A 72,089-nucleotide genomic window follows, 5' to 3' on the forward strand; every position below is an offset into this window, starting at 1 on the left:
TCAAGGGAACAATCGACTCCGATGAAGACATTTTCTATAACATTAGAATTCCTAGAGATGTTTATAGGTATAGTTCGTGAGATAACCAACATGTTACCTTCAGCAGATAATTGTGTTGGAGCCAAAGAGTTTGAAACTGTACAAACATCACTAGTAAGTAGATTGGAGAACCTAGATTCAACTTCACACAATGGAGGAAGAAAATATGAATGATGATTTAAATCTTCCCATGGTCGATCCACACCCATCATTGCCTCCAAAATTGCTTCTTTAGATGGTAAGACTGTATCCAAGCAATCCAAAGTTGAAGTAGAATTTAGGGTCCAAGCTGGAGCGACATCACCATCTAACTCCTCTTGTGAAAAAGGAGTGGGATGGTTGTCTATAGAGTTAACGATAGATTGATAGCTAAGTTCTATTGTAGACATGGGAAATTCCATTCCACCAACTTGCCCTCCATGTAATGTGGTGGTAGATGAAGGTAAGGTCCAAGGGTCCAAAAAATAATGAATTCGAAAGAACTCTTTTTGTGAAGGTCCCCTAGAGGATGAAATTGCATTGATTCTAGTTGTAGGAGCAGGAAGGTCAAATATACCCATTAACGAAGAGTACATCCCAACTCCTAAATTCTCAATAGGTTGACGAGGATTATCCACCAATGGAATGGTATAATCCGAAGTTGCATGGGAGTCACCTGGAGAATAATCTAACTAATCAATTTTAACAATCCTCCCCTCATGAGGAAAGCAGAGGATGCGGAATAAAGATATAACTATGGCATACATCTCATAAATCCAATTCCTACCTAGGAGAAGGTTATAATCTAGGTTGGTATCAACGATTTCTACCTCAATTTTTACAACCTTTCCCCCAAAACATATAGGAATGGTCGGGATAATTCCATGTGGCCTATGAGAATGTCCATCAAATGCTATCATGAGAGTCAGTGAAGGAACAATTGAAGGTGATCCAATGGCCTTCGAACATGACATAGACATTACACATGTGGAAGCTCCCTCATCTATAACAGTCCGAAAAATATTGGTTTTTCGGTAAGTGGACTTTATCTGGAAAGCCATATGGTGAGGAAGTCTCTTTTTGACATTCAGCATATCAAAAGTGAGCATTAAATAATTATTTGGATCTACTGCACCGATTGCTGAAAGCAAAGCATTTCGCTCAGCAGGGCACGACTATAGTACCTCCAAAGTAGATATAACACAAGGAATTTGAGCCAGATATTCTATAATCGAGTAGTTCTAGGCTACCCTAGCATTAGGGTTAATAGTCAAGCACTCTGCAGAACCTTTCGGTATCCGAGGTATAGACTCAACAAAGGGTCACTCAATATGAAGTGGGTCTATGGTTTCGGGAATAGATTTAGCCTTATATGTTTACATTTCACCATAATCGCATGCTTTCGTAGCAATGTCGACATGAGAGTTCATCATATAAACATTTGAGGAATTTTCCCCTTCCCGGTTGCCCCTTGTGGAGGCACTAGCATTTGAATTCACACAAGCAAGTAATTGTTGCCCTTGGGGAAATTGTTAGTTAGAACATATTGGGATCTAGACGACCCTTGATGCACTAATAAGCATTAGGGATCTTGTATCTTAGGGAGAGGTGAGTCAAATGATATGCATTGCATAACTTGCATGGAAACTTAACCTTTTTCTTGGACTCTTTTCTACCCTCACTGGCACCGTTGCCAGGTTTGTTTGCATTGCCTTTCCTTTACTAGTTCTTATTATTACCTCATCCTTTCCTCTTCCCATCAGATTGTTGATTTCTGTTGGGGTTAGAGGCCTAGACGACATTTATAGAGGTAGTGTCATGCAGAAAGAGTCAATTTTGCGGACAAAACCGACCTCCCTAGAAGCTAAGGCTTTCTAGTGACAAACAAGACAATTAAACACTATCTTTCCCTAAATATGCATTTAGAATACAAGTAATCAGGTGTTTATAACATACCTTTAGTCCAACGCTTTGTAGCAGTCCAGCCTCACCGATCCGAATGAGCTCCTCCTTCTCTTCGAAACCTGCATTCAATAACAAGCAAACGATTACATAGCACCTGAATAACTCATAAAATAAAACATATTCATCATACAGACAAAGGAGTATATGAAACAAATCATGTATAACAACCTGTTGAGAAAAATGAACTTAATTGTATTAAGTGGAAACAAAAGAAACCATTACAACCTATGCCTTGGTGTTGTGTAGGTCCCTCCCAGGGTCCAGCAAGAGTTCTCCTTTACTTTGATCAGCTCACCCACTTCCAAATGAAGCTAAGAAAGGATGGGAATCTCTCCTCTCAAGCTCTATAAGGGAGTCCTAATTCCAGCAGCATCTACCCTTAGGAATGTTCAGCTTTCAACCTCCCCTCCCACTGGCCCAATGCCTGTATTTATAGTGCTTTAGAGGAAGTTAATCAGGTCCACCATCAATGGGATAAGCCCCTCTTTGAATGGGATAGCTCCCCTCTTGATGGGATAAGTTCCTCTTTCATAGGGATACATGAACCATCTGGAGGCGCTCAATACACGTCAAACAAACTTCTAGAATGCTCTAGAAATGACCACAAGTAACTTTTTTGAAGTGAAGCTTGTGCCTTTTGACCTTTACAGGAGTACGCACCCACCCCTTTACAGACAGAGCGTACAAGTACGCAGGGAATGTGAACTTGGGGTGCGTACACGCAGGTAAGGATAAGAGAAACTGCGTAACCAGAGTTATTTGACTTTTTAAGGACTTTCTCTCTTTCTTGGAGTTTGACATGAGGAGCAGAGGTATGAGACTTGCCAAGGAGGATAGTATGATAGTTGATAGAGCCATACTGACTGTAGATAGTCATGGTGACAAATTTTAGTGTAACAGATTGCCCCCTAAAGTGCGAAGCCTGTAGTAGATTAGGGTTTCATATCATCTAGGAAGGGTGAAGTACTTTATCATTTCAAGGATTATCTTGTGGAGAGCCCAGTCGGAACCTGCAAATATTCAACACAAAATACATATATAAGATCATATCATCGCTGAGGTAGGCATTCCCATACTCAGATTGGAAACTTTAACTAACAAACTAACTACTGCTCTGATATAGGAATGATTTCGCAGTACATCATAATCATAGACTCTTGTAGACACAGTATGGACGCAACCATCTGTTTATGATTAGTCTACTGTATAATGAATACAAAACTCCTCGCAGCCTGGATGGTGGAAACTAGATCCAGGGTCTTCATTTCTACTTCCTGAAATGGTACGATTCTATCCGTGTGAATAAATGAGTTGATGTCGAACATGGTAGAAACCACTTGATTACTAGTCGATGATGTAAACTGTTAACAAGTGTGAGAGAGACCACCAGTGATGTCAATGGTTCTCAAAGTACCTAGTACAATCCATGAGATGTGAATGAATGAGTTGATGCCGAACATTTCACGGAATCCTTAGATCGAAAGTCAATGATGTAAACCGTCGTCAAAGGCGAGAAACCTACCATTGATGCATGCAGATTTCAAGGTACTGACGATTTCTAGGTCATCTTTCTAGATAATGTGCTGATGTCGATAAAAAGCGACCCGTTGCAGGCAAGTCCACAACACGAAATCATAGATCAAGTTGAAGAAATGTAGCTGTAAGGACTGACTCAGGGATGGTCGAGATGGATGACAGGTATTTTGCAGATGAATGGTTTATTTGCAGTGACCTCTTGAACACATAACGACACGACAGATGGCTTGGTGATAATTGACCCAAAGTTAATACCCGGAATCGGTTGAAGATTTTCAATGTGGTTTGATCAACTATTAGCCAAAGGATTTCCCAACCCAGGTGAATGAAAAGTGTCGTGTTCAAGAGTGGTGATAAGGCTTCTTCTGAAACAAAGGATAACAAATAGGCTGATTTTTCTCTCTTTTCCCCCACCATTTCTGGCAAGTACCTCTTTATTTTTTACAAGCTTGAGGAGGATAACATATGCTTGATTATAAGTCCAACTTAGTTTAGATTCGAACCCTAAGAAGGAGTGGTCTGTTCCTGTTTGTAATCGAACAGGTCCTTTACTGTGAAATTTTAACGAGTCTAGTATAGGAGAAACTCGGCGTTTTTCAATTTTAGAGAGTCTGAAAAACTTAAGAAGACTCCAAGGTTGAACTTTTTCGTAAATTTGTGTCTCCCAAGCCCGAAAAAGTATAAAATAATACTTGAGAGAACCGCTTGATCTTGTGACCAAGGAGTACTTTCATGATTAATGTCTTTGACCTGAAAAGTAAAAAGCGATCAAGGACACGTCGTTTTATTTCCAGTATCGAATTTGAAACGACAAAAATCCGACAATCTTTTCCTGTTTTTACGGTCAGAAAAGGGCTATAAGGGGACCGTCTTTTAATTCCGTTTTAATGAGTGTAAAAGAAACGCTCGGCAATCTTTTCATGTTTTAGGAGTCATAAAAGGGCTTAAAAGATGACTCTGAGGTGTCACTTTTTCGTAAGTTTTAACGAGTTCGAAAAAATGATAAAAATGTACTCATGGCCGACTTTCAATTTAATTTACGAGCAGGAAAAGACGGAAAGAACTCGGTATTTTCATTTGTTTTACGAGAATGAAAAATAGCAAAATAATCTCGGGATTTTCATGAGTTTAACGAGTCTTGAAAATTACTGAAATTGACTCGAAATAGGTTTCATTTTTACAAAAGCTTGAAACAGAGAAAAACTATGCTTCAAAGTAGTTTCATGTTTCCACAAGCTTGAAACAGAGAGAAAACTGTGCTTGATGCCCCCTAAGCATAACTGCTAGAGCGCATGCCCCCCAACTTCATTTCATTCAACCAGTTGGATGAAATGAAGGTTGAGTTAGGAGATCATTTGAAAGACTCGACCTAAAACTGTAAGAAACTTATGCAAAAAACTGAAATAACTAACCTAAATACTTAACATTTATGAGATCTAGTCAATCTCTCGACTCAAGTAGAGGAGGATTTGTTTCATTTTTTAATGAGCTTGACACAGGAAAAGAACTATGCTCAGATTCGGTTTCATGTTTACGCAAGCTTGAAACGAAAAACTGTGCTTGTTATAAGTTCACATGCCCCCAACATAATGACGCAAAACGAGGTACATGCCCCCCAAGCTTCATTGCATTCAATGAGGTGGATGGAATGAAGCTTTACTTTCAAGATCTTGGAAAGACTTGTGGGAGTTGTTTCATTTTTTAGTGAGGTTGACACAGGAAAAGAACTATCCTCAAAACCCTTGTTTCATTTTTTAAACGAGCTTGACACAACATAAGGAACTATGCTCATAACTACTCTCTACAATCTACCTAACAAAAACTCTACTCTAAAAAACTTGATTCATTTTTTAACGAGCTTGACACAAGACAAGGAACTATGCTCTAAAATCCTTGATTCATTTTTTAATGAGCTTGACACAAGACAAGGAACTATGCTCATGACTACTCTCTACAATCTACCTACTTAACCTACCCTTGTTTCATTTTTAACGAGCTTGACAGAAGACAAGGAACTATGCTCAAAAAGTTCGCATGCCCCTAGTATAATGATGCAAAGCGAGGTACATGCCCCCCAGGCTTCATTGCATTCAACCAGATGGATGGAATGAAGGTTTACTTTCAATATTTAACTTGAAAAGGGAGTTGTTTCATTTTTAAGGAGGTTGACACAAGAAAAGAACTATCCTCATACCTGATTCATTTTTTAACGAGGTTGACTCAGTAACAAGAACTATCCTCAAAACCCTACTTTCTACAATCTACCTACATATCCTAAAATCTACCTGATTCATTTTTTAATGAGGCTGACTCAGTAACAGGAACTATCCTCTAACACCCTGTTTCATTTTTTAACGAGGTTGAGACAATAACAAAACTATCCTCGTACTTGATTCATTTTTTAACGAGGTTGACTCAGTAACAGGAACTATCCTCAAAACCCTACTTTCTACAATCTACCTACATATCCTAAAATCTACCTGATTCATCTTTTAATGAGGTTGACTCAGTAACAGGAACTATCCTCTAACACCTTGTTTCATTTTTTAACGAGGTTGAGACAGGAACAAAACTATCCTCGTACTCACTGATCATGGCTTCCAACTAGAAGAAAGACATGTCAATGGACACACCTTGATCAAGGCTTCCAAAAGGTCTTCATCAGAAGGAAGAATAGTTCTCTAGAAGGAACACATGTCAAGGGACTCAAAAGGGATAAGAACATCGTGTTCAAGTAATCCCATAGAGTTTTCCATGTCAATTACCGGATCTAAATCAAAGGACGATGAGCAAACAGTGAGAGGCTCACTTACATCGGTAACTGAAAACATGGGACCGGTTGCCACATAATTAACCCGTGGCAGGGTAGATACCACTTTAGAATCAGGAACATTTAGGGATGTCATATTATTGGTAGTCGAAACAAGACTAGGGAACGAAAGCTGGTCTACAGTCACAATACTGCCATTATGAGGGAAAGACATCACGCGAAAGAGTGTCGATACGACAGCTTTCATTGCATAAACATAGTCTCACCCAAGGAGTAAATTGAAATCCAAGGGACCTCGAACTACCATAAGATCAATACAGACAGTTTTACCTTCCAAGGTAATAGAAAACTTAGGAAGGATCCCTAAAGGTTCACTAATGGTTTTGTTAAAAGCTTTCAGATTCTGAGTAATAGGCGCAAGCTGAGGGGAACCCAAAACTTTCCAAATAGTTGAGGATAAAATACTAACATAAGCACCTTCATCTACCTGAGTACGATGTATGTACCTACCACCAGCCTTGACAATGATTTGGAAAGGGATGGAGGAAGGAAGATGAGGTTCTGAGTCTATTCCAATCAAAGGAAAAGACCTCAGTACTTGGAGGGGGTTCTGTAAAAATAGGTGAAATGCCCCCCGGCATAGAAGAATCTGATGTAACAAGAAGAACCTGAGCGGTATGAAGTTTACTCTCTAAAGGGAAAGTGGGATCGACCGAATGTGAAATTGAATCGACCACTTGATCAACTAATGGATCAGCAACCTGAGTGGCATGAGTTTCACTCTCCAATGGAAGAGTGTGATCGACTGTACTTGAATTTAGATCAATCACTCCGTCAGTTGACGGTAGGTTGGGAGAAAGTTTACGGTAACCAGTTGGAAATTCTTGCTGTGGAACAGTAAGGTTTTCCAACAATGTTGAGGCTTCATCCATGTGAGGGCAAATGTGAGTTTGATGACTCCCTTTGCATAACTTACAAGGAAACCTAACTTTACCCTTTTCCCCAAGAACCTGACTATCACTGGTTGATGGATCAATGGAAAGTTGATGAGATTTTGCTGACCATACTTCCAAGACCTTTGGAATACCAGGACAATTGACAAGGAAGTGGTCACCCTTACAAATCCTACAAGGGTATTTGGGTTTACGGTGCATGTCGGAATTTTCCTCAACACAACTAACACTTACAACCATGGTTGATTGGTTGACTTCTTGTTTATCTTGCTTCTTCTTCTTCTTCTTCTTCTTCCCTTTCTTCTTCTTCTTAGCCTCCTGGTTACTAGCATCAAGGCTTTTACCATGCGAAGAGGAAGAAATGGAGGAAGAAAAATTAGGCGAAGAAGGTAAAGGGTCAACAGAAGGTTGGTGATGTTGAGATGGTGAACTCTGTTGAGGTGAAGCATTCGGTTGAGGTGGAACAATTGGAGTATTTGGGGCCAACGAAGTTGAAAATAACCATATCGGTAAACCTATTGTAAATCCAGGTAATGACAAAGTAGCCATATAAGGAGGACCAACATTTCCAAAGAAAGGAAAAGTACTAGGATCTTCGTTAGGAGGGGTTCCTAGGTTGGTAAATTCCGGAACATTTGCCATTATATTCAACTTCAGTGAATTTTATTAACAATTTAAAACTAAAATTAACAATTCACAATTCACACTTAACAATTAAAATTCACAATTCACACCTATGGTCTCTAAAAGTAAAAACAAACAAATTAACACGCGCTATCAAATCTAGGAGTCAAACCACACACAAACAATAGCCTTTCGGACCGAAAACACTAGTTGGTGACGAAATCCAACATCGTAGAATTCAGTACAGAAGTGGCGGGTGGAACATTTACCCTGGCAACCTGCTTAATGAATAGACTGGCACAAGTTCCTCCACTTTAACCGTCTCGAGTGAAGTGAACCCCCCAAAAAATCCAAGTGAGTCTAGCCGACGTCTGCTCCAGGTACAGTGGATCTTCCCTCCACCGTCACCTTGGGTAGAACCCTAAAGATAATAGTCACTAAGGTCACCAACATCAACAAATATACTTGGGGGAACAGTCTACGATCCGGTAGCACACAAGGGCAGAGTAACAAGCTCAATCCCCTTGCCGGCTCCTTGACAATAATCCAAGGTTTACCGACAAGTGATCCCAAGCTCCTCGACAATAATCTGAGGTTTACCGTTTGTAGTACGTGCGTATTTGGCGTCATTCCCAATGAAGGAGGATTGATCCCCTCACTGGTTCAGACACGATCTCGTGCTTCTCCTTTAAGAGGAGCTTTCCCAGAGCATAAATGTAACTATTGGATTTATCCTACCACAAGATGAGCTACTTGTTTGGTTTTACTGTCTTGGAGAGTTAATTACTCTCCTACTCCAAGACACTAGCCTGATCTATGTTGGTGTTTCAGAGCCCTAGAAATGTAAAAATTAATAAATGAATATTAATTAAGCACTGTGTTATTTAGGCTGTTATTACTCAAAGGGGTAAATGGATACGAAACCAATGGTGTTATGACCCGACTCAACACTGAATGCAATCGAATATGATAATGTAATCTTTTCAATTCGATGAATCCTACCTAAAGTAAAGAGAGAGTTTCCATTCACTTCCAACAATGCAAAAAATTGATCACTAAGAGAAAATATAACAAATTCTCTAATGCACTAATCTCATCAAGAAAAACTAGTGCAAATCAATTCCAAAATAGTTTTTTTTATTTTTTTTATTTTTGTGCAAATTCAAATCAAATAAAACTGATCTAAATCTACGATTGATTTTTCAGAATGTAAACTATGCAATTGTAATCTATGCACAGTTCACTTGAAAAGTATGCAAATGTAATCTATGCACATTTTTCAATAATATTCTGAAAATGAGAATTCTAAATTATGCAAATGTGATCTATGCAAGAGAATTCTCAAACACAAGATGATTCTAATGTAATCTAAGAACCAATCAAGTGCAGGTTGAGAAAATTGGGTGAGAGTTCCAAAGATCAAAAAATAAAAACACTCAAAGGCGATTAACACTCATACACAATTTAGCAAAAAGATGCAAAATTGTGAAAAGACTGAGACAAACCTCCAAGTAATGACCAACGGAAATCAAATTTAGAATTTCTCAAAAAAGAGACTCAAAACACCCAATTGATAAAACCTTAAAGCAGGAATGCCAATGAAATTAGCCAAGATGAAAGCTTCTGATAGGTGAACAGTGGATCTGGGCAGCAAAAACAAGCTATAAACAAAATCTAAAGGATAAAAAAGAAGAAATTGAAATTTTCTAGGCTTTTGACAGGGGTACGCAGGCAGCCTGTTTGCATAGGTGCAGCCACGCTCTGTGTACACAGCAAAAGTGCCTATAGGTACGCACTGTGCTTAATGCAGAGGGTGCGTACTGCTAGCAAAACCAAGAAAAATAAAAACTAACTTAACCCTAAGCTATTCCACCTAAATTCACAGTCAATTAGTCAAAAACCAGAAAGAAATCGACTTTTCTCAAATCAAAGTATCAATCAAAAGAGAAATCAATCAAATCCATGGATTCCCCAGCGGAGTCGCCATTTTTTCATGCGGAAAGAGTCAATTTTGCGGACAAAACCGACCTCCCTAGAAGCTAAGGCTTTCTAGTGACAAACAAGACAATTAAACACTATCTTTCCCTAAATATGCATTTAGAATACAAGTAATCAGGTGTTTATAACATACCTTTAGTCCAACGCTTTGTAGCAGTCCAGCCTTGCCGATTCGGATGAGCTCCTCCTTCTCTTCGAAACCTGCATTCACTAACAAGCAAATGATTACATAGCACCTGAATAACTCATAAAATAAAACATATTCATCATACAGACCAAGTAGTATATGAAACAAATCATGTATAACAACCTGTTGAGAAAAATGAGTTTAATTGTATTAAGTGGAAACAAAAGAAACCATTACAACCTATGCCTTGGTGTTGTGCAGGTCCCTCCCAGGGTCCAGCAAGAGTTCTCCTTTACTTTGATCAGCTCACCCACTTCCAAATGAAGCTAAGAAAGGATGGGAATCTCTCCTCTCAAGCTCTATAAGGGAGTCCTAATTCCAGTAGCATCTACCCTTAGGAATGTTCAGCTTTCAACCTCCCCTCCCACTGGCCCAATGCCTGTATTTATAGTGCTTTAGAGGAAGTTAATCAGGTCCACCATCAATGGGATAAGCCCCTCTTTGAATGGGATAGCTCCCATCTTAATGGGATAAGTTCCTCTTCATAGGGATACATGAACCATCTGGAGGCGCTCAATACACGTCAAACAAACTTCTAGAATGCTCTAGAAATGACCACAAGTAACTTTTTTGAAGTGAAACTTGTGCCTTTTGACCTTTACAGGAGTACGCACCCACCCCTTTACAAACAGAGAGCGTACAAGTACGCAGGGAATGTGAACTTGGGGTGCGTACATGCAGGTAAGGCTAAGAGAAACTGCGTAACCAGAGTTATTTGACTTTTTAAGGACTTTCTCTCTTTCTTGGAGTTTGACATGAGGAGCAGAGGTATGAGACTTGCCAAGGAGGATAGTATGACAGTTGATAGAGCCATACTAACTTTAGATAGTCATGGTGACAAATTTTAGTGTAACAGGTAGGTTGGGAAGGTGTAGGTGTAGATTGTGCTGCCTGGTTAAAAGAAGCAATTTGTAGAGACAAATGCTACAATTGATTCAAAAGGTTCGCCGTATTAGCGTCAATTGATCTCACCATACCATCGGTGTCAGGGCCTGGCTTCAGTTTCGCTAAATCAACCTTAGATATAGGAGCATCAAGTAGGATTTTTTGAAGAGTCCCTGATTTGATATTCACCCTATGAGTGACATCAGTTAAAGATCTATTGTTTAAAGGTATTACAGACTCATGTGCTGGTATGTGTTCTATGTTACTGAAGAAATGGATCGATCAGATTGCCAATACATAGACAATAAAATGGAAAGACAACAAAGAAATACAGTAAGCAAACACAAATACACAAGAAATTAATAAGAAGTTCATCCTATTCTCCAGGGCTACATCTCCAGTCCAGACTTTTAGTGGTGGCCTTGTTTTATTGTGCCTTTAAGCAGAGAATTACAATACAGGGACTCAATGTGAGTTCTCTTGAAGTAGGTTTTGCTTGGCAGGGTGGTTCTTGGATTCCCCAAGCCACTTGAGTACACAGACTTCTTCTTCTTCTGCCAGCTCTGTGACCTTCTGGTCTACAATGGCAAGAGCCCAATGTGGTGCTCAACCTAGACAGATCCTCTATGGGATGGCTCAAATCTTTAAGCTCTTTGTGCTTGATGCTGCCTCTGGTTAGCTCGACCCTCTGTCTCTTCTACTTTTCTTTACTGTTCTCTGTGTTCTTCCTCCTCTCGGGATCCTAGTCTCTCTATCTTCATCTCTTGGACTGACTAACTATCCAACTTGATTGATTCGACTATCTCTGTTCATGGCTTTTAGCCATTCATCCCAATGCCTGTTCAGTTCCTCTTCCACCTCTGTCGATTCACCTTTTGCAGCTGTGCTTGGAGTTCCTTGTTCGACATCATCATCAGCGCTCTAGGAGTGGCCATATGTCCTCCTCTAGATAATGCTAGCATGCTTCGTCGGTTTTTTTCTTCAGTTATGTCGTGGATGTGTTCTTCCTCCACCGTGGTAATCAAACGAATTCCAAATCCTTCTAAAATGTAGCGTATTCCTTCATCGACTCTACTTCCTCCATTCGGTGTGATCTCAGCTGTCTGATCTGAGTCCCCCAGATCCAACACCATATGCACATTTCACGCGGTTGACTTGCTCGACCGATAGCGTGCAATCAACAGAAGTTTTCTCTCACCTCCGCTTGCCACGTGTCAATTGATGTATGGAATCGCTCCACTTTCATCCAAAACCTCTTACCATTTGAGGGTACCCTGATCAAAATTGCTGGTTTCCAGAGTGTAGGTCGCGCCTTTGTACATTTAGTGCTTTTCGCTTTTTCCGCCCGCAGTTCTCCAGTTCCCCCACGCCACTGAGTGCTCGGGCTTTCCTTCATGGCCCTATTTTCCTAGCGATGCACGATTAATAATGCATCAAATTCCACCTCCTTTTCCCAATCCGGTGCTCCCAGGGGCTACTTTGACCTCCTGCACAATCTCCATGGGCCTCAGTCAGTGCACTTTGACCGAGGTCCTCGTCATTCCACGCTGGCTTTGGTACCAAATGACATGTATTCCTCCCATAGCATGGTTCTTCCATCTAGTGAGGATCTCTTGGGAGCCATTTTATCATATGGTCCTTGAACAAAGGGTATGAGGACAGTTCTTTTCTTGTGTCAACCTCATTAAAAAAAATGAAACAAGAGACGAGTAGAGTTCCTTGTCTTCTATCAACCTCATTAAAAAAGGAAACAAGGGTTCGGAGCATAATTCTTTATCTTATTTCAAGCTCGTTAAAAAATGAAACAAAGGTCTTGAGGATAGTTCTTTTACTGTGTCAACCTCGTTAAAAAACGAAACTTGTGATGCAGGCAAGTTCCCTTTATGGACAAAGGCAACCCCTCTAGCCCTAGAGTGGGTCTAGTCATAGCAAAGACAATACCAAAGCAAATTTCATTCAATAGTTGATGTCATGAAGGCTTACCTTCAGATTGTCATTTGATGAAGTCCCTGTTGTGTTGCTCCAGCTCTCATTATTGTAATCACTCGTACCTGAAAACAACATATAGAGAACAACCACGAACATAATAGAATACAACAAAAACGATCTATTTAAAGAGTCAAGGAGCTTCAAGCTATAAATATGCAATTCAACATAAGATATAGGAAATAAGCCATTGATTTGTATTAATATAAATTGAAGTAAAACTTACAACCAAGCCTTGATGTCGTAAGTCTTCTTGAAGGGTCTCGTCAACATGTCTCTGCAAGCATTCACTCATGAATTGTCTCCCAAAAGGATGAATAACTCTCTCTCCTACCCAAAAGGTTGATGCTAGAACACTCTCACAATCAAGCCAACTCCACTCAAAACTATCCCAGGCTAAGTTACATAAGAGGCTACTTCCACACTCTAGCAAAACTCTCTACTTCTACTACAGAACTCTTGAACTCTGAAGCTAGTTGATCTCAGCCATGGAGGAATTGTTTATAGAAGGAGGAGCTTCCATAAGAGATGGGAGAAAGAGATTATACCTTTGAGAGGTTGCACAAAAGGTGGAACAACCATCCCAAGGGAGAGAGCCAAGCTCATCTGATCCAATAACCAACCCTAGGACCACCCATGAAGCTCTTACACTTCAAAGCTTCGACAATTTGTTTAAAAAACTCTCCAAAAGTAGCTCGTTGCGAGTGCAACACAGATACAGAGCGATGACTTTGCTAGGGCTCGTTCAATCTTGGCTATCTTCGTGGGTGGAATAGTTGCTGACCTGTGACGACGCAGAAATATAGGTAAAAAAGGGTCTGCTCCAGGATTAGTGAACTAAGATATTCTTCCTGAGATGACAAGGAATACATTGACACATGATTTGTAGCATGACACAAGGTAGATGTCAATAACACCAACCAATAGTGTCTGGGATCAAGGAATGCGGGGTTGGTGAGAAATTACTGTGTAACAATATGTTAGCGAGGATCCAACTAGGAATCCCACAGAAAGAAAGCTGCTACCACTATGTTATGACTTTATAATATGGCAAGTGAAAGTCATTTAAAATTTGAAACATAATGGGGTCAACCCTATGGCTAAATTCACAATATGAGGTCAAGATGCATAATGTAACAAAAAAGGGATATTTATTAACCTATATTCTAGTTTAGAAAATTATACTTGCCAAGATAGGTCAGTGATCATGGAGTAGAAGTAGTGGAAGAAACATCACTAAGTCTTTAATGTCCTGAAAAACAACGTTTCCCAACACTTCAAGCAAAAAGTCAAAAGTTCATAAAATTATAAAGATGAAAGTTTTGAACTTTAGAAAAGTGTTTTTTCAAAATTTGGCTATAAAATGACTTTTCAAACTCAGCCAAATTCATATTTACCATTCAGGTGTTGAGAGGAGAGATATTGGAGAAAATTTGGGAAGACCACATCGATCAAATCTTCCAATGAACTCAACATCTACGGTCTCCAGGTATGTATATCATTAAAATTATTCAGTTGTTTCAAGATTTCAAGATTTTAACCAGATTTTAATTTTAAATATTTCTTGATGTGTACACAATTCAATATCGCAAAAACCGCATATAGAAATCCCTACACACTGGTTTTCAGAGGAACAGTCGTGTACGTACGCAACTGTTCTTTAGAAAACTAGCATACACGTAGAGAGAAATGAAAAACCAAGATTCTAATGGATAAATTCTTTCAATTTTACAGGATTTCAATTCTTTGCACAGAGAGAGAGCATACATATGTTAACAATGTAGTTTTACAAGATGAATAATTGTTGGATGCCTTGAAAATTTGTCATTTACTTAAGTTCTTCATGACGCCCAATATGAAGGCACAAACTCGATTGCTAGAAATGTTGATTAATTTTTGGGATGCAGAGAAGGGAATGTTCATCATAGATGATATGCCTTTACAAATCAAGGTAGACACCATATACTTCATAACAGGGCTTTCTCGAAGGGGGGAAGTAGTTGATCTGAAAGGAAAGACCCATGGAGGCCTTAACATAGAAGATTACATTTCCGTATATTGTGACCAAAATACAAGAAAGTTTGTATCACAAGTTCCAAGCAAGGAAATCACAAATTTGGATCAGGCTTCATGAATTTGGTAGTAGAATGCATAAGACTGATTGTTTATGATTGGTGCACAACACTCCTAATTAACATGAAAATTTTTTTGTCTTCAGTTAGACAGGGGAAGACAAAGAACTTTGGATATGGTAGCATACTTTTCATGTTCTTCTTTCAGAGGATTCTGGTGCTACGAACCAGAGTAGCTACTACCATCAACAATCCTCATGATCCTAGGATGGCCAGATGGGTAAATCTGATGAAGTAACTTGGTGGAGGCGAAGTTACTTGGGTGGCCTTTGATGACGAGTTCTTCCACTGATGGGAGAAACAAGCATGGCCATAGATGAACACCCTTATGCAAGTATGGACTTTTGAGAGGACCCCAAGCTAGCACTTCCACCAAGAGTCACATGGGGTGACATTGGTAAAAACATTTAATTTTAACTTATTTAATTTTGTTTGGATTTTTAAGATGTAATCTCAAGAAAATAAAAAATCCTTCTTTGTGAAACAAAAATCTTACAATGTTAAATGATCATGAAATATATGTTGGAATAGTGAGACTTGAGGGTCTACTAAGGCATAGGCATGATGGAAGATATGTGGAGAGAGTAACAACTGAGTCTGAAAGAGTTCTTCATGCTGTTTAGAGGAACATGGAGAGTCTGACTTGCCAAGTGCCCATGGCAGCAGTGGAGGAACTCCCTAAGGCTATAAAGAGATGAATGGTTGGAGTACCATGAGATTGGGTGTGACTCTTCTGACGAATGGAAAATTCCATCATCTTCTTTTGGGATGCTTATCCAAGGCAGGGCCCACAACCTTAGATTTTTAGATGACTTGTCTTTTTTATTATGGACATGATCGGGCTTAAGCCTTAATTTTGTAGGACATTTGTCCAGATTTTGTAATATTTTGACATACTCTATCTATCTATATACAAAGACTTCGCGATGATATGATCATATATTCAATGATTTTGTGATATAGTGTGATGAATGATTAATGCACAAATCCAATACTTGGTTAGCTATAATATCAAAAAATGCATTATCTGATCATGGAATATAATGAAAGTAATAAATTTAAATGATATTTTCAATAATCTCACTCTCAGAAATTGGTGATGTAATAAAGTATCTCTTCCATAATAAATGTTATTCAATTGAGATAGAACCAGTAATGAATCCAAATTATCCACTAATGACTCAATACAATGAGATATTACTTCAGATAGTGAATTAATAATGGCATTTTATTCAACCATATTTTTAGAATCAGTACCAATAGATATGGCTCTTGAGACTAAAAACTGACTAGATGGATAATATATTACCCAAGCAACGGAAACTAAATTTTGTGGATGTGTCCTAGCACCATGGATGAATCCTAAATACACCAAATCACCCATCAAAACTTGCCAAAGCAGATAAAAATTATCATCATCATCACAAGACCCATAGACAAAAATAACATACTATGTACAATATTTAGAAAACAAAGCACATTCTAGGCAAGAGCCTTGGCATAATACTTCTAGAGATAGAGCCCATTTCTGGGTTCCAACAACACATTTCCCTCAAATTCAACTAGTTCATATGCACCCTTATTTAAGGCCTTATTAATGATATAGGGACCATACCACATAGGTTTAAACTTTCCTTCCCCCAAGGTATATTTTTCTTCGTCATAGACCAAAGCAAGGTCACCTTTAGAGAAAACCATAGGTCATACAGTCTTGTCATACTGGGATTTTACTATTTTCTTATGAGCTTCATTCATTATGGCTCCATACCGATGCTACTCATTGATATGTTCCAAATGAATGAGTCATTCTTCATGACTTGAAGTTTCTGGAAGAAGATGGAATTCTAATTCGAGAGATGGAATTTCAAATTCTACAAGTAAGATTGGTTTCAAACCATAAACCAGTTGAAATGGAGTAAAGCCTATAGCGGTCTTAATAAACATCCAGTATGCCCAAAGTGGAGGATATAACATGATCCAGTTGGACATAGCCTGACTTATCGTCCTATGTAGGATGGTCTTAAGGGATTTATTAACAACTTCTACTTGTCCATTTTCTTGAGGATAATAAGGAGATGAATGTTCATGCTAAAATCCCAACATCAAAGCCAAGTCACACATCATCTTATTCTAGAAGTTACTGCCATGATCAATGAAAATATCTCTAGGGATATCAAAGAATTAAATTATTTGATTGAAAAGGAAAAGAGGTGCAGTCTCACCATCATTATTGAAAGTAGGCATAGCTTCGACCCACTTGATAAAGTAGTCTACTACTACGATGATATACTTGTGGCCCTTAGTTGAAGATGGGTGTTATCACCAAAAATTGATCATAGAGCCATAACATACTAGATGGATCAAAGTACACCATGTAGGGCCAATTTTACCATAGTAAAATTTCTTTCACTAGAAGAAATTACTTAGTAAACCACGTTTGTTAAGTTATTTCTAGTTAAACACATGAAAAATAATTAAATAAATCATTATTTATTTAATTTTCTTTTAGGAATAATTAATTAAGACATTGTTTAACTAATATTCCTTGTCATATTTGACCCAATTATAAGAAATAAATAGATAAATCATTAATTATCTTATTTTTCTCTAGGAATAATTAATTAATCACTAACTAGTTATTATTCCTTGTCAAGTTTGATTAAATCCCCTAGGAGTGCTTGAATAAAGAATTATTTTATGATTATTCCTTAACCATATTCCTTGAGATGGTAAATAAATAATTTATTTATTTATTATTTCTAAATAAAAGTATTCAACCAATTTAAATACATTTTCCCTCCAACGAAATATAATAAAATATCCCAAATGGCTAATTCTAGAATTTGTTTAATAATATTTTATTATTTCCCATTATTCGAGAATAACCTAATATTTTGTTATAAATAGAAGGGTTTTACATTCATTCTTCACTTGTGATCATTTTCATTGTTGCACTCACTGTTGTAGCTCTGATTATTATCATTGTTTCACACCATCTTCTTTTTCATTTGAGTTCTCATTGAGCTCAAACATTTTGTTTGCTAGGTTTTACACATTATAGAGGAGAGAGACTCCACAAAAGATGAAGACATTGAGGATAGCCAAGAATCCATCCCATAGAGGTGGACTGGTAAAATTATTGTTTCCCTTCGCGGACGTCATTCAATAAAATATATTCTTTATATATCTAGTTTCCATTAGATTATTGGAGTTGCTTGCACTTATTTTCTTATTCCATTATGTTGTTTAACTATTTATGTTGCATAGATCAGGTCTTTGGCAGGCTTTGGTTTTGTCATTGCATATCTATACTGTTTAACAACCATTTTTACTGTTGAGGTCGTTGGTCATCCACAGTCAAAAGTGATTTCTTTTCGTACACTCTCAATAAGAAAAAACCTCAACAAATGGCGACTCCACTGGGGATTTCTTGATTGTTGCTAACAAATGATGACTCCACTGCGTTTTTAATTTTTATTTAGAAACCTGGGCGACCTTTATTTTTCAGCTTAAAGTTTTTATTTTTTCTATCTATTAATGTTTTTTACTAGCATTCTAACCCTAGATCAGTCAAATTTCTAACTTCTGCAAGTTTTCTGGTTATTTTCGCAAGTCACAGGAACTAGTCGTGACAAAGATGACAATTTTTTTTTAGACTTGCTCCCCGAGAACTGAGGAGTATAAATCACACTTTTTTGCCCCAAACATGTGATCTGGAGGTACAAAGCAAACTTTCTAGCCCAAAAGTTTGATATCCCACGAATCAGGTCAGTACTTAAGATTTTAGGGTTTCTGGGAATTTTTCTGATCTCTTTCTAGGTTTTTCCAGGAGAAATCTGTTGGGCTAGTTGATCACTATCTTAGCCCACTTGGGCCTTGACCTACTATGTTTCACTCATCTAAGTGGAATTTAGCCCCTCAGGGCTTCTAGTATGCTTCCACCTTTATAGGAGAAGTTTAACTGAGTAAGGAGTCTGAGTTTTTGTAGAACTTTCAACCATATTTTCTGGATTTGTACCTTCCTTCTTTAGATCATAAAAGATAGGTTGTTTCCATACAAGTTTCCCTCTTGAACCATGTTTGGTCATTTTCCTTAGGGTGCCACTACTTTCCCTAGGTTTCACATCCATCTCCCTATCTTTTGCAACAATTTTCCCCACTAGGTTTTTTTTGTAGCTGCACCACTTTCTAGCAGCATAGTGTCATTTGATCCGAGTCATACTGATGATTAGATCTCTTGGCCTTTTTAGTGTTTTTTTAGTTAATTTCTCCACCAACCAGCACAGTGTTTGAAAACTGAGTTTGGGTGGGGTTTTCGATAGTTGATTTGATGTTCATTTTCTGTTTTTAATTTTAGTATATTTCAGCAATGTTTTTCTTTTTTCAAACATGATTTGGGCTTAATTAATAAACTATTTCACACACAAGCACACCTTAAGTGAAGGGAACTTGGTTTACACTGCCAAGCCAAGACTTAACTTATTTAATTTATGTCCCCACACAAAGACAGAGACATTTTGTTTATGTCCCTTCACCATTTCCATGTCACTTTTGTCTTACAACCATTGCACCACCAAGGCATTTGTCATGGAGACTCTTAGGCCTTCATCCCAATTTTCCTCTTGGGCATATTACTCCTCCCCACAGGGTTTGAGTTCATCCTCCCCTGAGTCCCCATACCAGATCTTCTTTTGCTTCATCTGATTTCTCATCGGATTCCAAGCCTCCTTCACTACATACTGTCATCATGTCAGGACCCATTGCAGGTGCAGGAAACTAACCTCATGTTGGCTCCAGTTCTACACCAGTTCTCACATCTAGTAGAACCATTATAAGAATTGTTCCTGTAGCTCCATTTCTACCTTTCATGGCTAGGTTAAGTCTCCCTGATTTTAGCCAGTTGATTAATGACCCTATACACCATGATTCTGGTTGGCCAACTATGTCGAATAGGCTTCCCTAAACATTCCCAAGTTTGAGGGTAACCTTGGAGAGGATCCCACCAATCACATCTGCTCCTTCCAAATGTGATGTTTGTCTAATTCCATCATCGATGACTCCATTCATCTTCCGTTTTTCCAATGCATGCTCACTGGAGATGTTGTAAAGTGGTACATTGACCAGCCCTTAGCTTCTCATTCCACTTTCATGAAGCTTGCTAAAGCATTCCTTTCATATTTTTAGTTACCTCTCTGATACGACACCGGTATGGAGCTCTTGACCACATTTCATTAGTCCTTTGCCACCTATCTTTCCGATCATGTCCAAGAATCACGTAAAAGGAGTAGCATGTGTTGTTCTCCGCCCTTCGAAGAATGTGTATACCTCGATTGGTTTCTTAGGAAACTTTTAGTGCCTATTGCCAAAGATGTCATGTCTCAATTTCGTCAGACAAAGGAAGGTCCCTCTAGATGGCTCTAATATATGACTTGATTTATGCTCAATACACTTATGTCTATACCATTATACCATAACTCCCTTGTCCTGGTGGTGCCAATGCATCAGGGGAATCTCACGCCACCAAAGGTATTGTTGGAGCTATTTCATATCCTTCACCATATACTCAATAGAGTTATGGCTATCCGCCAGGGGGAACCAATTCCTCCAACAGTCATACCTCTCCTACCAGCAACATGTATTCAAGACAAAGCACTTCATATGCATTCACCCAACCACATTAGCATATGTCAGGGCTAGCTAGTGCTCAACTTGTCTACCAGATTGTTGCACCTTCACCATATTACACCTATGCACTGCCAGATTCCCCAACCCATCAGGAATTAGCGCCACAGCCTCCCATGCATCGTCGGCCCCAGCAGCCACTACCCCCTCAGCGTCAAGTGTATGCACAATAGAGTGCGACCAACCCCCAAAAATTGAAGAAAAAGAATAAGGGGAAGTGTAAAAAGGGTAACAAGGGTAAACAAGGTAATCAACCTAGTGAACCCTAGGAAAACTACCCTAACACCAACAACTAACAACAGGGTAACCAACCCAAGCAAAACAATGTTATTCATATGAAAAATCCTTGTGCATGTTGTGGTGTACATGGCCATTATAATTATGAGTGTCGCCTCTTACCCCAAATGCGCCAAATGTGGGAAGCCCAAGAAGCTTCTAGAGGTCAACTGTCCATGTAGAAATCACCTCAAAATCTTGTGCCATCTCAACCGGTTGTGCTCACAAATCCTTTCCCCCAGCAAGGATTCATTGTTTTTCAATCTCAGCAAGGTCAAGTAGCCCACCCTCCCCAACCTTCTAGTCCTAGTGACTACCAAATCCTCATGATGAATTATAATGAGGTCAATACCTCCAATGTCAACTTGCAAACTCAGTTGCATCAATATGACAAGCCATTGATTTCGTCTGCAATTGAGACCAAACCCAAAGCATCTACTACGCCTCTTACGACACCAAATGGTCCATTAGAAATCCATCAACCCTAAAATTGAGTCAATTCCCAAGATCCCCATGGGATCATTATGCTGTAACATCATGTCTAACCAAGCTTCCCACACATACAATATAGTAGACGACTTGGCCTAATCACCTACTGCCATTTCGACCCTGGAGGTCCTCCAGTTGTGCCCATCTCAAAAGAAATCTCTACTAACTTATTTGGGTGTAGTATATCCTTCAAACGATCGACTAATTGTCTTCCTTATTGATGCGTCAGAACATCCTCCATTACCTCCATCCATTTCATTCCAAATACCAGTCCGAGTCCATAATGCCACCATTTATCGATGCATTATTGATGAAGGCGCATCCACGTGCGTGTTGTCTACTATTTTTTGGAAGCAACTCAAATCACTCGAACTAGCCCCATCCACCATCACTTTTCATGCTTGGGACAGTCACCCCTCCTAGCCTCTTGATATGTATTTCAATTGTCCAATGACTCTTGTGTGCAATATTGTCCATTTAGACATTGAGGTTATTGATTCCCCTCTAGATTACAACATTCTCTTCTACACATACCCCATATCAACTGTTGCGTCTGTGATTTTTCGTAAGATGTGTTTCCCCCACTAAGGGAAAATAATCACTATAGATTAGTTGACATATTACAAGGCATCATCCTTAACCTCCCTTGAACCCATTATCTCATTCAATATCTAGCAAGCAGTCTGCCATCCCTCTCACCTATGTTTCACCCAGAGTCTACAAATATTCCACCTTGTTGGGTTCTTTCCATAGTCCTCCACCTACAATCTCTGAGCTTTGCTATTTGAGTGTTTTCATGTTACAAGCATCACCGGTTGCTCAAAAGAATTCAGGTACATCTAATCAAAAACCATCTCCTCAGCACCCTGTTGTTACCATATCAACCGAGCCATCCGGATCCATCCCCTTAGGACCTCCTCCTTTTTTGGGTGCGTCCCCTTTGTTTCCAACAGGCACTATCCCTCTAGGTGCTAATCATCCAGGAGTTGTTCTGCCAGGACATTACCCTGCAAGATAGATACCTTTCTTGTTTCCTCCTCTTGGAATCTTTTATATCCTTGTCATGGCTTCATTGACTTTCCCTAATATGACTCTGGGGTTCCTGGTATGGTACTTGTGCTTACTTTCTTATTCCATTCTATTTTTTAGCTATTTATGTTTCATAGATCAGGGCTTTGGAAGGTTTTATTTATATCATTTGTTGTAGATCTATACTGTTTAACAACCATTTTTACTTTTGAGGTTGTTTGTCATATACAGTGTAAAGTAATTTCTTTTTGTACACTCTCGATAAGAAAAAAACCCCAACACTGGGTTACAAGCAGTAAAATCAATACCCCACTTGGTAAATGGACCGACAGTGACAATAGTAAAGAGAAGAGTATAAACCTAATAAGGATGGTATTTATTCACCACTTCAATGTAATCTTTGAAAACCAAGGGCTAGAAATAGCTTGCAGACAAGATTTTTTGCGTTGTAGTAGGAAGCCCAGATAGATGACCTCCATAAGCTCCATTGTGGCAGTCATTCAAAACCATCTCAACTTATTCTAATCTTAAAAAATGTATAAAGATTGAATCCATCCCTCAATGATATAAACTATCACCAATAATAAGATAATTTTTAGCCAGGTGATGCAACTTCTGAGGTTCATCCTTAGAAAAATACTAAGGAAAATTCAAAGTCTCGAGATATATAATGATATCTCCATACCAAGGATCTTGTGAAGAGATGAGAAAAAGATGCTCATGAGGAAATGATTCTCCATAAACAACATATCCTTCACAAGGAAATTCGGGATCAATTCCTCAAAGACTAAAAATTGGTTTGACTTAGCTGACATAAATTCAAGATCAAATTCTTGCAATATGACAACCCATTTATTATATTTCCCCCCAATCACTTGCCTACTGAGAAAAAATTGAAATGGGTTGACGTCAGCTAATACAAAGGTTTTTCTAAGTAGAATGTAATGATGGAGTCGTTGGAAAACATGAAAAGTTTCCAAAGCCAATTTTTCTATATGAGAATACCTAATTTTAGGACCAACTAAGCCATGACTTAGATAATAAATCACATGCTCTTTAAGGGCATTGCCTTCTTGAACCATAACCATACCAATGGTTGATTATACTGCTGCAATATACAGGAGGAAATATTTGCTATAATCAGGTGGACTCAAAAGAGGAGTAGAGGTCAATGCCTTTTTCAAGGAATCGAAGGAGCATTGAGAAAAGTAATCCCAAATAAAAGGGACTCCTATGTTAAGTAAACACATAAACACTTTTTTAATATCATCATAATTTATGATAAATTTCCTTGAAAACTTGGCTTTGCCTTGGATATTTTGAAGTTAACAAATAATCGATGGGGGAGGAAACTGAGGTATTTCATCAACCTTGAAGGGGTCTACACGTATCCCTTCATTAGACATGATGAATCCCAATAATTGACCAAACGTAATCACGAAAACACATTTATTTGGGTTCAACCAGATTTTATAGTAATGACATCTTTCAAAGGCTGAAAAAAGGTGCTTTGGATGTTCGACTCTCTTGCAAGAATGAGCCTATAAATCATCCAAGTATGCTTCAATTATATGTTTGATGTCATGGAAAGCATAGGACATGGCCCATTGAAAGGTAGCCCCAAACGTTTTTAGGCCAAAAGGGATCTTCCTGTATGCAAACGTACCCGAGGGGAAAATAAATGTTGTCTTATTTTGGTCATCAACAAGGATTCTAATTTGATTATATCCAGAAAATCCATCCATGAAGGAGGATATCTCATTTCCAACACACTCATCGATGATCTAATTGTGAAATAAAGGGGGAAATTATCTTTAGGACATGCTTTATTCAAATCCCTAAAATCAATGCACACTGTTAGGATCCCATATTGTCTATTTTTGACCTTATATTTTGTCATTATATTACCCTCTTCAACCCTTAGTTGAAAGCCTTTGCTAGTGTTTTGACTTAATCATACCAAAAGGTATATAGTAACTATCCTCATTGCTATATGTTTAATTATTCAACACGTAATCATGCTATATTTATAATTGATCCTTGAAGTTGACTAAGTTGCTGAACAATTGTTGAAACTGCCTAACTGGCAGGATCACATTTTGCAGTTGCTGAAACAGCGAAAACAGCGCAAACCGTGAAGATGAAACAACAAGAACAGCATGAACCTCGAAGCTAAAACAAAAAGAACAACATGTGAACTTCGAGGAGACAATTGAGATTTGAGTAACAAATCTACATCAACAAAGGAGTCCGACCAATTACTATATTGGTCGTAATGATCATGATCCACATGACTGTAACAACATTTTGTTAACAAGAACTGGTTTTCCTATTTTTGGTCAAAGGGTTGAACCAGAATGTATAATGAAAATCTTTTGTAATATATGTCTCCTCTATAAAAAGGAGACATCTACATTAGGGAGGGAGATAGACATATAGAGAGAATATGAACAAGCTGTAAAACAGAGATTGTAGTGAAGGGATGAGACTGAATCTTTCTTGTAATATGGTATATTGACAGATGAATAAAATTCTGTTTTGAGTATTTCATCTTAGTTTCTGTGTCCTGGGGAATCTTGTGAGAAGGACAAGGCCCACCTTCCTCACAAGATTCACCCATCTTCTTTCTGTTGTGTGTCGTGTGTGTGATTTATGTTTATATCTTATTCACGAGTACTGCTTCTAATGATATTTTACTTTTGCTGAAACTCTGTTGTCCTTTTAACTGATTGATGCTGTATATGAGTGCCTCACCGGTGATTAGGATTTACAGAGTGTATTGGTGAATTGAATAACAGAGGCAGGTGTTGAAAGTCCTTACTCTGAGGATAGGGTCCTGATCCTTTGTCACAGGACAGCCATCACTCCCTTTTGCAGATTTTTTTTCTTTAATTATCTATTCTTATTCCATTCCTGCAATAGGATGTAACTACTGTAACACAGAGTAGGGGTTTAATAGATAGTGAATTGTTTATACTACAACTTTTAATACTATTAAGATTAAGTACATACAGTACGTAGTCACCTTTGGAATAATCAGACTTTCCCGGGTTGATAATTTATGTGGCACTCGACTGTTTTATTAATAAACAATTAAAGTGACCAACATTTTGGCGCCGTTGCCGGGGAAGGCAACTGAAGATTTTAAAAGTATTAACGATTTTCTTTTAAAGATGCAGGATGCATGAGAGGACACAAGAAGGCTAACCATTCAGGTGGCAAGGGAAAAGGAGGAGGAAGAAAAACTTTTATTGATGATATTATTTCAAAAGCTGAGACATCCCAGAGGTTAAGCTCTCGAAGGCCACAAACCCAACACTCTTCCCAGACAGACTATCAGACAGAGGAAGTAGTGGGACCAGAGAGGGTTATAGAACCATCAGAATATACTGAGGAACCAGTGGAAGAAGACGAACGACCAGTAGAATAGCCAATATAGGAAATTAAAGTGGAGGAACCAGTGCAGGACTTTGAAATTTCAACAGAAAACTCCGAAGATCGAGCAAGCGCATCAGGAAAACAACCAATGGAGGATAACAATGAAGGACTTTTCGGTGGAGGTCGCAGAGTAGAAGGAAGGGGAGAGAATTCTCTCTCCACCCTGGAATTCCCTATTGGGGATCTCCCTAGAGGAGCAACTCCTATGAAGAATATCCCACTTTCAGCATTACCCAATTTCCAAGGGTTATCCACAGAAGATCCTGATGAGTTTCTTTTCGAATTTGATATATTGTGTAGAAGCTATGACTATGTTAATGCTGCTCAGAAATTGAAGTTGTTTCCAGCTACATTAAAGGGGAACGCATTAAGATGGTTCATGAGCTTGGGAGCTCATGTGATTACGACATGGGACCAGATGAAGGAGAAATTTCTGGCCAAATACCAAGATTATTGTTGAACAAGAGAAAGGAAGGAGGAATTTTTCAAGATGACTCAGAAGGAGGACGAAAGTCTGGAGTACTTCGTGGAAAGGCTACAGTAGAACTTGCAGCGATCTGATCATCCTAATATGAGTAAGGATATTCTCAAGTCAATATTGCTAAAAGGGGTACGAGATGATTGTTTAGATATGTTGAATATGCTTGGAAAAGGAGACATATCTAAGGAATCATATGATGAGATTGTCAATCTCTGTAAAATATGTTCGAGAGGAGCAGCAAGCAGACCAAAAAGAAAAGATAGTACATACTCAAGAGTCTAGAAATCAGAAAGTGGAGGAGCAACACAGGCCAAAATAGGTAACTTACTTGAAGAATTTAAAATTGAAATGTTAAGCTCTTTTGCTTCACAAATTGATACCTTGCAGGTTAAAAAGAAGCAGGCAGAAGAAGAAGCTGCTTTGGCTATTTTCTGCTCTAAATGTAGAGAAAAACACCCACTAAGGGAATGCCCCTTGGAAAAGGTACCAATTTGCACTATCTGTGAAAAGGACCATGAGACTCAACAATGCCCTTCTTTGCTAGGAATAAAAGTAGCACTACAGCCAACTGAAGAAGAAGTTGAAGCAGTGTACCTGCTCACACAGAGGAGGCAATGGAAACCACGAGGACAAGGTATTAATTCTAACATGTCGTTTAATCGTTGGAATAATCATCCTCCTTTTCAAGCAAATTACCTGGCCTTCAATCAAATTCAGTACCCACACTTTAATCAAATGAATTTCCCACCCATGCAGCAAGCAAATCCTCCTTTTGTTGATCCTATGATATGGAATCCCTGGGCTCTACATCAAACCTATTTTAATCAATGGAACCCAAATTGGAAAGCTCCACAGATCCCATTTCCAAACCAATTACCTCAGTATCAGCAATCTCTCTCCTTACCATCAAATGCTCCACCAAATAATCAGACAATGAGACACCAGCTGCTTGTACAACCTAACCCCAACCCAAATAATAATAAAGCTCTGCAGGTAATTGATATTCAAAACCAACTTGTTTCCCATATGCAATGTAATGATATTCATTTACGCTCTGGGAGAATAGTTGAACCCATTATTGATGACATTACTTCTTCCGATTCTGATAAAGAAGAAACCGGAAAAGAAAATTCATCTAATAACAATGCTGAAACAGTTGGATCATCCTCTAATAACAATGTTGAAACAGTTGAAACATCCTCTAATAAGACTGCTGAAGTAGCAGAGCCACCATTCCCTGAACGTTTGGCTCTTACCAAAACACTTGAGCCACCTGCTTTTAATCTTTTAGGAGAACTGCAAAATTTATATGTTAAAATTCCACTCTTACAAGCACTGAGAGATGTACCAATTTATGCTAGAATTGTTAGAGATATTTGTATTAAGAAACCTGGAAGAAAAGCTAAGGACCCCTTCAAAGTTCATGTGATGGGTGATCTAGCTGCTCTAATGTTAGAAAAAAACCCTCCTGTGAAATATGGTGACCTTGGTCATCCTACGGTCACAGTACAGGTTGGAAAAACTTTTGTTTCTAGAGTTCTAGTAGATCTGGGTGCTGCAATAAACATCATGACACTTGAAACTACACAGTTATTACAGTTAAAGGATGTAATTAGGGAACCCCAACCATTCTAGAGCTAGCTGACCGCTCCATAATCAAACCTAAAGGAGTCATTGAAGACCTGATAATTTTAGTCGAATCTTGGAACTACCCAGCTGATTTTTTTGTATTACAGACCAAAACAAAGTTGGGGGCTCATCCATTGATTTTGGGAAGACCTTGGCTGGCTACAGCAGATGCCTTCATCAGCTGTAGGTCAGGTTCAATGACAATTTCTAATGGATGTGAAACCAAATAGCTTACTCTTTACCCTCATGCTACACCTATGATTAATAATGATAACTCTGTGTGGTTAGATTATGATGACGATGAGACCCAACTCATCTTGACTGTCGGACAAGCTCTAACTTTTAAAGATTCAACCGAACATGAATTAATTAGTAGCTTTATTTTTGAACCTTCTTCTGTTAACTCTGAAATACATGATCACTTGACTACAATCTTGGAATCTGAATCACAGCAAAACCTTAGAACTGAAGATTTATCTCAGACATCAGTTGACACCTCCTCCAAAAGTATAATAGTTGACATCGAGCCTGGCAAAACATTAAATATAAACCCTAACCTAACAGATGCTGAAACACGACAGTTAATGAAGTTACTCCATGAGAATAAAGAAGAATTCGCATGGGATTACACAGATATGAAGGGAATCTCTTCTGAATTATGTACTCATCGTATTTATATTAAAGAAGGATCCCACCTAGTCTGTCAACCCCAACGATGAATGAATCCCAATTTAAGGGAAATTGTGAAGGAAGAACTTCAAAAATTGTTGAATGCAAGATTTATATATCCTATATCTGATAGTGAATGGGTTTCACCATTATTAATAGTACCTAAGAAGAATGGGAAATGGAGAGTGTGTGTAGATTATAGAGCTCTAAATAAGGCCACTCAGAAAGATCATTTCCCCTTACCATTTATTGATCAGGTACTAGACAATTTGGCAGGTAAGAGATTCTTTTCCTTTTTGGATGGATTTAGTGGATATAATTAGATCAAGATTGCACCCCAAGATCAGGGCAAGACCAATTTTACTAGTCCATGGGGGAATTTTTCCTATAGAGTTCTTCCATTTGGACTACGTAATGCCCCAACAACACTTCAAAGAGCAGTGATAGGAATTTTTTGTGATATGCTTAATGATTCCTTAGAAATATTTATGGATGACTTTACTCCTTATGGTGTGATTTTTGAAGATGCTTACAGAACCTTGAAAAAGTACTTAAACGATGTATAGACGCACATCTTGCCTTAAGCACTGAAAAATTCCATATGATGATGAATCAAGGTATTGTATTGGGACACTTCATCTCATTCCTAGGAATTCAATTTGATCCAGCTAAAGTACAAGTAATTCAGACTCTTCCTATCCCTAAAACACAAACTGATGTAAAAAGTTTTTTAGGACATGCTAGATATTATAGAAGATTTATCAAGGATTTTTCTAAAATAGCTTCTCCTTTGTTTGTGTTACTTATGAAAAATGTTGAATTTAAGTGGACTGATGGTTGTCAAAAAGCATTTAATGAACTTAAACATCAATTGTCTACAGCTCCCATTTTAAGAGGACCTGACTGGGCACTCCCCTTTCATATATCCTCTGATGCTTCAGATACTGCAATTGGAGCTGTCTTGGGTCAAGAAGAAAACAATCTTCCCTATGCTATCTATTTTATTAGTAAAAATATGACCCCTGCTGAACTTAATTATACAGTCACCGAGAAAGAATTTTTAGCAGTCATTTATGCTATTAATAAATTTCGACATTATATTACCGGTTATACTACTTTTGTGCATACTGATCACTCGGCCATTAAATATTTAATGAACAAATCAGTTACAAATGCTCGAGTTACAATATGGTTACTATTATTACAAGAATTTGATATCACAATTGTAGATCGACAAGGTAAAGAAAATGTAGTTGCTGATTTCCTTTCTCGGTTAAAAACTGATGAAAATATTCCAGTAGATGATTCTTTTCCCGACGAATATTTATTTGCAGTATCTTCTCACTCACCTTGGTATGCATACATTGCCAATTACTTAGTTGCAGGGAAACTACCATCACACCTATCACACAGAGAGAAAAGAAAGATCGTTCAGCAAAGTGCTAGGTACAACTAGATAAGTGGGTGTCTTTTTCACACAGGACTCGATCAGGAAATTCAGAGATGCATCAGAGAAGATGAAGTTTATGATATATTGAAGGCTTGCCACGATGGCCCTTGTGGAGGGCATTTTGTGGACAAAAGAACAGCACATGAAGTTCTTACAATGGGTTACTATTGGCCCTCACTTTTCAAGGATGTAAAGAAATATGTTAGGGCCCGCGATAGCTGTCAGAGAATGGGCTAGCCTAATCACAGGGATGAAATGCCACTCAACTCCCAGGTAATACTTGAACCTTTTGAAAGATGGGCACTAGATTTTATAGGTCCCATCAATCCTCCATCCAATCAAAGAGTTTATATACTGGTTTGCACAGATTATATGACTATGTGGGTAGAAGCTAAGGCACTCATCAAAGCTAATGAAGAATCAGTGTTAACTTTTCTATTGGAAGAAATCTTTGTTAGGTTTGGTTTGCCTAGAGAGCTACTTACAGATGGAGGACCCCCTTTTAATTCTCATGGCTTCAAAGATACACTCCAGAAATATAACATTAAGCATAAAATGACTACACCTTATCACCCCCAGGAAAATGGGCAAGTGGAAAGTACAAATAAAGTCATAGAAGCCATTCTAACAAAAACAGTCAAGGAGAATAGAAGGGACTGGTTTCAAAGGTTGCCTGAAGAATTATGGGCTTATAGAACTACTTGGAGGAACACTACATGTTTTTCACATTATGAATTAGTTTATGGTAAAAGTATTGTTTTTCCTGTGGAATTTGAAATCAAAACCTTAAGGACTACTTTAGTTGTGAACCTTGACTTGACTGATGCACAGACATCTAGGTTGCAGCAACTTCAGGAATTGGATGAAAAGAGGTCGGATGCCATCCATCAAACAACCATAATACAACAACAAAGAACTAGGTGGCATGAAAAAACTATTAAGCACAAGCAGTTCCAAAAAGGTAATTGGGCCCTACTGTATGACTCCCGTTTTGAAAGGTAAATTAAGAACAAGGTGGCTAGGACCTTATGAAGTAGATACTGTTTTTCCAAATGCAACAGTCAGACTCCTAACGATTGATGATTCTAGAACACCATTATTAGTAAATGGGTATCGACTTCGTTTGTATCAACAACCTATTTCTAAAGAAGATTTCAAAGCTACTTGCATGGCAGACATACACTATGCCTTTTTGGGGGAACCGATTATCCCTCAATGCACTTAATTTTTTGTTTATGTATTTATTTTTAGATTAGATTTCTTAACTAATAATCCCTATCAAGGGTTGCCATGTTACAATTAATTATTTTGCAGGTCTTAGCTTTGGAGGGTGGCTAAAAACAAAAATTCCAATATAGGAAGAACTAATCTGTAGATTAGAAAGCATTGCCATGTCATTCCAGATCATAATTCATTCCCTCTGCCATTTCCCGTTGCTGAAACACCATTTCCCGTTGCTGAAACACCATTTCCCGCTGCTTAAACACCAATCTTTTCCATTTTCCTAAAAACACCAATGTCCCCATTTTTGCTCCTGAGAATGAACTATTACTTCGATATAAACATATCATTCTTTATTCAAAGGAATCAACCATTTGTATTGTTAATAATGTCCCTTCACTACTACCTCTTGTGAATAATAAAAACCTCGTGTATAAAAACCCTCATACCTTACAAACCCTTTCTATAATGATCATCGACCTATTAAGGATGGGATAACACTTTTCGGCACAACAACCAAAGGTAAATGTAAAGGTATGCGTGTTTAAGTGTGAATATTAAATTATAGTTAATGAGGAGATAATTGACACGACTGCCAAAAGCGTCGTACCACCAACCATATCATTCAGTCGTAGTTGGGGGGGATTACCGAAATATTGTAATCATTATATGACACGCCGATCACCACCATCTCTATTCCTCGCAGTAGTGTCTAATTCACCTCGTCTATACCTTATCACGTCATAATTTCATTTGTAACATTCTGCTCTATTTCGACCTCGGCAACTCGGCTATGCACTTTGTATTTTGCCTAAAACAGTAACTATGGGAGGAGATGCTGTTAGACATGAACCGGGCTCGAAGGCATTACTGGAACTCTACCAGGAGGCATACCAAATCTTTCTACAGGCAGGATGGGTGGACTACTTCAAAAGACTTTTGGATTTTGATTCACAGTAGGTTCTGGAATTTGCATGCAATTTGAGGGAAGGGTACTCTATTGTCCGAGGGGTGCGAATTCCAGCAATAGAAGAAGACATAGCGTAATTTTCGGGGCTTCCAACCAATGGTATTCGCTGGTTCAGCAGGAAACATCTCATTCTCAATGCACAACAAGATTTCTTGTTACCAGGGGAGAAGGTGGAAACCAAAGGCAGGGGTGTTGCACTTTGATCACTACCATCACCATGGCCAAAGGTTGTAGAATTTGTTAAGCATTACTTCACCTGCGAGGGCCGTTATCAGGTAGTCTACCAACATGACTTTGTTTTATTAAATCATTTGCGGCATGGTCGTCTAATAAATATGCCCTATTATCTCCTTGGCTGTCTAAAAAATATGGCACACTATACCATGAACGCAAGGCACCAACTCCTCTGCCTCGTGCACCATCGTTTGGTCCAACTCCTAATAAATAGAGTCTTCGCCCTGCACAATCCACCTCCCCTCAATAACCCTCCTCAGCAAGCTGAGGAAAATCCTCAACAAAATGAAGAAAATTCCCAGCAATCCGAGGAAAATTCCGAGAAAGCTGCTAAAACTCAGCAACCAGCAGTAGAAACACCCCAATTGAGCACTGAAAATCTGCAGCAGTCCTCACCCCCTGATAAAGCTGAACCATCCACCCCCATAGTCCATATCCCTACCGATGATTCAAATGATGATACACTCATCACTTTCCTTAAGAGGAAAAAGCAATAGAAAGCTACAACCCCACTAAAAAGAAGAACCAGGGCCTCAGTTAAGGAAGCCACTATTTCTGATAATTCCCCTACTCTGAGGAAAAGTGCTCGCAAGAGAAAAACTAATGTCTCTCCTGATTCCCTACCTCAGCAACGAACAAGGTCGTTTGCAGCAACTGAGGCCATTATCCCAAACGTCCCTCCTATCATTCTAAATCCCCGTATCCCGCATAGCCCTGAACCTTCACCTTCTTCACCCTCAGGTGCCGAAATACAGAGCGTTCACGATTTTGTGACATCATTTTTCTCAACAGAGGTAGCTGCTTCACAAGAACCAGCTGCCGATACATCTAAAGTAGACACCCAAGACGATATAGGGCATGTGGATGTTACACAAGAACTAGCCAATGACCCAATAGGTGCCACACAAGAACCACCTGTTGGCGAACAAAAAGAAGATGACCTACATGTGGCTGATACACAAGAACTAGCCACTGACCCAACAGGTGATACACAAGAACCACCTATTGGAAATTCCCTAGGTATGGCTGATACACAAACTGACCCAACAGGTGATACACAAGAACCACCTGTTGTGGACGAAAATGATGAAGTTAATGCTGAACAACAATTCTCTTCTCCATTTGAATCTACAACTACAGAAGCCCTGGTTAATTTAGCCTCCCTGCAGGAAGAAAATGAGTTTTTAAAATCAGAAATTAAGGCTTATCAGCAAGAGTTAACAATGGCTAGGGAAGCTTATAAAAAGGAACTCAATCTGTACATGTTAGCTCAGGTAGCATCTCAAGATGAAAAGAGTGTAGAGAAGGATCAATACAGTGAATACATGTGCAGTGAATGTGGGGATATCTATACTCGAGCAGGATATAAGATAATTGCAATCCCGTTGACTGGAGCCAGTCATGTTATAATAAAAAAGGAACACCCTGCTGCTACACAAGAACCAGCAGGGTCTTCAAGAATTTTAGAGGAAGAAAAAGAACCACCCCAGCCTACCCAAGTTGTTGATGAACAGAAACCGGAACTAAAATCTTTTACAACTGTGCATACACAAACTGAACCTCCCTGTGTCAGCAATGCTCACGCACAGACTTCCATTTTTCAAGAACTAAGTAACACATGGAAGACCAAATATGAGCTCTCCCAAGGAAAGGCATTTTAGCAACAGAAGTCATTATGGCTCAACTATGCATACAGAAATTGGGAAGTACTTGAACAGTCTTGTGCACAACATAAGGAGAATAAGCAATTAAAAGCCAAACTGTCCCTCATCTTTGATTTGGTCCAGCGGTTACTTGCTACAAGGAAGCCTTCTTTTAACTATTCTGTATTTTTGAGAGAACATTTAGTGTTCCTCCAATTAAAAGCAATCAAGGATGGAAGACCCCACCAGGTCTCTACACCACAACAATTTATTGAGACTTTTGCAGAAGCACCAAACAGTGACCAGAACTTGCTGTGTGAACTCTATCTTCACAATGAGGCTATGCCTGAAGATAGAAAGTGTTAGGCCCCTATAATACTAGTGTAACCCCTTATTGTTATTAGTATAACCCACTTATTATATTGATGTACCCATGTAGTTCCCATATTGTTACTATTATGCCACATAGAAGCCCACCATTGTTACTGTTGTGCCCTACAATATTATTGTTATGTAGGCTTTGATTGTATTTGGACCACTTAGACTCCTATATATAGAAAGGAGGTATTTTCATTTGTATCATCCAAGAATTGTTCATTTATGTAATGTAAAGGAGGTTGCCCCCTCGAAGAGGCTGAATTCTAAGGCGTGGATCTCTCTTTTCTATCTTTTTGTGAGCTGGTTTCATAACATTTGGTATCAGAGCTTTGGATTCTAGGGTTTCGCTGCTCCAAACAGGTCATCGTGGCATTTTCGCTATAACTTTTTTTATGTAACGTTTCAGAAGTCGCAAAAAAAGACCCATTTGAGAAGAATTGGCGCTAAACCTTGGGTCCAAATTTCAGAGCTTTTCGCGCAATATTTTCGGCGATATGATCTGAGGAAGTTGGCCTTTTTGCAGACTCCTGAATTACATTCAAAACAGGTGACCTGGGGAAAATCTTCATAACTCTCTCTCTGAGGATCGGATTGAAATTTCATAAAAAGGTACAGAAAGAGGACAGACTGTAGTTTCTTGTCTGTGTTTTTCAGATTCAAAGGTTGAAACAGTGACTCGTGGCACGTCGTACAAGTTCGCTCTACTGAACCAGTCTAAAAGCAAGTCACTGTGGAAGATTGTACATAACGTTTTCTTGGAGAATCCAATTTGGATCAGACTTGTGGCATTGGAAAGAGGACACAGAGGGCTACTACAGGTCACAAGTTCAGAACTTAAAGATCCGAGAGTACAGAGTTATAGTTGTTTCAAGGTAGAGCTCCTAAAATCAAGAAAAAGCAAGATGAGGAAGTTTGATGGCAAGGATCCGGTAAATTGGATACTTCAGATGGAGCAATATTTTGATATACATGGTGTACAACTGTTACAAAAGGTATGTATTGCATCTTCATATTTAGAACCAGATCAATTTTTATGGTACAAAGGGCTTTGTTCTCGTAAAAAACTTGTTACGTGGTCAATTTTCACGGAGGAAATGATAGCACATTATGAGGATATAAAGAGCAACACCTTCTTTAGAGCAACACCACAACAATTGGAAAGAGTAAAAGGGCTTTTTGACATAATGGAAAGCAAAATTATGGAAACCAGGAAGCATACCCCTCACAACTATAAAGATGGAAGTGTTGTTTCTCCCAGCCTTCCACAACCAACAAGAGTTACACCACAACAATTGGAAGAAAAAAGAGAAAAAGGGCTTTGTTACAATTGTGATAGCAAATGCACTAAAGGTCATAGGTGTGCTGAGAAGAAATTATTTTACATAGAATATGAAGAGGAGGAAGAAAAGGATCAAGAAACATCAAAAGAAGAGGATATACGTCAGGACACCACCCCAGAGAAAGAAGAAATGAATCAGACCATATCTTGTAAAGCATTGGTAAGAATTACCACTCCTCAAACTCTCAAGATAGAAGGACATATCAAGAAGAAAAAGGTGCAAGAAGTGAAATATCACATCGAGAAAGAGGAAATGAATCCAACCATATCTTGTAATTCAATGGATGAAATTACCACTCCTCAAACTATCAAGATAGAAGGACACATCAAGAAGAGAAATGTTCAAGAAGTGAAAGATCACATCGAGCATCAAGAAATGAATCCAACCATATCTTGTAAAGGACTGGAAGAAATTACCACTCCTCAAAAGATAGAAGGACATATCAAGAAGAAAAAGGTTCAAGTAGAGAAAGATCATATCGAGCATCAACAGCAAGTTCTCCAACTTTTAAAGGATAACGCCACTTCGGTGCAAAATCAAATGAAACAACAGGTAGATCAACATCGTAGTGAAAAATGTTTTGATGTGAGTGATTGGGTATTTTTACTGCTACATCTCAAGCAAGCTATTTATGAGAAGGAAATGTTGGCAATACTACATGCACTTAAAAAATGGCGACCTTACCGAATGGGAAGACGCTTCAAGGATGAGGATGTGGAAGCATTGTTTTGTGCTATTTATATTATCCAGCCAAATTGGATAAACGAAGCAACGGATGAATGGAAGAAGAACGAAGAAGTATGGCCACTTATTCAAAAGTTGCAAAAGATCCCAATTCAAGCAATATTGCCAGAAATTAAAGAGGAAGGAAAAATCACATTGGAACCTGGAGCAGTCATAGAAACGAGAACCCGACAGCTACGAAATCGATCAATTTCAGAGTATCTCATCAAGTGGAAGAACTTACCCACTGAATATTCCACATGGGAGGACAAGAATTTTATATAGAAGCATCAAGAACTACTCAAGCGTTGAGGACAACGCTTTTTGAAGGAGAGGGGCATGTTAGGCCCCTATACTACTAGTGTAACCCCTTATTGTTATTAGTATAACCCACTTATTATATTGATGTACCCATGTAGTTCCCATATTGTTACTATTATGCCACATAGAAGCCCACCATTGTTACTGTTGTGCCCTACAATATTATTGTTATGTAGGCTTTGATTGTATTGGGACCACTTAGACTCCTATATATAGAAAGGAGGTATTTTCATTTGTATCATCCAAGAATTGTTCATTTATGTAATGTAAAGGAGGTTGCCCCCTCGAAGAGGCTGAATTCTAAGGCGTGGATCTCTCTTTTCTATCTTTTTGTGAGTTGGTTTCATAACATTTTAGCAACAGAAGTCATTAGGACAGTAGGGATTGTAGGGATGATATTCCCGTCTTTCTTTAGGACAGTGTTCCCAGAATAATTTATTTGCTTTTATAGCCAGAGCTCCTTTAGTTTTCACATAATGTTGGCAGTCTTCCAAGACTGCTGCTTGCAGATTCCTAATATGATCGGTTATCCCTGGTTCTCATAGAATTCATTGATGTTCTACAATGAAGATGGCTGCATTCTGCGGTTCCGGACGAATCCAGAGAAGACAGTTCTCCTCATTGTGTGTTGCAGACATAAAAGCATTCTGCCAAGTAAGCTGATTGGCCAAGAAGGAAATAAAGGCTCTTATTTGGATATCACCACAAATAGGAAGTAAACTAATCTTTCTATCTTCAGGCATAGCCTCATTGTGAAGATAGAGTTCACACAGCAAGTTCTGGTCACTGTTTGGTGCTTCTGCAAAAGTCTCAATAAATTGTTGTGGTGTAGAGACCTGGTGGGGTCTTCCATCCTTGATTGCTTTTAATTGGAGGAACACTAAATGTTCTCTCAAAAATACAGAATAGTTAAAAGAATAGTTCTCTCAAGAACCACCTATTGGAAATGCCCTAGGTATGGCTGATACACAAACTGACCCAACAGGTGATACACAAGAACCACCTGTTGTGGACGAAAATGATGAAGTTAATGCTGAACAACAATTCTCTTCTCCATTTGAATCTACAACTACAGAAGCCCCGGTTACTTTAGCCTCCCTGCAGGAAGAAAATGAGTTTTTAAAATCAGAAATTAAGGCTTATCAGCAAGAGTTAACAATGGCTAGGGAAGCCTATAAAAAGGAACTCAATCTGTACATGTTAGCTCAGGTAGCATCTCAAGCTGAAAAGAGTGTAGAGAAGGATCAATACAGTGAATACATGTGCAGTGAATGTGGGGATATCTATACTCGAGCAGGATATAAGATAATTACAATCCCGTTGACTGGAGCCAGTCATGTTATAATAAAAAAGGAACACCCTGCTGCTACACAAGAACCAGCAGGGTCTTCAAGAATTTTAGAGGAAGAAAAAGAACCACCCCAGCCTACCCAAGTTGTTGATGAACAGAAACCGGAACCAAAATCTTTTACAACTGTGCATACACAAACTGAACCTCCCTGTGTCAGCAATGCTCACGCACAGACTTCCAGTTTTCAAGAACTAAGTAACACATGGAAGACCAAATATGAGCTCTCCCAAGGAAAGGCATTTTAGCAACATAAGTCATTATGGCTCAGCTATGCATACAGAAATTGGGAAGTACTTGAACAGTCTTGTGCACAACATAAGGAGAATAAGCAATTAAAAGCCAGACTGTCCCTCATCTTTGATTTGGTCCAGCGGTTACTTGCTACAAGGAAGCCTTCTTTTAACTATTCTGTATTTTTGAGAGAACGTTTAGCGTTCCTCCAATTAAAAGCAATCAAGGATGGAAGACCCCACCAGGTCTCTACACCACAACAATTTATTGAGACTTTTGCAGAAGCACCAAACAGTGACCAGAACTTGCTGTGTGAACTCTATCTTCACAATGAGGCTATGCCTGAAGATAGAAAGATTAGTTTACTTCCTATTTGTGGTGATATCCAAATAAGAGCCTTTATTTCCTTCTTGGCCAATCAGCTTACTTGGCAGAATGCTTTTATGTCTGCAACACACAATGAGGAGAACTATCTTCTTTGGATTCGTCCGGAACCGCAGAATGCAGCCATCTTCATTGTAGAACATCAATGAATTCTATGAGAACCAGGGATAACCGATCATATTAGGAATCTGCAAGCAGCAGTCTTGGAAGACTGCCAACATTATGTGAAAACTAAAGGAGCTCTGGCTATAAAAGCAAATAACTTATTCTGGGAACACTGTCCTAAAGAAAGACGGGAATATCATCCCTACAATCCCCTCAATCTTCAGGCGGCAATCTCATGCATACCTGATTATGTAAAATGCATTAGATAGTGTGCTGAATGGTGGATTGGTTACCATTTTCATTTCCCTCTCTTATGGCTTCCCGGAGAACAATACAAGGCTCAATTTAAATTGACTAAAAAGGAAGAGTTGGAAGCATGGAAGAAATTTTAGAGTGTCCACAGGTTTAGAGACATGGTTGACAACACCTTCTACAGTTACTGCATAAGCAATTTACACTGTTCATCCCAGTATTCCGACTCAGATTCAGAGTAGACGTTGCATGCGGACATGCAACATTTTCAGTTGGGGGGATGTTAGGATCCCATAATGTCTATTTTTGACCTTATATTTTGTCATTATATTACCCTCTTCAACCCTTAGTTGAAAGCCTTTGCTAGTGTTTTGACTTAATCATACCAAAAGGTATATAGTAACTCTCCTCATTTCTATATGTTTAATTATTCAACACGATCATGCTATCTTTATAATTGATCCTTGAAGTTGACTAAGTTGCTGAACAATTGTTGAAACTACCTAACTGGCAAGATCACATTTTGCAGTTGCTGAAACAGCGAAAACAATGCAAACCGTGAAGCTAAAATAGCAAGAACAACATAGACCTCAAAGCTGAAACAACAAGAACAACATGCGAACTTCGAGGAGATAGTTGAGATTTGCGTAACAAATCTGCATCAGCAAAGGAGTCTGACCAATTACTATATTGGTCGTAATGATCATGATCCACATGACTGTAACAAAATTCTTTTACCAAGAACTGATTTTCCTATTTTTGGTACAAAGGGTTGAACCATAATGTATAATGAAAATATTTTATAATAGATGTCTCCTCTTTAAAAAGGAGACATCTACATTAGGGAGGGAGATAGACATATAGAGAGAAGATGAGCAAGCTGTAACACAGAGATTGTAGTGAAGGGATGAGACTGAATCTTTCTTGTAATATGGTATATTGACAGATGAATAAAGTTCTGTTCTGAGTATTTCATCTTAGTTTCTGTGTCCTGGGGAATCTTGTGAGAAGGACAGGGCCCACCTTCATCACAAGATTCACCCATCTTCTTTCTATTGTGAGTCATGTGTGTGATTTCTGTTTATATCTTATTCACGAGTACTGCTTCTAATGATATTTTACTTTTGCTGAAACTCTATTTTCCTTTTAACTGATTGATGTTGTATATGAGTGCCTCACCGGTGATTAGGATTTACAGAGTGTATTGGTGAACTGGATAACAGAGGCAGGTGCTGAAAGTCCTTACTCTGAAGATAGGGTCCTGATCCTTTTTCACAGGACAGCCATCACTCCCTTTTGTAGATTTTTTTTCTTTAATTATCTGTTCTTATTCCATTCCTGCAATAGGCTGTAACTGCTGTAAGACAGAGTAGGGGTTTAATAGATAGTGAACTGTTTATACTACATCTTTTAATACTATTAAGATTGAGTACATACAGTACGTAGTCACCTTTGGAATAATCAGACTTTCCCGGGTTGATAATTTATGTGGCACTTGACTGTTTTATTAATAAACAATTAAAGTGACCAACACACACATGGATTGTTCCTCGCTTTTTATCAACAAGGACTAGGTTTGAAACCCATTTAGTTATAGGAACAGGGTAGATGAAACCTTAATAACCACAACTTTCCTATGGTTAGCCGGTCAAATATTTTGCCATACAGTCTTTGAATTTTCATATGTATTCATCTCATGCTCAACTATCGAAGGATCGATTCCATGAATTGATTCATAAGACCAAGAAAATACATCTCAAAACTCTTTAAAGAGATCGGTATAGATTTTGATTTCTTTAGGGGAACACATAGCTCCAATGAATATGTTCTTAATAACATTGGGATTTTGGGAAATGTTAACCAGAATGGTTTTCTAAGTGGTAGACATATTACCCTTCGCATAAACATGTGATGGAGCCAAAGGGTTATGAAAATTTCCACTGAAAGAAGAACTAGACAAGTTTGATTCAACCTCACATAGGTTAGGGAGAAAATATGATGAATGATGCAAGTCATCTGACAATATTTCTACCCTAGTCGTTTCTTTTAGAATTTCTTCATCAGATGGTAAAACAATGTTAAGGCAATCCATAGCCGAAGTAGAATCAATTGTTCAGATTGGAACCACATCCCCATATTCATCCTCTGATGGGAGAGGGATGGGATTAGAATATGAAAAATTTACAATATATTGATAAGAAAGTTCTATTGCAAACATTGGATAAGCCATTCCACCTACTTTCCCCTCTTCTAATGTGGTAGTAGGAGGGGGTAGGGGTTTAGGATCAAAAAAATAATGAGTTCTGAAAGGCCCATGTCATGGAATGATCCCAGAAGATGAAATGGAATTGACATGTCAATTGACAGGAGATGGAAGATCAAAAGTTCCCATCAACAAAGAATACATTCCAACTCCTAGATTCTCAACAAGTTTCTTAGTATTCTTTACCAATGGAATAGTGGAGCGAGTCGACACATTGGGATCATTAGGAGAATAAGCTAGCTGATAGAGTGTAACAATTCCCCCTTCATGGGGGGAAAGAAGGATGAAAAATAAGGATGAAACAATGGAATCCATTGCGTAAGCCCAGTTGTGACCCAATAAAAGATTATAATCAAGATTAACATCCAATATCTCTAGTTCCACATTAACGGCCTTGTCCCCTACACAAATAGGGAAGGAAGGTAGAATTCCATGAGGCCTATGAGAATGGACATCGAAAACAGTTAAGATAGTAGGGGAGAGAACAACCTCAGGTGACCTAATATCGTTCTAAGCTGACATAGAAATGATGCATGTGGAAGCCCCTTCATCAGCTATAGTTTGAAAGGTAGCCTTCTTCTGATATGTATATTTAATTTGGAAAGCCATATGATGAGGGATTTTAGTCTTTACATTTGACATATCAAATATGATTGACTTAAAATTCTTAGGGTCTGCTCCTTTGATCACAATGAGCAAAGAACTCTTTTATGAAAGACATGATTGGAATACCTCTAATGCCAAAATGGCATAGGGGCTTGTTTTACAGTTCAACACCCCCCCATTTATTATATTAATAGCTAGTATTGTATGAATAAATGGGGACCCTTTAATTTTTTTTTCAAAAAACTTAGAAAATAAGAGCTTGTCTTTTGAAACCATTCGAAATAAAACTTTGTATAAACTTAAGATATCAAATCGAGTCACTTTGTGATTAGGCATTCCCACTTTATCGCAAATCACAGGATCCAAAGTAACAAAGGTTAGTCATGAGGTAGAATCCATGAGATGTGATAAGAGAAACCCTCGTAAAATACCCAAAGATAGAAATAAACATTTTATAAAACCTAAGGCTTAAGAAATTCCTTAAAAGTATTCATCGCAATCAAATTATGACTTTTACGAAGGGCACAGATATGCAAACCATAAACAACTGCGAAATGTGATGAGGTCCGGACCCGATGGAACGATAAATATTATTACAATTTACATAAATTCTGACCTATCGCAAAATATCCATTTTAGTTAAATAATCATTTGTTTAAGAAAATGTGCTCGATAAAGTAAAAAGTATGCTACTCATTGCAAATTGAAAAATATCAAAGAAACTTTAAATTGGTCTATTTCCAATTTGCGATCTTTCCAATTTGTGATTTGTGATTTGAGATCTTTTGGATAATCGTGATTTGTGATTTGCAACATTGTGATTCATCGCAATCACAAGATTGGTATCATGTATAGCACAAACCAATTTGAAATATCATTTCGAAAAATGGCAATGCAATATTGGGACAAGACATGAAGGAAATCTTGTGTAGGCCTTAATGCATAGTTAATGAGGTTTAAATGCATTTATTTATTCAAAAACTCGAGATGATAGATATATTTTTATTCATTTTTGAAATAAAAGCTCCACCCTTATGTTCTTTTAGAATTTACTGTGCTAATTGTGTTTCCGCTTGCATTTACCGCTATGTATGTTTATCCTGTTTTCTCCATTTGCATGAATTTCGGGAAGTTTTCAAAGAAGAAATCGCTTGCAAGAATGGTTAAGAAAAGAAAAAAGACTGTAGAGGCTGTTAGTGTCAGTCTTTACAGCCTTCCTCCAGTGATCAAACATGCTCTTACAAAGTGATTTTAATGTGTCAAGGTCAAATTTTGTCATTTCAGTGAGTCTTCAAGCAAAATTTGATCACTAGGCATTGGGTCTAGGGTTTGATTTTACCCTTGTCAAAGTTGTCCAAATGTTGGCCCATGTCACAGTTCAACTCAGTGTACCATCATTCAGAGAGTTTTCATTATCATGTCAAGTCCCACTGGGTCATTTTACACCTTGTTCATGCTTCAGTTGCGCCTAGGTAAGGTCATTTTCCTCTCGTAGGGTTTTGAAGGCAATTTCTCTTGGACAGCCTAATCATCGGAAAAACTTGTATCCGGATGTTCATACACCTTCCCCTATCCCTAAAGTACCTTATCAGACACTTCCCATCACTGAGATCCCCCAAATTCCTCATTTTCGCACAAACCCTAGTTTCTTGCTACCACTTGGCAATTTTCTAGGTTGGACCTGTGTTTTTCCTTTTTAGACCCCTTCCCCTCACTCAATTTCAGATATTCCACTTTCCCTACTTCCTAACATCCCTCCCTACTTCCCAAAATTTCCTTAAGAATTTAGAAGCTCCCTATTCCCTTCATTTCGCTTTATTTCGACAAATCCCTTGTTTCACACATCGGGGTAGGTTTCACTCAAATGATGTTTCTGAGCAATTAAAGATGAATTTATGAAGAATGAGAGAGGTTTTTGTCCAAAACAGGCCAAGGAAGAAAAACCTCCTTCACTTTTTACACAGGTGTCATGGTTTTAGAGAAATGTCAAACATACAATTGCCTCAGGAGAATTGATGCACCTCTGAAGTGACCTTGGGAAAATAAATTTTTCTCCTAGATAAGTTAGCCAAATTAGTTTCTTGATGAGTCAAATGATAACTAGACACAAATATATTTCTAATGCGCTATCATGAGCTCAATTTTGAGTTGAGGAAGGCATTCAAAAGTTGACTATAACAGCACTCTGCCTTGAGGCCGCCTCACTGGCCACATTTTGACCAGTATTGGGAGATTTGATTTTTGATAGGGCAAATGAACTCCAAATTGCAAAATTACGGTTGGGTTGGAAGTTAAACTCAAATAAATTTCCAAAGAGCTATCTTGTGCCCAATTTGGACACTGGGGAGGCCTCCAAAAGTCACCTGGAAAAGAGCTCGACGCACAGAGGGAGTGCGGCGCACTGGGAGAGATTTTCCAGTGTAAAATTTACACTGGCGCGGCGCACACAAAGAGCACGACGCACAGGGAAAAATGGTCTGAAATTGTTCCAAATTGCCTCAAATTTCTTGGTGAAAGCTACCAAGTAGATTTTCAGAGCAGCCACCAGTTCCATTGGATTCACGGGGCAGCATAAAACCCAGGGTACAAGCAGCATTAATGGCATCAGGAGTTTCATCAGATTATGAGGGGGAGACACACAGTGACACATATTCAGGAGAGAGGGCCCATAGGAGACATCACCGCAGTGGTAGATAGCTCAAAGACAAGCCAAACACCCTCATGGAGCTACAGGCATGCCCACTTGCCATGTCTTGTTTCCAGCACTTGGCATGTTATGAATTTTGCCAAAAGGTGGCAAATGTCAGAGTCCTTCATGAGTTGGCGCACCATTTTGCACTTCATCTACAAGGAGGTCAATCTATCTTGGCTGGGGTCACCTTAACCTTGACACCGAAGACCATATCAGTGGCAACGGGGATACCAAACATTGGGGAACAGTGGCATAAGAAAAAGAAGGTGGAAAGGCATCACTATGAGCCTTACATCAAGAACAACTGTTTGAGCCAGCTCACTAGAGTCCTTCCATTTAGATTTTTGAGGGATGAGTATGCCCCACTCATGAGATTGATCATGAAATATTTTAGTTCTGAGGGAAGGTTTTCCCACCTCTATGTTTATCACATCAGGCTACTCATGCATTTCACCAGGGTGCGGATGATGAGCCTCCCATTTTGCATCTGCAACAACATTGAGAAGATGAAAAAATTCATGCAGTGCAAGACCCCACGAGAGCAGCTATATAGTGTCTATCATTTTGCTTTCATCTGGATTTTGGTGGACCATCAGTTGGGATTGTAGGGTATTGCTTGGGAGGACTTCATCTCCCGTGATTTCTTCAGCGCCCCACCGGTGATATCAGAGGCAGAACATGAGGTGGGAGGTCCTTCACATTAGTCTGAGCATGAGCGGGGAGGTCCTTCACATCCATTTGAGCCTGAGATGGGAAGTCCTTCACATCAGTTCGAGCACCATGAGACTGCCACCATGCCAATATACCTCACATACCAGAAGGGCAATAGAATGTTTTTTGCAGCAGAAAAGCGAGTGTTATCTCCACCCGGGGTGGAAGGGGCCTCGCTTCCAAAATTGGAACCACAGGAGTAGGGTAAGGGCAAGGAGCTAGTGCAGGAGGAAGGGCCATCAGGTGAGCAAGAGACTGAGTTTGTTCTCCTACAGGATGATGAGACAGATGCAGAACCTACAAATGCTGAGCTGGGAGAGATCATTCACGAGCAGCAGTCTGTGATTGAGAACCTATCCCTGGACTTGGATAGGGCAAAGTGGAATGTGCAGTATCTCAAGCAGAGGAACAAGCAACTTGACGATCAGATAGCTGAGATATAGTTGTAGATGATCAAGGAAAACTGACGACACATCTTGGCAGCACAAGGCAGATCTATGGAGCAAAGAGACGAAGACCGGGAGTATGTGCTAGAGAAAGTGAACGTTCACTTGGAGCAGTGGTTGGATAAATCAAATAGGGAGAAAGACATGCTGAGGTGCATGACTCATCACTACCAGGCCCGAAACATGAGTTCCAAAGCGAGAATCAGGAGCCTAAAGGCAAAATTGAGCAAAGCGACAAAAGAGGCAAAGGAGGCAAAGGAGGCATAGGAGGCAAAGGAGCAATATTCGCTTCAAAACTTGGCTGAGGCTTCCTTGGCATAGCAAAGCACTTCATAGGGAACCTCCAACCCAAATTTCAAAGAATTTGGGCAAATTTTGGTCACAGGCAAATTTTTTTGGCACAAAACAGGGAATTCCTCCCTCTGCGCCGCGCCACTGGCACGACACTAAAAATATAGAACTCTAATCGAGGAATGGCTTACATATTTGGATTTAGAATCAAAAAATACTACTACTGGTGTCCGCCCTAGAAATTTTGACAAGTTTTGGGTCTCCTAAAGGTCAAAAAACACCCAAAAATGGCTTCTCTGCCACTTTTTTGACATACATAAAGTAGTCTTGGGAGAATGAAGTTTTGGAGGGGCAAATGAGCTTCAAAGTCAGAAATTCCAGTTGGGTTGGAAATTAGATAGGACAGGCTTTCCAGCAAGCCTACTTGGGAACATTTTGGACACCTGCAAGTTCCCCAAAATAGGCTCTAAAGTGGCGTGACGCACAGAGAATTTGGCGCGGCGCACAGGGGAAAAAACGTCCAATTTGCTCCCGTTTCGAAAAATTTCGGGTCGCGACTTCTCCAAGTGGGCCCAGTCATCTACAATTTGGTTTTTTGGCACCAAAGGCAGCATTTAAAGAGTTTTCTCTCCGGATGGGCATCTATCCAAGTGGTAAAAGAATGCAAAGGGTCACCACAACCAAATGTCATCCTTGAGAGCGCTACACCTGTAGCTGATGGTTGGCTCTCCATCTCCTTTTTGAAATGATTTGAGTAACTTCCCAACCGTTGGGCATTCCATCTCTTCTCTACACTTTCTATATATTGTATGCAATTTATTTGCAAAGGGTTGGCTGGCTTGTAACTTCTGGGAGACTGTGGGAAAGAAACTCTGTTTCTGCACTGTGTATTTTTGACAGAGAATTAATGAAAGGTAGCGGCTCTGTTTCATGAGATTCTTGTGGTTATGAGTGTAGCAAATTTGTTCTTATGTTCCATATGTATCTTGTTATGTTTCATATTTCATTTCATGCTTCATTTCAGTGAAATTTTCTAAGTGAGATTAGGTAGAATTCAATTTATATTTCTCTGCCAGTGGGAAAATTTCATGTGTAGTGTTATTCTTCTGTTGAAAAGGATTCATGCGACCATGCGCTTTTCACCCTCTTTAGCAATATTTCCATTCCATGTTACCTTAAGCCGAAATTGTTGCGCTTGCCGCCTACCTTGCCTCACGGAATAATCTGTGCCTTCATTTCCAAATTCTCTGTTCTTTGCTGAGCGCCAGTCCCATATACATCCCAGAAGCTCGGTCACTTCAAAAAATATTTTCCAAAATCCCTTTTCACTTACTAGCCTAAGGTAAATATTGCATAGTAAGTCATCTCAGAACATTTTGCCTATCCATTAGCTGAGCGTGACTCGGAGAGAACCCTCCCCTGCTCTGGTAGGGCTAGCTACCAGACTGATCGTGGTTTGTGGTTACCTTAATTTTTGCCTTCCTTCAACCTGAGGCAGATTTAGGTGCTAACATAGTGGTGACCATACTGGGGACGAAATGGTTTACTTGTAGATTGTTTTGCCCCAGTACATATCTCGAGTTTAGAGCTGATTGTTGATGGTGAACAACGATCAGACATAAGAAGATGGCTGAAATCATTCACCTGGCGACTCCATTCACTGAAGAATCCATGCAATCAATCCTTCATGGTGACTCCACTACAGAGGGATCAATAGCTTTGAGATTTCTTAAGATGGATCAGATTGCAAGAAGATATGCTCCCATGATCCGAGATCACATCCCAAGTTTTCCAAATAAAATTCCCAAGGTAGATTGGTTAAAGAATTTGCCTGTGTTCATAAATATGGAAGGTAATGACGTTGCTCTTCATCTGGTGAAATTTCACATTCACGTGCATAAATTAAAGATCGATTTTCCTGAAGACTGTTTGATGAAAATTTTTATGGCTACTCTGGAAGACGAAGCCTGATCTTGGAAAGAAAGTTTGCTACCTGCTTCCATTTATTGTCTAAAGGATTTTCATTCAATATTCTTTGAGAAGTATAAAGAATCTTATCCATCATTAAATCTAGTTCATGACTGTTGCAAACATGCTTCTACTTTTATTAAAAGCCTTGAAAAATATTATGAAGATGATAATTTCATGGATGATGAGATCATGGAAGCCCTGTATGAAAATCCCTTTCAGCAGCATAAAGACGATCATGAAAATTTGCAGCATGATCAAGATTGTAGTATGGTGGAAGATGAAAGAATTCTGCATCTTGACAGTCAACATGAATTATATGAAATAGATCAGCAGGTTGAAGAGTTCCATATGGCTGAAGTTGATGAAAGAAAAAGTGTCGGTTCAGATCTGTCAATAGAAGAAGATGGCATGCAAGTATGTTCAGTTCTAATTTCAGAATGTGATAATGTGAGGATAGCTATTTCAGTTCCAGATTCAGACTGTAATGACCAAGAATGCCTAGTACGGAATCCTATGAAAGAGAACTCTGCTGCTGAAATCATCTGGGATGAAGAAGAGAAAGTTTTGGATCCAAATGTTCTCAGTTCATTAGAATACAGCCTTCATGAGGAAGTAATCCAGTCAGTGTATGAAAAACAAGATCAGACCTTCATTCAATACATTCACACCACAGAAGATCAAAAGATTCAATATTTCCATTCAGATTCCTCTTCATATGTTTCATGTGTTGAAATGTTTTTCCAAGAAGATATCTTCTCATCTACCTGTTCAGAGTTTTTTTAAGCCCAAGAGTGTAGTTTTACTGAAGCACATGATGAAGGAAGATCAGAATTTGAAGCAAAGGACACCTTGTTTCTTCAGTAGGAATAAAATCTTCATGTTCTTCAGGATCCAATGGCAGATTTATTGCAGTCAGCTGTGAAGGTGATTATTGTAGTATTCGGTGATGAATGAGATCAGGGTCAATTAGTTTTTTGGATGCCCAGTTACAAGTATCTATTGTTGACCAGAAGATCTGATCAGGAGAATCAATCAAGGAGGCATCTACTTGATTGGTTACATTGGAAGACACATTACACATGATTGTACATATTGCATTACTACGCAGGTGGCTGTCATCTTGATTTGAAACCCTCGAATCTTGATGGATTGCTGCCATTGAAAGAAGCTTTGTAAATACTTGTTTTAGTTAAGCCAGTCATGAGTCATTTCCTTTTGCATAGAGTCAAGTTTTTCAGTCATTTCAGTTTGCACTGAGTCATTTTGAGTCAAGTTTCAGTTAATAAATTGAGTCATGTTGGTTTGTCGGAATAATGGACTCCATACGCCAATGGACGAAGGCACTATCTGCTCACCCAAACATCTGCAGTTCTTAGCACCTCCAAGGAGCTGCCATCCCTATTGGAGCCAATGTTAGTGTCAGTATTTACAGCCTTCCTCCAGTGATCAAACATGCTCTTACAAGTGATTTTAATGTGTCAAGGTCAAATTTTGTCATTTCAGTGAGTCTTCAAGCAAAATTTGGTCACTAGGCATTGGGTCTAGGGTTTGATTTTACCCTCGTCAAAGTTGTCCAAATGTCGGCCCATGTCACAGTTCAGCTAAGTGTACCATCATTCAGAGAGTTTTCATTATCATGTCAAGTCCCACTGGGTCATTTTACACCTTGTTCATGCTTCAGTTGTGCCTAGGTAAGCTCATTTTCCTCTCCTAGGGTTTTGAAGGCAATTTCTCTTGGACAGCCAAATCATCGGTAAAACATGTATACAGATGTTCATACACCTTCCCCTATCCCTAAAGTACCTTATCAAACACTTCCCATCACTGAGATCCCCCAAATTCCTCATTTTTGCACAAACCCTAGTTTCTTGCTACAACCTAGCAATTTTCTAGGTTGGACCTGTGTTTTGCCTTTTTGGACCCCTTCCCCTCACTCAATTTTAGAGATTCCACTTTCCACTACTTCCTAACATCCCTCCCTACTTCCCAAAATTTCCTGAAGAATTTAGAAGCTCCCTATCCCCTTCATGTTGCTTCATTTCGAAAATCCCCTTGTTCCACATATCGGGGTAGGTTTCACTCAAATGATGTTTCTGAGCAATAAAAGATGAATTTATGAATATTGAGAGAGGTTTTTGTCCAACACAGGTGAAGGAAGAGGAACCTCCTTCACGTTTTACACTGGTGTCATGGTTTTAGATAAATGTCAAAAATACAATTGCCTCAGGAGAATTGATGCACCTCTGTAGTGACCTTGGCAAAATCACTTTTTCTCCTAGATAAGTTGGCCAAATTACTTTCTTGATTCCTAAAATGATAACTAGATACAAAGATATTTCCAATTAACTATCATGATCTCATTTTGAAGTTGCGGAAGGCATTCAAAAGTTGACTATAACAGCACTCTCCCTTGATGCAGCTTCACTGGCCACATTTTGACCAGTCTTGGGAGATTTGATTTTTGACAGGGAAAATGAACTCCAAATTGAAAACTTCTGGTTGGATTGGAAAATAGACTCAAATAAATTTCCAACGCGCTATCTTGTGCCCAATTTGGACACCGGGAAGGCCTCCAAAAGTCACCTGGAAAAGAGCACGACGCACAGAGGGAGCGCGACGCAATAGGAGAGATTTTCCAGTGTAACATTTACACTGGCGCGGTGCACACAGAGAGCGCGGTGCACAGGGAAAAAAGGGCCTGAAATTGTTCCAAATTGCCTCAAATTTCTTGGTGAAAGCTATCAAGTTGAGAGATTTTCAGAGCAACCACCAGTTCCATTGGATTCAGGGGTCAACATAAAACCGAGGGTACAAGCAGCATTAATGGCATCAGGAGTTTCATCAGATTATGAGGGGGAGACATTACGTGACACATCTTCAGGAGAGAGGGCCCATAGGATACATCACCAGAGTGGCAGACAGCTCAGAGATGAGCCAAACACCCTCTCGGAGCTGCAGGCATGCCCACTTGCCATGTCTTGTTTCCAGCACTTGGCATGTTATGAATTTTGCCAAAAGGTGGCAAATGTCAGAGTCCAGCATGAGTTGGCCTGCCTTTTTGCACTTCATCTACAGGGAAGTCAATATATCTTGGCTGGGGTCACCTTCACCTTGACACCGGAGACCATATCAGTGGCAACAGGGATACCAAACATTGGGCAACAGTGGCATAAGAAAAAGAAGGTGGAGAGGCATCACTATGAGCCTTACATCAAGAACAGCTATCTGAGCTAGCTCACTAGAGTCTTTCCATTCAAATTTTTGAGGGATGTGTATGCCCCATTCATGAGATTGATAATGAAATATTTCAGTTGTGAGGGAAGGTTTTCCCACCTCTATGCCTATCACATCAGGTTACTCATGCGTTTCACCAGGGTGCGGATGATGAGCCTCCCATTTTGCATCTGCAACAACATTGAGAAGATGAAAAACTTCATGCAGTGCAAGACCCCACGACAACAGCTAAATAGTGTCTATCATTTTTCTCTCATCCAGATTTTGGTGGACCATCGGTTGGGATTGTAGGGTATTTCTTGGGAGGACTTCATCTCCCGTGATTTCTTCAGCGCCCCACTGGTGATAGCAGAGGCAGAACATGAGGTGGGAGGTCCTTCACATCAGTCTGAGCATGAGCTGGGAGGTCCTTCACATCCATTTGAGCCTGAGATGGGAAGTCCTTCACATCCGTTCGAGCACCATGAGACTGCCACCATGCCAATATACCTCACATACCAGAAGGGCAGTAGAATGTTGTTTGCAGCAGCAAAGCGAGTGTTATCTCCACCCGGGGTGGAAGGGGCCTTGCTTTCGACATTAGCACCAAAGGAGCAAGGTAAGGGAAGGGAGACTGTGCAGGAGGAAGGGCCATCAGGTGAGCAAAAGACCGAGTTTGTTCTCCTACAGGATGATGAGACAGATGCAGAACCTATAAATGCTGAGCTGGGAGAGATCATTCAGGAGCAACAGTATGTGATTGAGAACCTATCCCTGGACTTGGATAGGGAAAAGTGGAATGTGCAGTATCTCGAGCAAAGGAACAAGCAACTTGAGGATCGGCTAGTTAAGATAGAGTTGCAGATGATCAAGGAAAACCGGCAACACATCCTGGCAGCACAAGGCAGACCTATGGAGCAAAGAGACGAAGACGGGGAGTATGTGATAGAGAAAGTGAAGGTTCACTTGGAGCAGTGGTTGGATAAATCAAACAGGGAGAAATACATGCTGAGGCACATGACTCATCACTACGAGGCTCGAAACATGAGTTCCAAAGCGAGAATCAGGAGCCTAAAGGCAAAATTGAGCAAAGCGACAAAAGAGGAAAAGGAGGCAAAGGAGGAAAAGGAGCAAGATCAGCTTCAAATCTTGGCTGAGGCTTCCTTGGCACAGCAAAGCACTTCATAGGGAACCTCCAGCCCAAATTTCAAAGAATTTGGGAAAATTTTGGTCACGGGCAAAATTTTTGGGCACAAAACAGGAAATTCCTCCATGTGCGCTGCGCCACTGGCGCGACGCTAAAAATCTAGAACTCTAATCGAGGAATGGCTTGCATGTTTGGATTCAACATTGAAAAATAATACTACTGGTGTCTGGCCTAGAAATTTTGACAAGTTTTGGGTCTCCTAAAGGTCAAAAAACACCCAAAAATGGCCTCTCTGCTACGTTTTTTACACACATAAAGCAGTCTTGGGAGAATGAAGTTTTGGAGGGTAAAATGAGCTTCAAATTCAGAAATTGCAGTTGAGTTGGAAGGTAGATAGGACAGGCTTTCCAAGAAGCCCACTTGGGCACATTTTGGACACCTACAAGTGCCCCAAAACAGGCTCCAAAGTGGCGTGACGCACAAAGAATTTGGCGCGACGCACAGGGGAAAAAACAACCAATTTGATCCCGTTTCATGAAATTTCGGGTCGCAACTTCTCCAAATGGGCCCGGTCATCTACACTTCTTTTTTTGGCACCAAAGGTGGCATTTAAATATTTTTCTCTCAGGATGGGCGTCTATCCAAGTGGCAAAAGAATGCAAAGGGTCACCATCGCCAAATGTCATGCTTGAGAGCGCTGCACCTGTAGCTGATGGTTGGCTCTCCATATCCTTTTCGAAATGATTTGAGTAACTTCCCAACGCTGGGCGTTCCATCTCTTCTCTACACTTTCTATATATTGTATGCAAGTTATTTGCAAAGGGTTGGCTGGTTTGTAACTTCTGGGAGACTTTGGGAAAGAAACTTTGTTTCTGCACTGTGTATTTTTGACAGAGAATTAATGAAATGCAGCGGCTCTGTTTCATGAGATTCTTGTGGTTATGAGTGTAGAAAATGTGTTCTTATGTTCCATATGTATCTTTTTATGTTTCATATTTCATTTCATGCTTCATTTCAGTGAAATTTTCTAAGTGAGATTAGGTAGAATTCAATTTATATTTCTCTGCCTATGGGAAAATTTCATGTGCAGTGTTATTCTTCTGTTGAAAAGGATTCATGCGACCATGCCCTTTTCACCTTCTTCAACAATCTTTCCATTCCGCATTACCTTAAGCCAAAATTGCTACGCTTGCCGCCTACCTCGCCTCACGGAATAATTTGTTCCTTCATTTCCAAATTCTCTGTTCTTTGTTGAGCGCCAATCCCATATACATCCCAGAAGCTCGGTCACTTCAAAAAATCTTTTCCAAAATCCCTTTTCACTTACTAGCCTAAGGTAAATATTGCATAGTAAGTCATCTCAGAAAATTTTTCCTATCCATTAGCTGAGTGTGACTCGGAGAGATCCCTCTCTTGCTCTGGTAGGGCTAGCTACCAGACTGAGCGTGGTTTGTGGTTACCCTAATTTTTGCCTTCCTTCAGCTTGAGGCAAATTTAGGTGCTAACAGAGGCTACTATTTCTAAGGAGTCATACATGCAACCACTCTTCTCTGATACCACTTGTAACAAGGAAGGCGAGACTACATCTTGGGAGGCAATGTATAATTTATTGGAGGAAGAAAACCCAAGGCCCGTGGAAACTAAAGCAACAAAAGATGCCATGGATTCATCTAATGCTTCTTACTTTGATAAATACCCAATGGACATTGTGAAGAATTGGAGGTCTAGCGCCAAAAAATTCAAGCGAGAAAAAATTGGTATGTACCCTGTTGCACCTCTGTCAACCGCACACAATTTTGCAGCCGCAATGTTGTGTAGGCTATTTGGAAAAGTTGATACCACAAAGTTTTGTATTGAATGGGTTCCATTGATTGATGTGGTTGCAAATGCTATAATTATGAACTGGAGTACTATTTTTCAGACAATTTAGCCATGGCCATTAGAGAATACAAGCGTAATAGAATTGTCTCCACTCGAGTTATCCCTCCCTTTTACATGAGTGCTTATGTCATCGATGTTATATGTTTTTTCTCACATTTCCAAAACATGGGATGGAAATGGACTTTAAAGTATCTTTCACCTGTCCATATTTATCATAAAATTTTGTGGGAATCACAGTTTGGCTCCCATTTTTATAAAACTTTTCATGGCGTCATGTTTCCAATTTATCAGACCATATTTAATAACAAATCCCCCAGGCTTTCAAAGGAAGAAAAGATAGATATCTTGTCGGTGGAAAGATGGTTTGGTGATGAACTATTTACTTATATCAGAGTTTTCGAGAGTATTGCAGCTCCCCATGTTCTTCCATATTATGTTTTGGATAAATTACTAGCAAGAGAGATTGCTTATCAGACAATGGGTGATGGTATAACCAAAACCCTCAAAGAGCAGAAGAAATTCATCTCGTGAACCTTCCCATTGCAATGTGACACTTTTGTGTTACATGATCTTGGGCATGCGACAAAAGAAATACAGAACATCACATCTATAAATCTGGCTACCATTCCAGGTAGACAATATGACCCTAACAAGATCACCAAGAGTTTCACTGCTATGGTCAAAATAAGGAAATTCATGCATGAGGATGATGAGTTTGATGATATTTTTGAGCAAGCTGAGATATTTTCACAGGTTTTAAATTTAGCATGAATAAAACTAGACCTAGAAGAGCTCAAATAATTCCATATATATAGAAATAGAAGGCTCAAAAAAGTCCCTTTGGACCTATTACAAATTGAATAAGTAAGAGAACCTACTCCCAGTGTAAGCCTGGAGGAGAGTTTCAAGCACAATTCTGACGAGGAATCACAAGAAAAGTTAGTTCAAGGTTTAGAAGATGCTGAAAACCAATCTAAGAATAAAGAAGGAAGCCCCAAGGCAGACCCTAAACATGACACAAAGGAAAATCTTGAAGAAACAATCGAAAAGGTCTCAACTGAAGAGAACATGGAGACTGGTTCTGCATAGGTTCAAACAGAAAATATCCCTGTTGTTGATTTGTATCAGGAGTGGAAGCAATTTAATAAAAATCTCTAAGAAAAGACTAGTCTTGAAGGGACTTTTGGATTCCAGACCCCACAACACAGTAAGCAGGTTATAAATCCATAAAAAACAATACAAGAGGTTATAACTACTCAAGATATTGAAGTCATCCCAGAACACCCAACTTTAGAAATCATTTTAAAGATTGAGGTAATACCACCATTGGACATATTCTACAACCCAAAACATAAGGTTGTAGTAAAAAGGAAAAGGAAGAAAAGAAAATTGGATGTATAGGCAGTAGCAACTATTTGAAGTAAATCAATGGATGTAGTGAGGAAGGACACCCCCATTGATCCATTAGAAAATATTACAAAGCTATCGCAATTTCCAGGCACCTATGCAACTGCAACAATCGATAAGGCAACATAATTTTGATTTTTTCTTAAAGAAAAAGAAGAAAGAGTTCAGCTTCTTGAAAAACAACTTGAGCAGGAATGACATAACACCAATAGGCAAGAGGAAATACAAATGGCACAACTTCAACAAGATTTTGAGCAGCTGACACTACAGCATTAGACAAACATTGCAGATAAAAACGCTCATATTCACCAAATGCAAGATATACTGGATAAATTCAAAGATAGTCCTCAAATATATTAATTCATTAAAGAGGCACTCAAATTAAATTCTCTTTTGGCACAACAACAGGAAATATTCTGTCGAATAATCTCATTGAACAACCCCTATTGTGAATCAAGTGATAAATTAAACAATCAAGTTATTGATCATAGATTAGAATATGAAGAACTAAATAAGAGGATATTAGAATTCATTTCTTGGCAAGAATATGAAGAAGTTAAAAAGGTCTATCTAACAAAGATCAAGGAATCCCACAATGACATCTTATTCGCAGATTGGGACATACAGTTAAAAAAGAAGAAAGGGCAACATCAAGAGCAGCTAGTAAAACAAACAACATCATTGAGGATGTCAACAAAAACCTCCACACTACCAATCTTATCAAGGAATGCAAGACGTTAAACAGTTAGAAGAACAATGGAAATAAATTGCCAAAACAAATGCAGAGGCAATCAAGAAATTGTTTAAGCTTGATTAGGAAGACTACTGGAAGTTTCTGGTAAAACCACACAGTGATTTGATGACTCTACATTGTTTAACCAATTCTACTCAAAATATGGTGCCATCTCTCACTAATTTTGTATTCATGGGACAGTTGAGATCTAGAATTGGCCAGCCTCCCTAGGTTAAGCCTATGATAGACATATGCGAGCTCAAGGACTGAATGGATGAATAGGTCCATTCAATTTTAAGAAGCTTGTTATCATTTTATTTTTTTTAGTTCTTATTTTCACTTATTCCTTGGAAGGTTGTTTGAAGCCTCCTCAACTTTTTATGTAATAATCTATTTTTGATACATATGTGTATTATTTAAATCTCTCTTATGCATTTAGATAGGGGTCTATAATTTTATCAAAAACACTTTGCAAGAGCTTGCACTTATGTACTTTTGTGACTATTTTAATGAGATAATTGGAACAATATCTAATTTTCTTAGAGATTGAAGCATACTCTACTGAATTTTCATTTATGTACTCTTAGAGTATATTTAGTTAAAAACAAATGGATCAATATTGCTAATCTCATGAGTAGGACATTTCATATCTGGTAATTCTATCTTTATGATTGTGTTTCATTTATGAACTAGCAGTAATCTTTCTTATATTGTGTTATGTATGAAATCTGAGTTATAGTTAAACATCAAAGAACTTTTGTGTAAATGTTTCAGTTGTAATTCCTTATTGAATACATGATCAATTGATATATGCGATATATTTTCCATAATTATTTTTCCTAACTACTTAGTCAAAATAATCATCACTAACAATTTCTTATCTTATGGAAATTGAATGATCTTTATTACCTTTTCCTTTACGAAATCCTTGCAGATCACATGATTTGATTTATTCTCGGGTACATATTAAGATATAGGCTAAGATTGATAGATGTATGTGTTTGTTATTAATTAGATCATTTTCAGTTAAAACATTTCCCATTATATCCTATATCAACCCAACATCATCATATCAATTCTTGCTAGGATACTCGTCCTGTTATCCCCAGTCGGAGACACCACACCAAAAGGAAAAGGAGTTGCTTTCAAGGTCCATAATGGGTGGTTATCCCCCATGTTGTTGCAACAGAATTCTTTGGCTTCAACATGGCTCTAAGGTAAATATTTGACAATATATTAGTTCTGAGTAGCCCTCACATTGGGATTATAGGTTTAACATTTTGAGTATCCTTTTGGCATCTGAGGTATAGGCTCTATTGTGGGCCTCTCAATATGTAGAGTTTCTTAAGTATCAGAAGCAGTTTTGGCTTTATAAGGTTAATACTCTCCATAATCATGAGCTCTCATTGAAATGTCAATGTGATACTTAACCATATATACATTTGATGTAGCTTCCCCATCCTGGGGTTCCAGTACTAGTACTTTTCACAGTAAACAATTGTTTCCCTTGGGGAAAAGGGTTTGTGAGAACAACCTGGGAACTATAAGAAATTTTCTGAGCTAACAAGCAATGAGCATCCTGAATCATGGGGGAAAGATGGGTAAGGTGATCCCCACTGCATAAATTACATGGGAATTTAACCTTCTTTTGATATTCCTTTTTTCCCTCACCAATGCTATCACTTGGGTTATTGGCATTTCCCTTCCCTCCATTATCTTTTTTCTTTCCATGTTCCTTCTTCTTCCAATCCAATTGTTGATTTCTTTTTGGATTTGAAGACCAGATAGTGTTAATCGCTAAAGTCTGAGAAGGAGATGACACAAACAATGCAGTTTGTGTTGTAGAAGAAAATTGTAGAGACAATTGTTGTAATTAATTCAACAAACTAGTCGCACTAGAATCAATCGAACCTATAACACCACCGACATGGGGTCCCACTTTCGCTTTGGAGAGGTTGTTTTTTGACCTAGGAGCATTAGGAAAAACCTTATAAATGACCCTTTAATGGGAGTAAATGAGCTCTAATTGATGGGCTCTAAAGATAGCCTGCTCTTCAGTGAACACCCCAAAAAGTGACACATCCTTAGAGATATTAGGTTGCAATGATTTCAAAAACTATTCAAGAAGGAATTCATCAGGGATGTATGCCTTCATCATTCTATTCCTTCTGTGGCACTCTTATATGTGGTTAGAAATATGTGTAACCTTGTCCTATTCAAAATTGGTCAAAAGCTCAGTTCCAATGTCGTAACAGACAAGCAACTGGAAATGGTTTAGAAATATTGTGGTCAAATCACCAAATGTGGAAAATGTACCCACTCTTAACTCGATATACATTTAGTCGCATTCCTAGTTAAAGTATGTTGGAATAATCTCAACATGATTGAATCATCAATGAGCAAGTTAGAGGAGCACCATAAATGGGAAGTGTTTATATGGTCAGCGGGATCCTCGCTAGACTTCCTTTCAAATTTAGGAATATCGGATGGAAGTGTGGTAGGGACCGGAGGCCAAGATGGGTTATAATGGATTAAATCATTTGTTAATTTTGAAAGGTTTGGCAAATTGAGGTTTCCATGAATGATAAGTGAGGAGGAACAGGATAATTCCAAGTGGAATTTCCAACGTTTTAAAAAGAGTACCCTGGATTTGGAGTGGCACCAAGTTCCCACAGATTCCTAGTATAAATGGCTGAACTATAAGGAAAACCATGTAGTCCAGGAGTATGCAGAGGATAGCCTCACCCTAATTCAAGGTTTCTTTCCAAGGAAGACTTCCTCCTAGTGGAACATTATACGAAGGGGAAAGCCCCTGATAAGGATTCCATGTACTAGCTAGAGGAGGAAATACTTGAGAAGTACTAGTAGTAGGGAAGGACATACTCCCCTACTGACCAAATAAATGGGAAATATTCCCTACCACAAAACCACTCACAGAAGGATTCACCAAGCCCTAGTTCCCTTGAAAGGGATTAAAGTTTTGATTATGACCAAGAAAAGGCATTGATCCTAAGCTCAATGATGGATTTGAAGGAGGAACATGTCCACTTCCAAATTAAAAAGGAATTGAACCAGTAGCCATAGATGTAGAAACAAAAAAGGGTAAAGTAGAAGATACATAGGGATTCCCATTAGATGGCACCCCAAAAGGATAAGCTCCCATGAAATAAGTTGAAGGTTGGGTGCCCCCACTTGTAATTGGGATGGAGGTCGAACCAACATCTACCGTAATAGGTGAAATAGTAGATATGGGAATATATCCTCCTCCTACAATCGAGGAAGGAGATAATACACTAGTAGTAATGACAGAGCCACTAATATTGACCATTGAGAAGAAATAAGGAGAGTGAATAGGGCTAGTCAACCTATGAGTTGAAGTACCCATGTACGAGACAATGTAAGGAATATGAGAAGGAAAAGGTTATGTAGGAGTCGCAGGTGGCTCTGAAATGTCTTCAATTTATACTTCATCTTTTGACTAGAAGAGTACTCTAGCAAGCACTAGAGCATTACCGTCCAAATTATGGACTAGATTAGGTTCACCTTGAGAAATGAGAGCCCTTGGAGAAGGATCTGCCTCCATTGTGTTCATTAACATTGGTTGAAAAAAACCAACAGAATTACTCCCACGCCTCCTAGGTGGAGGCTCGACACTTGCAGGTGAAAGCCCACAAAGCCTTCTACATTGTTGAACTGATCAGTCAGCCACTTTTTAGTATTAAAATAAATCAAGGACTAAAAAAACCTATTGAAATCTAGGAGAGCAGAGCACTCACTAAAAAGATCCTAAAGATACAATGAGAAAAACAACTTTCAGGTATTTCTGCTCCAGGTGATTAGGACTAGACACCAAAATATAAGAAAGTGAATATAAGGATCTCCCGAAGGTAGTTTGGGATGATGAGGCCCAAGCCTACTATCAAAGACATCAAAACAATTATGCTGACCTACATACAATAGCCTTTGCCGATGAAAGTACCCAAGCTTTGTAAGGGAACCCTCTAGAAGTACTATGAAAGTGATGCAGCATCTGTCTCAGGTACCAAGGCATTCCTCCCCATAGTCATCTGTGTGGTCCCTAGAAAAGAAAACTAAGGTCACCCATTTGTAATCAGAATCCAAAAAGAAGAGTGATGGGCACATGATCCAACAACTAGGAGAGGGGGTATTTCTCTTTCCTTATCTTCACACATCCTCGTGCTTAACTCATGTGTTAGAAGATATTTCTAAGAGAACTTAACGAGACTGGATTTATACTCTTTAGTAAACTTATATACTTTCATTTAAAGTAGCCTTTGAGACTTTACTCTCCACACATCTATTCCAAGTCCCTAATGTCCTAGACTAGTTGATGTATTTATGACAAAAATAAAAGTCTATTTCATTTTAACTAAGCGCTTATTTTAAGTGGTTTCTATTTAGGACAAAAGGTAGCAGAAGTACAATTGATGGTGTTATGATGTGAAAGAAATCAATAGAAAACTAGGCTACATGCAAATGCAACTTCTTTTTCTTCAAAGCGATTTCTACATGGGTTCTACTAGAAAACTAAGAAATCAAAAACTCTTTTTATTTTATTTTTAGGCTAATCTGAAATTGATCAGAAACTAAAATTGAAGTAGAATTAATTAATTTCCAACAGTGAATTGATTGTTAACCTTAAGTGATGAATGTGGAAGACTGAACGAAAGCAGTTGATTAAGACTGAATCAATAACTTAAGAAACCTAATTAAGCTTGAATTTGCAGAATAAAATAGAGATAGAAGACAACAAACATTGATTACTAATGGACTACATCTTCGGGTCCACATTCAAGATGGGAATCTGCTTTATTAGGGTTGATTGAAATATATCTTTCATATAGAAAAACTACCAGACTGAATGTGCACACAGGCACTTTTGGTCTCTGTCAATAGAAAGATCTCTCTCCTAGCTTTCCAACACCTATCTCGATTCCCAATTCCGGCTTCGTATGACCAAGATACATTGAAATCAATAACTACCTCTCTAACTTAACATCTGCTTACAAGACTCCAAAATCACTCTAATGACTTTTACATGAGAAAATGATGAATTATAACCTCCCAAGTTAATTCGAGGCTCGCATGGTTAAGATAGGCATGAATGGCTATATTAAGGTTGAATGTTCTCGGTCTTATGACTCACTGACACCTTAGGTAAGTTACATGGTGATTGAATTACATTTATGCCAAAAAAAAACAAACATAAACCAAAAATAGACTTTGGGTTAACTTCGAACTCGTTAATAGTCTACTGATAGTGCGGAGCATGGAAAACCACTCGCGTGTGACACTTGTTCTGGTGGAAGTTGGTACTATCTCCACGGTGGTCACAACAGACTCCTCCGACACAGTCACAATCTTCCCAATGGTGGTAAGTTTATTCACATGCTCTGATGTCTTTACGATCTCTGCCACTGTTAAGCAGCTCGCCACGGTTAGGGATTGTCGTAACCTCCAGCCTATTCACATGTAACCTTCGATGGTTCCCACCTTCACATGGTTAGACTGTGGGTTATGTATTTTTTGTTGAATATTAAAGTCCAAATGTGGGTTTTTTCAATGGTTTATTTTTTCAGTGCATAGGTTTATTAATATAGTTTTGCACCATAGGTTTGTTGCGTAGGATGTTAACATAGGTTTTTACAATGAGTTAGGTCCCCATTTAGGGTTGTCACCTTTTTGAGTAAATAATCCATATATAACAAATTGTGACATTGTGACATCACTTTGGACATATTTTCACCATGAATAACTAATGATGAAACCAACACCGGAAGAACTAAAGAACACTAGTGAAGCTGACGAAGCTGAAGATGACTTGAGCTCTCTGGATACACTAGAATGAAAAGATCCTCCTGGATCAATCCTCTCCACTTGAAAGCTTTTTTACCACAAAAATTTGGTTTAAGAAGATATCAAATGAGGGTATGGCTCCCTCACTCTTCTAGTCTCCATCCACCTTTCCTTGCTCAGATTGATGCCCTTTAGTCCCACTCGAATATATTCAACATCTCGGTGCCTTGAAGATCGAATCTTCCTGTCCAAGATGATATCTTCCTGAAACTCATTCATATACTCGGGTGCCAAATCATAAATAGTCAGAATCTATGTATCTTCCTCAAGATCCATGATCATTGGAGGTTCATACAATTTTAGTTTTTCCACATTTACAACTGAGTAAATACACATGTAAGGAGGTAATTTTAATTGAAATGAATTATTTCTAATCTCTTCTACAATATTGAAAGGGCCATACCTAATAGGTTTTAGTTTCTTACCTTCTCCTTTCAACCTGTATTTATTGATAAACAACCATACCTGATCACTGAATTGAAAATGATGATCGACTCAACACTTGTCATGGAGCATTTTCTACTTGGCATGACTCTCCTCTAAATGATCCTACAGTACTTCATGTATTTTTTGTATCCGTTGAATGAGCTTAACTGCTTTGTTTGCATCATCATGTCCAACCACTTTATCCTCTTCACCGAGCATGAAATCCATCGATGACTTTGGTAGATACCCAAAACAATGAATGGTGATCGATTAATCGAAGAATGTAAGGCTCGATTGTAAGCATGTTGCATGTAAGGTAAATATTCATCCCACAACTTAGGATGTTTACTGCAGTAACCTCGAAGAATATGTATGACTGTTATGTTCACCACTTCTGTCTATCCGTCAGTCTATGGATGAAAAGTTGTGCTCTTCTTCAGCTTTGTGTCCATGAGTCCTCACAAAGTGGACCAAAAATATCCTACAAAATGAGTGTCTCAATCATAAATAATGGAAGTAGGTAACCCAAAATGAACCCATACCTGTTCGAAAAACACCTTTGCATTCTGTTCAACTGTCACTTGATTTTTGTATGGAACAAGAATGCACATCTTGCTAAATCTGTCAACCACAACATACATGTAATCATGGCCTCTACTGGACATAGGATGTCCTCCAACGAAATCCATGGAAATTTTGTCCATGGTCGCAAAGGAACCATAAGTGGCATGTACAAACCAATCTTTTGATTGCTTGGCTTGTTGGTTGAACACATCACACATCCTTTAATGTACTTAACAACTATTTCATACATACGAGGCGAGTAACACTACCTTTGAATTAAATTCAATCGTTTTACTTATTCGAAAATGTCCTAAAATGCTAGAAGAATGTGCTTCCTAAATGACATGCGCTCTTTTAGTATCTGGTATGTACAACTTAACTAGATGATATAACAACCTATCACAAATATGATAATTGATTTCTTCCACCTAAGCACCATGAGTTAGTGATTCATAAATATCTTTGAAATCAACCTCTGTACTATATTGTTCTATATAACTTTCATGTTTCAAAGAATTATTCTCTAGCACCACTGTAGCATTCAAAGATGCTCTAGACAACATATTAGCTACTTTGTTTGTGACACCTTTCTTGTAATTAATTACTAAGTGAAAGTGCTGATGAAATCCCATACGTCTATAATGACGAGATTGTTACAACTTAGTTTGAGACTGAAGGTATTGAAGTGGCTGATGATCTGTGTGAATCATTGTTTCCTTACCATTAATTCGACATATTTACCATTAATTCATTACTGCCTTAGAAAACGTTTCAGAATGAAAACAAATTGGTTTCCTTTTTTGAAGTAAGACTACACCCATTACATAACCACTAGCATCTGTTTCAATTTCGAAGGGCTATTGAAGATCTGGTAAAGCTAAGATTGGTGTTGTGACAATTTTCTACTTAAGTGTATCAAAATATTTTTGTTTTTTTCCTCCCCACTGAAAGGGAACTTTAGAACCTGTTAAAGCATGTAATGGTGAAGCAATCAAAGAAAATTGAGCAACAAATTTCCTCCAATATTGAATTGCGCCTATAAAAATTCTGACTTCAGTCACATTCTGTGGTCTTGGCCACTTAACAATCACATCAATTTTAGCTGGATCTATTTTAAAACTTCCACCTCCAACTATGTAACCAAGATAATTCAGTGAAGTTTTCCCAAACTCACATTTGGAAAGTTTAAGGTACAATTTTTCCCTATGCAACACTTTGAAAACCTGCTTAACATGCCTAACATGCTCTTCCATACTGGAACTGAAAATCAGAATATCATCTAAGTAGATTATGACAAATTTATCAATGTATGGGAAAAAGACATCATTCTTAACCCACATGAAAGTTGCTGGCACATTACACAAACCAAACGGCATTACTAACCATTCAAATAGTCCCTGCCTAGTTTTGAATGTAGTTTTCTAGATGTCATTTTCTGCTATGCAAATTTGATGATACCCACTTCTTAAATCTAACTTAGTGAAATAAACAACATTTTTCAGTTGATCAAGTAAATAATCTATCTTGGGAAGAGGATACCTATTTTTTATTGTGATTTTGTTTAAGACCCTAAATTCGAAACACATTCTCCATGTCCCATTTTTGTTAGGAACTAAAATTATAGGTGAGACACATCGAGATGAACTCGGTCGAATAAAACCTTTTTCAATCAATTCCTAGATTTGTTTCTGTATTTCTTTGTTCTCTATAACTGACATGCGATACAATCCGATATTAGGAAGAGGGGCATCAGATATCAATTGCATCTCATGTTGTATTTCTTGCTTAGGAGGAAGATGTTTTGGTTATTGAAATAGACTTGGAAAAGATTCTACCACTTTAACCAAACTATCTATAAACTAAGAATTACAACCTGAAAAAGCATCCTATTGATCCTTATGTTGTTCTTTTACAACCATGAGTACATATTTCTTACTTGAATTTATGAATCACTTCATCTGATTAACTGAAACTAAATCCAAGTGTGATTTGAGTTTATGTGCTGTGACAATATATTCAATCCCATCTTTCTTAAGGTGATATTTATGCTCTTTCCTATGAAACACTGCATCACGATCATAGAGATAAGGACTTCCTAACACTACTCCACATATGTCTACTGGAATCACATCTAAATCCACTTCATCAATGTAATTATTTGTTATGGAAAATTTTAACCAACACTGCTTTGTGACATTAATATGAGTCTTTTTATTTAGTCAATCTAGTGGGTATGGTCTTGGATGATTCTGTGTCTCCAAACCCAATTTCTTAACTAAATATTTAGATATTAAATTTGCTTGTGATCCACTTTCAAATAATGTATCTATTTTCCTCTTCTTAGAAGTTATCCCTATATGAAATAATTCAACCCTTTTATCCTCATCTAGGTGATTTATGTTTGAAGAAGATGCAGAAGTACTAGAACTTGAACCAATTCCAAAAGTTTTACCTATCAAAACCATTGTTGTTATTTTACCTTCATCCCCTAATTCGGAGCGCAAATCTTGTTGGATTGTTGCATTAGCCTTCTTTTCATCTTTCTTCTTTTGGAACTTCTTTGGTCTGAGTTCTGGGTGAAGTTTCAAAAATTTGGATTCATCACGTCCAATCCTCTGGCAATGAGTACAAGTAGGTCTTTCACTTTCCTTCTAAGCTATCGTTGATATCTTTCCCTTCAAATTGCCCTTCCTCTTGCTATCATTGGAGTCCTTGATTTCCAACTATCTGGATGGCTTTTGTGAAAACATGAACAATTTGCCACCTAATTCAATATATATGGCTTGAACACACACTTCATCAAAGTCATCGGGATTAAACATCAATAATGTATGTTGTAAATATGAATGTAAACTACCAATGTACTTTAATAAAGTTTCACGTGTATCCAATGGAATACCAAGCACCAAAGATTTCTTCCTTAATTCTTGAGTAAACTCTTGAACATTCTTCCCCTTACCTTGTCTCAAATGATGCCAGTCAATAATAGCTTGCTGCATGTGTCGCAAAGGATAGAATTGTTTCCTAAGAGATTTTAAAAACTTATACCATGAAGAGATGAATTTACCTTTCCACTTTACATCTATTTGAGTTTTACTTTCCCACCAGAATAAAGTTGTTCCCCCCATTCTAAGTGTAGCTAACTGAATTTTTGTTTTATCGTCATAAATGCTTTGAATACGACAATACACTTCTAACTACTTAATCCAGTTATCTAATGTATCAAGATTCATTTCACCATCATAAATAGGTAACTCAAATTTTACATCAAGTTTCGAACGAGATGTTTTCTTAGGTTTCTTTTCTATTTCAGAATCTGAAATGGAAGAATAAGAAGAAGAATATGATGATGGAGGTGATGGAGGAGAAGGAAGTTTATCAGCCTTTTCTTTACCCTTGTCCTTCTTCAATGTCTTTGAAGAATAATCTGCATCTCTCACCTTCTTATCTTTGTAGAGTTCTCCCAACATCTACTAGATGCTCAAAAACACTTTCTGAATCTGTTCCTCGCTCATCTTCTCTTCGCTTTCCAATATCTGGATCAAATTCCTCAAGCTTTCCTTCTCTACGTTGTGACTTAGACCTGGTTAACAATCACTGGCACAAATTATACAAATGCAACCTGTTTTGATACCAAATTATATGATCTGAAATCGATCATAAACTAAAACTGAAGTAGAATTGATTGTTAACCTTAAGTGTTGAATGTGGAAGACTAAAGGAAAGAAATTGATTTAAGAATTAATCAATAACTTAAGAAGCATAATTAAGATTGAATTTGTAAAATAAAATAGAGATAGAAGATAACAAACATTGATTATGGAGTTTGTCCCTGATGGAGTACGTTGTAGGGTCCGCTTTCAAGATGGGCATCCACTTTATTAGGATTTATCAAAAGAGGTATTTTACACAGCCAAAATACCAGAATGAATGTTCACATAGGCACTTATATTCTCTATCAACATAAATCTCTCTCTCCTAGCTTTCGAATGCATGTCTCGGTTCCCAATTCCGCTTCCGAAAGGCCAAGATACACTGAAATCAATAATTGCCTCTCTGGCTCAGCATCTGCTTACAAAACTCCAAAATCACTCTAATGCCTTTTACATGAGAAAATTGATGAATTTATAACCTCCTAGGCTCATTCGATGCTCTCATGGTTAAGATAGGCATGAATGGTAGTATTAGGGTTGAATGTTCTCGGTCTTATGACTAGCTAACACCTTAGGTAAGTTACATGGTGGTTGAATTACATTTATGGAAAAAAAACAAACATAAACCAAAAATAGACTTTGGGTTAATTTAAAACCTATTAACAGTCTAATGATGGTGTGGAGCATGGCTAACTACTGGCATGTGACACTTGTTCTGGTGGCAGTTGCGGTTATCTCTGCAGTGGTCACAACAAACTCCTCTGATGCAATCACGGTCTTCCCAATGGTGGTAAGTCTATTCACATGCTCTGATGTCTTTACAATCTTCACCATGGTTAAACAACCCACCATGGTTAGGGACTATGGTAACCTCTATCCTATTCACATGCAACCTCTGACAGAACCCACCTCCACGCAGTTATATTGTGGGTTATGTATTTTTTGTTGTCTATTAAAGTCTGAATGTGGGTTTTTCCAATGGTTTATGTTTTTAGTGCATAGGTTTATCAATATAGTTTTGCACCATAGGATTGTTTCTTAGGACTTTAGCATAGGTTTTTACAATGAGTTAAGTCTCCATTTAGGGTTATCACCTTTTTAAGTAAATAAGCCATATACAACAAATTGTCACATTGTGACATCAATTTAGACCACATTTCTTCCATGACGAAGGGACGACGAAACTAACACCGAAAGAATTGAACAACACTGGAGAAGTTGACGAAGATGAAGATGACTTGAACTCTCCGAATACACTGGACTGACAATATCCTTCTGGATCATAGGTACTCACACATCCAATCATCTAACAAAAAAATAAATGATTTCTACAATTCAACTTACCCTAATGCACGCTAATTGTAAATGCAATATTCAAGTAAATCTCACAAACAAGAAAAAGGTGAATTCAAAAGAAAAATCCCATTAATCAAGCAACAGGAAGAAAATTCTAAGAAAAAAACACTTCTAATGAAAAAATACTTTTAGCCCTAAAGAAACAATTCACACCTTTGTCAACGATTCAAAAGTAAAAATAATCAAAGAAAAGAAATTCAAAACTACTTTTTTTCTTTTTCTTCAAATGATTTAAAGACTACAAGTTTTAGAAAGTGAATGTAAGTATCAGATTCAAAACCAACAAGAATCAAAACTAACAAAAAGAAAGAGACTCAAATATCGCTATGTTGGGGCCTTCGTTTTGAATTTTTGGTTTTTGTGAGAAGGAATACCAAGAATAGGTGGTGGGGACAATGGTTGGGGTTGCGAAGCTAACAACGAAGGAAAGAGACATGAAATAAGAGTGAACAGGTAGTTGCGGCAAGGTGGCAAAAGCGAACAAGAGCAACCGAGCAAGGGAAAAGAAAAGGCAGTCGAGGGCATAGTCAGCCGAGCAGAACTGGCAGTGGGAATGTAGAGCAAAAGATAAAATGTGAAAGATAGCATGAGGCAGTGGTTGGTGATGAAACAAATGAGTAGGGGTAGGATCCAAAGAGCCGGGTCAATTGTGGAAAGGAAAGGATTTTCCTATGCTCTTTGTATTTGATGAATAGGCCTCAAGACTTTTGTAATCTGTTACTTACTCTTTTATATTCTAGTTAATGAAAGAATCATTTTGGGATCCATATAGTATTTTTTTGCTTCTTGTGAGTTATTTAAAATTTTAAATGAATGATCATTAGCCGATTATTATCATGTGATGATATGAATAGAATAACATTCTTGGATAGTATATAGGGTTGAGGGATATGAGTTATTGATGTCTGCTAATTGCAACTTCCTTGACACCCCCTTCAACCCCATCTAACTTCAGTCATGAGACGCCTCAAGTGAGACTCCTTGCCCCTTTGGGTAAGCTAAAAATGGTGATGTTTTCATAGACTATAGCAGAGCCTTGTTGGCCCCTTGAGCCTGAACCTAGGGTCTCCTCCTTATTTTCATTTTCGTGCCAACATGCTAATCATCAATAATCCCAAAAATTGAAAGACTAATGGGAATAAGAGACAAAAAGAAGTTAAGTGATTTGGTCAAGAAGATACAATAAATGATGGAAATGAGAAAGATTTCAAAGAACTAAAATATCTCGTTAATCCAAGAATTTCAAATATATTTCTCAAACAACCAACAAAAAGAAAAAAGAAGCCAACTTCAAGAATGTGAAATAAGGAATCAAGAAAATTGGATTATAAGTGATTTTCAAAAGCAACCAACTATCCTAACAAATCATAACATTCAGACACTTCCCAAAGAAAGCCTCGAACCCAATTTCAATTATAAAAAGATTCAAAAATCACAAAACCTAGGTTGATATAGGATTTTCACAAAAGAGGTGGAAAGAATCGACAACAAGCGCTAAAAATATGGTTGTAAGCCTTATTCAAACAAGAAGTACAAAAACAAAGATGGACAAACCCCCATTAAGAAACAAAAATGAAAAAACTCAAAATTTTCAATATGTACGTGACTGTGGAGTTGTAGAAATGTGTATGTACATGAATGTTTCTGAAGAAACAAGCATATACGTGGTTTTTTTTGGAATAAAATGTGTATGTACACTTCTATTTACGACAGGAAGTGCATATAAATGGAAAAGTAGGGAAAAAATAAAATAGAGTCCTGACCCAAAAGATCAGGTTGATTGACCAAACTCCCTAGGAGTCAAGAAGTCTAGAAACAATAAGAAACAACAATCCAAAAACCTAGATCAAAAAATTACAATCCTTATAGGAATTACTTGATGGTGTTCCCCAGCGGAGTTGCAAATTCTGTTGGCGAGAAAATTTCCCTAAGGTAAGAGTTAACAACCTCAGTAGATAAGAACAAGAAAATCAACAAGAAGTACTCAAACAAGCATTCCAAACATATGCATTATTAAATGTGGACATGGAGACTTACTAGGAGGTCCTATGTTTGAAGATGTTCCTATAGGGTCCAAACTCTCTACTTCCTCCAGAATCAAGCATGCCTACAAATTAGTTCAGACAGGCATATACGTGATATGTAATTCGATGTGCATATATAAAAAATGTGTTAGATCATCATATATAAACATATAAATTTCTATTCATAAGACAATAACATATCAGGAATAAGACATGAGCTTCTTTATTGATAATCAACAATAGGTGTAGGAAAGGTACAACCTGATCCAAGACAAAGCACTGACAAAGCCTTCCTCCTGATTTTTCTAGCTCGAGACACGAATACAACCTCTCTAAAAAGTGCTAGGATACGCTATAAAGATGATGAACATCTCAACAAAGGAAACAAGGGTTCCCATAGATACTAGGAGTGCATGAGGGACAAGAAAATCAAACTTGATTTGGGAGAAAAATGGGTATAATGTCGATATCTATTCTCTACTGTTTTTTAGGCCTACCCAAGGTGTGTATATACACCACCTAAAATCAGTTCATTTAGTTGTGCTACGAGATTCTGTAGGTGGGCTCTAGGTAAAACTTGTGAGCCTTGCCCAAAAAATAGCATAATATTTGTTTTTTTTCATATTTAAAAAGGTATATGCAGGTATGCAGTTATATAACCCGTGTATGTACGCACTTTTGAATGGGAAAAGTTGCCTATGGAATTTGAAATATTTTTTTTTAATAATGGATCAAGTATGCATGGGAAAAAGGCTGCCCAAGGCCATACAAGAGAATCAAAATCTACAGGAGTGGTAAATGATACTATAACAATGTCACTTAACACATTACCCAAAATTATTCTTAAAATTTCTCTTGAACAACCTCTGCAAATATTTTGAACTATAAACTATTGCAATGTCGTACTTTTTGTATTATTGTTTTAACTCATGAGGTTAAAACATATTTATAATAATAAAAAATAATCCTCCTTGTTTATTTTAAAAAATACATGGAATCCTCCCCATTGGGGGTGATGGATGAGGCAATAATAGTGAATCTTGGGTTATTAATGACCATCACATGTGATAGGTGGATGATGAGACATGGAAAATCAACAGGTCCTAGGGTTTTGCACCCAAACATTCTTGAGGAATTAATCATTATTTTTCCATGGGTTTGACTAGCAGGATTATGGACAATTGTGATATGAGCAAAAGGTTTTCTGGAGGTTTTTCCAATGTGCATTTTGTAGGGTGCTACTCCAGAGTGCCCTGCAGACCAACATTTAGGTGGGGAGGATCTTGTGTGATAGTGAGTGTGGGATCTATAGTTTCTAAGGTATAATTTAATGATAAGGATGTCATTTCGGACCCAAGTTTTTCGCCTCATCTTCTCCAGGACAGTATAGAAAGGGATAAGCACTGGAAGGTAATTTATGGTTCTTTAAAACTCATATTTTTCAAATTATGTTTGTTTGCAATGTGGGGACTAAATGG

Source organism: Pinus tabuliformis, chromosome 9 (assembly GCF_031772625.1).
Source record: "Pinus tabuliformis cultivar Carrire ecotype Pingquan chromosome 9, CPIR1, whole genome shotgun sequence".
Lineage (NCBI taxonomy): Eukaryota > Viridiplantae > Streptophyta > Pinopsida > Pinales > Pinaceae > Pinus > Pinus tabuliformis.